The sequence below is a fragment of the Physella acuta genome, unplaced genomic scaffold, assembly GCF_028476545.2.
Source record: "Physella acuta isolate Inbredline_101_S28 unplaced genomic scaffold, ASM2847654v3 ptg000636l, whole genome shotgun sequence".
In the NCBI taxonomy this organism is placed as follows: domain Eukaryota; kingdom Metazoa; phylum Mollusca; class Gastropoda; family Physidae; genus Physella; species Physella acuta.
The window spans coordinates 45,878-117,966 of record NW_026732155.1 but is presented as its reverse complement, the minus strand read 5'-3'; the positions used below and the strand labels follow the sequence as shown (position 1 = coordinate 117,966).

Here is a 72,089-nt window from a genome sequence, read left to right as displayed (position 1 = left end):
GTTAGCCTCACAAGCAGATTGTAGTTAGCCTCACAAGCAGAACTTTGCTTGTCTTACAATCAGATTTTAATTGAAGCCTTACAAGCAGATTTTAATTTAAGCCTTACAAACAGATAGTATTGATGTACAGATTCTCTATTATTGAATGTTGCGGTCATTGGATTATCTTCCGGTACTTTAGCCTCTGGCACCAGTAGTTATGTATACTGTATAACTCTGTCCCAGTGTAAATATTTTTTTATTACGGGTATCTTTCTTGGAATATTTGCCTTACACTGTTGTTGTTTGAAAATTTAATACATGCTTTTTTCTAAATATGTACAAGTTCAGTAAGACTGTATTTGCTCCTGTTTATATCATCAAAGTTTCCATTGTTTTACAGGGCCTGTTTGTTGTTGATAAAATTAACTGTGGTATTAATTGAAAAAACTCAAGTATTTTATACTCTACAAATTTTAACACTTTACAAAATTATTTGTACAAAAATTTTTTTTTGTAAAAATTGATCGTGAACATTTTACATGTTTCAAAAAAGTTTTAAGCTGGTGCTTATCTTTTGAAATTCTCTGATTCAGTAGATGCCTTAGTTGCAATCAAAATGAAAATTATTGTTACATTATTTAACCTTTTGAGTATTATCTTGGTGTTAATTTTATTCTTCCTGAGCTTATGCTCTTTTAATTTATAAAACTACTGCACCTCAAACAATCATTTTATTTTTATTCACTGAAAAATATACTTGCAAATGAAAACCTTTTACAGAAGATAAGTTATAGGATTTTATTTTCATATGAAAATATATTAAATGTATTGGCCCATACACAATTATATTACTCAACATACATGTAAAAGAAATATTTATCATGCTTGCTTGAATATAAACTTATCAATTGAAAATAAAAGAAAATCTAATCTTCCATTTGCCTTAAAGTTCTTTGCTGATAAATTTGAATTTATAATTACATAAAATATGGTATACAAATCACAAACCGGCATGACAGTGTTGCATTAAAATATCACACATAAAATATGGTATACAAATCACAAACTGGCATGACAGTGGAGCATTAAAATATCACACATAAAATATGGTATACAAATCACAAACTGGGATGACAGTGGAGCATTAAAATATCACACATAAAATATGGTATACAAATCACAAACTGGCATGACAGTGTTGCATTAAAATATCACACATAAAATATGGTATACAAATCACAAACTGGCATGACAGTGTTGCATTAAAATATCACACATAAAATATGGTATACAAATCACAAACTGGCATGACAGTGTTGCATTAAAATATCACACATAAAATATGGTATACAAATCACAAACCGGCATGACAGTGTTGCATTAAAATATCACACATAAAATATGGTATACAAATCACAAACTGGCATGACAGTGGAGCATTAAAATATCACACATAAAATATGGTATACAAATCACAAACCGGCATGACAGTGTTGCATTAAAATATCACACATAAAATATGGTATACAAATCACAAACCGGCATGACAGTGTTGCATTAAAATATCACACATAAAATATGGTATACAAATCACAAACTGGCATGACAGTGTTGCATTAAAATATCACACATAAAATATGGTATACAAATCACAAACCGGCATGACAGTGTTGCATTAAAATATCACACATAAAATATGGTATACAAATCACAAACTGGCATGACAGTGTTGCATTAAAATATCACACATAAAATATGGTATACAAATCACAAACTGGCATGACAGTGTTGCATTAAAATATCACAGTGTAGCTAAATGGGTACACACAGAATGCTGACAATTCTTACAGCAGGATCTGGTTATCTGTTAGCTGAGCTTGGTCTGGGGTGTCCACCAGAACTGTCTGGCGCAACTTTCTCAGCCGATGACGGAAGTCTTCGTTTAGTGGGCCCTCGCTGGACTTGTCGAGCCCTCTGTCCAAAGCCCAGGCACTGGAGGGATTCTGTGATGTAGCGCTGGGCAGGTGAGACACACAGCAGCACCAGAAGTTTGGCATCTCCACCTGTACACAGTCGGATGGCAGGTGTCAGCAAGGAAAAACAAAGATAGCTCACTAGAAAAACTAACAAAACTTCTATTAGAAGGTTTAAATGGTGTAAATGAAATGCTTCAAGAAGAACATTTGAAGCTTCACCTTAAAAAGCAGCAGATGGCAGTGTGCGTTATGTCAACAAAGATTGTATTCTAAAGCCAAAGATAACCAGTAACCTTTAGAATTGGTTGATGAGATAGAAACTCAAATTATACTTTTCTTTTAACTGATTCTCATAAATAATAAATGACTTATGAGTGCATTAAGATTTGTATTTCATTAGGACACAAGTAGAGCGCTGAAAATTTAAATTTCAGCCGACAAAAACCAAAACTAACCTATAGAATCCTGTAAGAAATGTGTCAGCCGACTGTTTCTGTAGGGCACATGTGTCCTGTGTTCAGCCAGTGCCCCCAGTACATCAGCAAGGGCAGATAAACTTTTGTTGATGTTGGAAGCCTCTCGTAGTGCTGCCCCTTTAACTCCAGACATGCCTGGATAAAACAGTGGGTTATTTATAGTAAATGAGTTCGGTTACTGTTACAGATATAAATTAGAATTAGTTTTAATATTGTTACTATGGTGCAAACAACTGTACCTGTTGAGTATGTAATTGTTTTGTGTTGGAAGCCTGGGTCTCACTCACCCACACACTCAACTCACTCATCCACACACTCAACTCACTCACCCACACACTCAACTCACTCATCCACACATTCAACTCACTCACCCACACATTCAACTCACTCATCCACACATTCAACTCACTCACCCACACACTCAACTCACTCATCCACACATTCAACTCACTCACCCACACACTCAACTCACTCACCCACACATTCAACTCACTCATCCACACACTCAACTCACTCACCCACACTCAACTCACTCACCCACACACTCAACTCACTCACCCACACACTCAACTTACTCATCCACACACTCAACTCACTCACCCACACACTCAACTCACTCACCCACAATTCACTCACCCACACACTCGCTTCCAGCAAGGTCCACTAGCTGTAGCTTGGTCCTGATGACAGGCTGCTGATTGGCTGTTGGCTCATTGGTCCATGTTTGGGATGATGATCTCCCTTTTTTGGCCAGGCTGACAGCTGGGCTAGCTAACAATATAAATAAAACAAGTTATTTGATAGCTAGAAACAAAAAAAAAGCTGAAACACTGGGCTAGCAACAACATAAAAAAACAGAAGTTATTTGATAGCTAGAAACATCTCAATGGGAGTTTCATGTCACAATTTTTATAGAAAATTGTAGAGATCTATCAGTTGCAGTTACTAACTGTATTTTCTCTTCTTGATTAGTAATACAGTTGTTCTAAACTTTGAAGTAGGAAAAAAGCAAGAACAATTAATTTACCCAATGGCACTAGAAGAATGTAAAAATAATTTAGCAAAGAAAAAAGTATCAAACCTTCAGTGTCTAGTGTGGCTGATTTCGCGAAGAAAAAAGTATCAAACCTTCAGTGTCTAGTGTGGCAGATTTAGCAAAGAAAAAAGTATCAAACCTTCAGTGTCTAGTGTGACAGATTTAGTAAAGAAAAAAGTATCAAACCTTCAGTGTCTAGTGTGGCTGATTTCGCGAAGAAAAAAGTATCAAACCTTCAGTGTCTATTGTGACAGATTTAGCAAAGAAAAAAGTATCAAACCTTCAGTGTCTAGTGTGACAGATTTAGTAAAGAAAAAAGTATCAAACCTTCAGTGTCTAGTGTGGCTGATTTCGCGAAGAAAAAAGTATCAAACCTTCAGTGTCTATTGTGACAGATTTAGCAAAGAAAAAAGTATCAAACCTTCAGTGTCTAGTGTGACAGATTTAGTAAAGAAAAAAGTATCAAACCTTCAGTGTCTAGTGTGGCTGATTTCGCGAAGAAAAAAGTATCAAACCTTCAGTGTCTAGTGTGACAGATTTAGTAAAGAAAAAAGTATCAAACCTTCAGTGTCTAGTGTGACAGATTTAGCAAAGAAAAAAGTATCAAACCTTCAGTGTCTAGTGTGGCAGATTTAGCAAAGAAAAAAGTATCAAACCTTCAGTGTCTAGTGTGACAGATTTAGCAAAGAAAAAAGTATCAAACCTTCAGTGTCTAGTGTGACAGATTTAGCAAAGAAAAAAGTATCAAACCTTCAGTGTCTAGTGTGGCAGATTTAGCAAAGAAAAAAGTATCAAACCTTCAGTGTCTAGTGTGACAGATTTAGCAAAGAAAAAAGTATCAAACCTTCAGTGTCTAGTGTGGCTGATTTGGCGAAGAAGCTGGGTGCTTTAGTTGTGACAGTTAGGGTGACAATGAGGTGGGACCTGCTAGAATGTTCATGCACCAGAGTGGCCGACTCTTTACGTGTCTTTAGACCATACTGGACCAGGCTCATCACAGCATCCACATTGTCAACAGACCTGCAGGGAGGGGGGGGGGGGGGGGGTTAAAATTGTATATATTACACTCTAAAACATTATTTTGTTTTCTCTCCATTTTCTGAAAATAAAACTAAAAAAGTAAAAGTAAAGTTTCCCTTTCAAACCTGACAGTCTATGGGGCAAGTGAAGTAGAGTTCACTTGTTTCTGTGACCTCGGCATATGAATAGATAGTGTGGTCAGCACTATGCCCAGCCGCCTTTATTTTCCCTAACGTGAGTTAGGTACCCATCAGAGTTGGGTGGACTCAGGGACGGTCTACTAACATGAACCCGGATTCGAACTCGAGACTAACGGGTTAGCAGTCCAGCTCTCTACCGCTAGACCACTCCGTCCCATATTTTCTGAAAATAGTATCACTTATTAATTGTTTATGGTAAGGTAATACATAAGATTTAAAACTTCAATAACACTAGTATAATTGAAAACTGTTAATAGTTATTTCATTTAATTAGTTATATAGCTAAATTTTGAACTAAAACCTGTTTATGCTATTATAAAAAAGAAAGTTATAAAATGTCTTTGGAAATAAACTAAATATCTTTTCATGCAGCTTGATTGAATTGAGATTGTTCTTGGATTATTTTTTCAATATTGTTATTAATTATGCCAGTGATTAAAAAATTATGTTAGCTTAATAGAGTAATTTGTCCAGCTATCTCAGCTAAGTGCGCTGGTTACCTCATCTTGATTTTGTATTAAAAAACTTGTTTTGTGTCAGTAGATAATTAATGCTTTAAATATAACAAAAATATGAATTATTGAAAGACTTAGAAAAAGTAACTGACTTGGATGTGAAAGTTGGTGTACTCAGCTAATTAAGAGGGAAACAACTGACTTGGATGTGACGGTTGGTATGCTCAGCTGACCATCTCCCCCAGTGACCACATCATGTTTAGCATTGGGATCTCTGCTGAGTAAATCCCTGATGTCATTGTTGTACACCTCCACTACAGATACCTCAATGGTGTGAGTCCCTAGTGGCTTTTCTTCTATTAATCTGTTAGAGGAATCAAGAGAGCTATTTATTTTTCCACAGTTATTCTCAAATTTTTTAATTAGTAGACAACACTTATATTGTGTGTGTGTTGGAGGAGAGACTGACAGTATAGTTTTAGGAATAAATATGTCAAAAGCATGTTAAGTTACTAAGGACTGCATTTTTTTTGGGGGGAAATGGAGGTGTAAAATTATCACTTTAAAAAGCATCAAGTATGGATTGTATGTTAAATTTAAAACACCAATATAAGACAGAGTGTACTGCATCCACTTAAATTACCAAAAATTACAAATTATTCAAACCAACACTTTATTACTAATTGAGTTTGAATTAGGTATGTCTGGGCATCAACTGAGAGTTAAAAAAAGAAGCAAAGAAACCTAAAGAGCTCTCTAGTTGCTCGAGGTATGACCCCTTCATCAGGGTGAGGGTCGTGGCTGGGGTTGTAATCATCATTGCGATGGCTGCCAAGCATTGTGTGAGTTTTGCCACTTCCTGTTTGTCCATATGCCATTATGCAAACATTGTATCTGAAAAAAACAACTTATGTTATGGTAATTATGTCCAATAAAATATAAATTATAAGAATCTAAAATAAAAGCAAATAGTATTCAAATACAGGCAATCTATACATAGTAGGGCATTGTAAAGTATTATCTTTCTTAACTTATTAAGCAGTCTGCATGAATGTACCAATAATTAAAAAGGCCAATCACTCACCCATCCAACAATGACGTCAACATTGGCTGAACCTCATCAAAAACTGACTCTTGTTTTTCAGTAGAATTGTAGACTCTAAAATACAATTTTAATGTTTTACTGACAAAATTTGGCATAGTTAGTTTTTTAAATATGAAGATTTTATTGCTTTTTTATTAAATAAATAAAGATTTTTTTTGTTATGTGCATAATGTATTTAAACAGTATATAAGTAAAGAGTATAAAAACGTGACAAACCTTTCAAATTCAAACACCTTGTTATGTTTATTTGTTCTTACACAAATATTTTCCTTCAATGGTAAACGGTTTTAGTATTAGGTATTGATTTGGTTTTACACAGTTATTTACATAATATGATAAAAATAAAATAAATTGATTATAAAAGCTCAACAATGACACTTTTACTTAATGAAGATTAAAAGACAGGCAAAAAATTGTATATTTTGATTTTCCTAAACATTAAATTACATTTTTTTAAAAATTGAGGAATTTGATTTTACTAATGTTTTTTCAAATACTAGAGTTTAAAAGTTTGGCTTACATCATCTACATAGTGCACAACAACTTCTGATCTGGTTCCTGGTCTAAAAGAAGTTACAAAAGTTGAATTGTTTACAATGAGAAAAACAAAACAGGGTGTAAAATTTCAATTGCTTCTATCCAAAACTTGAGCATCTATTCTAAAGTTTGATTCAACAAACATCTGTTTTAACATCGTTAAGAGCTACATTTAGATGCATTTACTAATGTTTTTTAATATATAAAACTGTATTTCTTATTAATGAAAATAATTTTTTTTTCACTGACCGTCCTAAAGCATTTATATCTTCATTTTCAGCATCAAATTCCATAAGAGGTCTCAATCTTCCATGGACTCTTATATTTCCTCTTAGTTCCTAGAATGTAAAATTGTGTATGTTTTGTATTAAGTTAATAGCTTAACATATATAATCAAAGATAAATTCATACTATTTTAATATAGAAAAACTTCAAGAGAAAGTACTTCTAAGCAAACACAGAAGATTTTTAATAACATTTTACAGAGGTAATGAGGATGATAAAAAGTCAGCATTTAACAGATCATAGGGGACTGCGTGGTCGAGTCGGTAAAGCTCATGGTTGCTAAACCGAAAAGTCTCGAGTTCGAACCCTCGGGCAGATGAGGCTCGTTAGCTGGGGACAGTCTCTCTTCTAGGAGAGACAACTCCAAAATTAAACAACTGCTGCCTTGTAGTTTGTTCTTGGTTGGACAAAGGCTATGGAAGCAAATCCAAAAAGAAAAGCAGGCTGAAATCGGAGTCAATGGCCTCAATGGCACATAACCAGTTGACACGTATCCTTAATTGTGTTGGAGGCGTGGTCGAGTCGGCAAAAAAGCTCATAGTTGATAAATTCGAACAAAGTCTCGAGTTCAAACCCACTGGCAGATAAATCTCGATCCCCTTCAACACTAATAATTAAGAACGAAGAAGAAGAAGAAAGAACAGATCATATTGGAAATGTTGGAGAAACAAACCATGAGAGCATTGTGCAGTTCTTGTCTTCTCTTTTTTTCTCTGGCATGTCTCTCTGTGACATCATTTAAAGCCTGCTGTAGCTGTGCCACTTGTTCAGCTAGAACTAAGTTTGGGGAAATTTGTACAAATTTTTACACAAATGCTTTTTCAAATGATACGGTTAGCTATACAAATTTTAATTTCCAAGTGATAATTTTGACTTAAAATAAATAAAAAAATGTTTTTCTTAAATTAGTTACAGAAAACAGACCTATCATTGAAAGAAGATTAATCTAGGTAATTAAATAAAATTTATTTTCTTTCCTTGACTGGTAATTTTAATTAATTCTGGTGCCACTACAATAGAGAGGTGTCCAAGAATTATTTGCTCAGCTAAATTTAAAACAAACAACAAAGTAGCTAAACATGAAATAAAAAAGAAAACCTCACCTGTTATGTTTGAAGAATTTGATTCATAAACTGCAGTGTGGTGTTGAACAACCGTACATGCACGCTGAAAATATTGCCGAAATTGCCCAGGCATTTCTACAGCAGCTTCCCTCACCTTAGCCAGCTCTTGCTTCACTGTCTATAAATGCGTTTTAGAGAAGTAAAGAAAAAACAAAATCTTATTCACAAAAAGAGATTGAAACAACAAACTTTTTTTTAAGGAATAGACATAATCATTATGTATTTGAGAATCTGTTTCCTTAAAGGTTTAAGAAAATAAATTTGATGTAATTATATGTTAAACAAATAAATGTTTTATCCTACCTGTATATCTTGACGAAGTTTTGCTGATTTGTGAATGACGCTGGTCTTGAATTGGTCACTTATCTCCAGGTCAGAAAATGAAGCTGATGCTTCTCTTTTAGCTGCTGCAACTTCTCCATGTAGATGAGCAAGTTTTAAATACAACATAGCATTTTCAGTCTCTAACGAGGCTATACGTTCATCTTTTCTCTTAAAATAAAAAAATCGATTTCTAAGTTACTTATGAATTTAACTACAAAATGAGCAAGTGTTCAATTTTATAAACTACAAATGAATAACTTAAAATGAAATTGTTTGCCAAAGACACAAGAAACAAATTTCAAGTTGTATTTATAGACTTTTATAATCTTTTTAAAATTTTTAACAAACCATTTAAATTTAAGAGGTAAATTGGTAAAGACTCAGCCTTAAAACAACATTTAAACCTTAGCCAGTGATGGTCTGTTCTTGTCTTAATCCAGAAAGTATTTAAAAAATTGGCTGTTAATAACAGCTAAAATTCAGAAATAAAATGACTTTAATAATGCAATAATGTGACAGCACACTTTTAAATCCCTTGTTGCACATGTCGCAATGCACCACCCACACCCCTCCCTTGTAGGAATGTGACGTCATTTATGAAGGTTATTATCAAAGCAGACTAGTTATTCATATTTGTTACAGAAATATGTCAGTTGTTTTCTTGACATTCTGGCTGGGCATAGAACTATGTACATTATTCCAGTCAGATGCAGAAGTCATAGAAAAAGGTAACTCTACTTCTTCTACCCAAATAACCATCCAATCTATTTGTCAATTTTTATATTATGCTGCCAAAAATTTGGATTTTAATATAGGACCTGAAGAGACTATTGGAAATAATTAGCAATAATTAATTAGGCCTAGGCCTAATTTTTATTTATTTATTAATTTTATATAAATAATTAATGGTAATCTATAAATTTTAGAATTTAGGTGCGTAAAATTGACCAATGTGCAAAGAAGTTGCCTCATTGTTAATGATTTAAGAAAAGTACATTGTGATATATTTATGTCAAATATTAGAGGTAACTGAATAATAAACCAAAATCAATGGCTAAATATATCAATATTATAGGCCAGAAATTAAACAGTAATGTTTGCGAGCAAGCTTTTATATATAAACATCGGCCATCTGTAAGAAGTGAGAGTGGTTTCCCCTGAATCTCTATAATTTTACCCCCAAAAAAAAAACTTAGGCCTAAACTTGAGCTTGGATACATCTAAAGAAAACATTGCTAGTCATTATTTTTTGAAGAAAAGTTTTAATTAATATACATACATTAATATACAATTGTTTAAAAACAGGACTGAAACGTTTTTGTAACTTTCAAAACATAAATCCTCCTAAAAATGTGAAATAATTACTATAATTTAATTAATGAGTCACCTGTTTTTTCACATTACTAGTTTCGGGCGATTTTACGTTGCTAAATAAAACGATAGATACACCTAATTAATTAATTATTTAAAATTATTTTTGAAATAAAAATAGATCTAGATCTAGGCCTAAATGTCAACTAAATGAGTAAATATATGACCCCTAGATCTATGGGCCATATGTCATGTCACTAAATCACAACTAAATGAAAATAAATAGAATCTAGTTTTACTAGTTTAGTAGTGTAGTAAGTAGTTAATAAAGTGTTAAAGTAGGCCTAAATTAGTAAAAAAGCTAAATTCTAAATGAATACCAATGACTGTGCTTCTAATTCACGAGCCTTTGCTGCATAAAATTTAGTCCTGTCTATTCCAAGAGGCATTTTAGAATTACCAAAGCTTTAGTGGTAATGTGAATAAATGATTAAATCATTAATGAATTATTAACAATATACGATTTTTTTCAACAAAATTGTTTACAAATGTCGGCCATGTCTGCCAACAGGGGACATAACCTAAGGTTTTACTAATTTCCAAAACACTAAAAAAAAAAAAAGAAAAATAGGAACAATCTATATTTTAAAAAAAAAAGAAAAAAAAACTGTTTAAATTTTTTTTTAATTTACTATTTCTTTTATTCATGTATAGGTACGTTTCGAAATACGAACCAGAATAGACAATTCTTTATTAAATTCAACTAACAATATTCAGTGAAACATTTCAAATGTGTAAATATATCTTACTACATCGCATTTATGCTGTAAAACTGTCTGTATGACTTGCATGATATTAAAATTAGTGTTTGATTTTTTTATATTATTGTTAATGGCTCCAGAGAATGCCTTTTTTGAAGTTGTATTCTAGGTAATTAAAGTCTATATTTAATGTAGTTAAATGTATGAAAAAAGTCATTGGGTAAGTCTCACTTAAAACCTTTTAAACAAAAGTGAAAAGTGACCAAATCAAAAAACAAAATTCTGATGGGCAACAGTGCCTTTCAAATTAAAAAAAAAATGAAAAAATAATAATGCCTAAATATCAAAACAAATAAGTGCCATCCCTATTATTTTCTCTTTCATTTTTTTGTAAACTCCTTTGATAGGTTAGAAAGATACATCTCATAATCAACAAACAAACACATTGTTTTCTGTTATTTAATAAATACTTTATTTGTCTTGTGTACATAAATATTGACAATTATTTTCATTTTACAGTTTCAAATATAACCTGTTGTACTATGCAAAAAATATACTTTACTGCATAGCAAACACATATTATGACGTAAATTATGGTATTTGAATCCATAATTTTAAAAAAATATCGTCTTAAAATCTACTATTAGTAAATGAATAAAAACATTATAAATGTAATATTTGTTTAGTTTATTTAATACCAAATGGTTCTACTCTAATAATCTTGTTCAAACATAGTTTTGTACATTTTTTGTACAAGTTACAGATAGGGGAGGGGGTGTTGGGTGTGTTGGGTGGGGGGGGGGGTGGAGTGGAGGTAAGAGCTTAATAAAACTATTCATGTACATGATCAGCTTTAGAAATCTTATTTTTATATTTTAGGGTTCGAGAAAACAAAAATGAATAAATGCAGTCAACTCAAAAAAAAAAAAATTACAACTCGTAGATACTGAGATAATCAGATGAATACGTACTTTTCTAGAATATTTTCATTTTGCGAATGCAATAAAATATAATGACCATGAAGTAATTTTAAATTATGCTTATTTAACATTTACATATTTATAGCATTATTATGTAATATAATAGAATGGCATGTTAATAAATCTATGGCATACGACAAAAAATAATTTACTTCCAATTTTTTTAGTTTTTGTTTGGCAAGCGAGATGTTTATGCCAGTTGTTCCATATCTGTGGACTATATAGGCCAGGAAAAATGTAATTTTGTTGCCATTTTAAAATCTAATGGTGGTCAAAATGCTCTAGTGTGAGAGGGTGGTTTTTCTGTGCACGTGAGAGGGGTGGGGGTCGATAGTAGAATCAGAAAATAAAAAACGGAGAACAGATGTTTAGTTATGGGTGCCTTCCCTTTACTTTTGACCCACCATCAACGATAGAAAAACTTTCCATTTTGTTTTGAATTTCAGGGAAATCGGGTCCAACTTACAAGTACAATTTGCTTCACACATTTTAAATTACTACTTCTAAAATTCCTGGACGGATCAAATCTTTATTATGTTTGTCATAATATCTTAAACAATGCAATAATTTACCAACCGAAAACATTGAATAATTTAGAAGTGTTGTGTTATAGATATAGAACACATCAATGTTTTCTGTTTTATCCATAGGAGCGGGGGAGGTTGGGCATAAACACATGGAGGGGGAGGAGGTGAGTATTCGAAAAGGCTTATGCTATTCATGTTAATTATAGTTATTGCCTCTGTATATAGGCCTATTAAACGAATTGTATTATTTAAAACAGATATTTGCTTTATCAACAAAATAATATCAAATTGCTTGAAGACTTAGCAACCGCCAGAATATTAATGACAAAATCGATACAGAATAAAGTGCATGTTATTGATTTGTCATTCTCCAGAAGTAACAGCTCCAGATGTGTACAATAAAAAAACACAATCATTGCTATTGTGCTATGCCATGCATTATCATTTGTAATACATTTTAGAGGCAATGCCAGTTGGTATTGTGTTGACCTACATAAACGTTCCTTATTATGTTTGATTTATTATCAAGTGAAAGTCTTAGAGGCAATATTTGAAGATGTTATATTACAACAATGTTTCTCCTGGTTATTATTTTTAAAAAAAAGTCTTGAGAACCTCACAGGAAATGCCAGGTGTTGTTGTATTTCATTTTTTAAATATAGGACAGCAACTACGGCGCGAAAAACGTTTTTATGATTGGCATTTTTATGTTTAGCTTGTTTTACTTTAGGCAACAGGAAATTTATAAATTTTAAAAGAAGCAAAGTTTTAAAAGGATTTTAAGGGTCGACACTTGTTGTAACTATGTTAATTACAACGTATGGTGAAATATGTAGGCCTAGATTCTATAAGACCACTATAAGTGGTGTGTGTCACTTTTTTTTGTACGTCACATGAGAGCGAATCAATTATAGATCAAAAGGTTATGTCACAACGACAATCTATCAGTCAAATAAAGTCAAATAAATGTCACAACGACAATCTATCAAAGCCTTATAAAGTGAAAGTCAAATAAATGTTATAAACCTAACTCATTTTATTTTACAAATGACATTAAAAATTATTTAGCTTATTTAAATTCTTATAGTAAACTCGGCCTAAAATCCCAAATTTAAACTGATGGCAAAATTGGTATGTACAGTAGGCTAGTGTTTGAAAAATGTAGGACTACGCTTTTCATTTTAAAAAGATTAATTAACATTAAAGAAGTAATTTGCTTTTGGATGTATCATGTGTTTTCGTTAGCACCCCCCTCCCCCACCCCCTATCTGATGCAGACTGTTATAAAAACGAATATTTTTAACTAGAAGTATCTGGTTGAACATGTTTTATTGGAGAATCTGATGTAGTGTTGACTTGTCCTTTGGTTTCAGCTTGCTTTGCCTCCCCAGTGTTTTATACACTGTACATATTTGCCCCTTGTCATTTATCTCTAGCGTCACATCTTTGTTCAAATTTAATGATCAATTAAAACTGGTGCTAGGTTATTGATTAACCACGTGACCGACTGGCCTTGACCTTAGGGTTTAACATAATCGGCTGGTGCTGCTGGCACTTACAGTAACAGCCTTACTGTAGCATTCGATTGTTTGGTTTAAACTCCAACTTTAAATAGCCGAATCCATGCAAATACAAGTCAGCTTAATTCATTGATTGAACTGATGTAACAAACCATTGTACATTTAAACAGTGTAGAAAATGTGACGAACGTTAGTTGAATTTATACAAGATGTAAGGAGCTCTGCGTTACTTGACACGTGTAAGTTATGTACCGAGCAATGTACACACTGAGCTGAGATTGTAACAAGCTGCAGATAACTGGGGGACTCAAGTGTTAGACAAGACGAGCAGCCTATAGCCAGAAGCCACATCTTATCTGATTGGCGAGAAGATAGGAGCTTAGTGGCGGAATTATCAATGCTGTTACGTCAGTCGCGTTTTGATTGTTTTAGCAAATTGAGGAAATATTGAGAAGATGCATTGCGAAATGGTAGAATTAAACCATTAGCAGGTCTAGTTTTTAAGAATGTTATATTTTGTGTGTGTGTGTGTGGGGGGGGGGGGGGAATAGATATAGGGCCTAATACATATATAATGAGGGATATAAATGGGCTAGCCTCTATATCCCGAGATCCACCCATAGCTATTGAAATGCACATTAAAAAAATATTAAGAAAACAAGTTGTATTAGTTATAAAATTATAACATAATCAAAATACTTTTTATCTTATGAATAACCTTTTTCACCCCTCCCCCCCCCCATTTATTTTCCTTATTTGTGTGTGAGGTGAATTGCTAAATGCTCCCCACTCCCTTAGATCAGCCTATGAAATGAAAACGGAAACACTGAGGCAAGCCTGATTAACATTAAATCTGCTACAGATCTGTGCTATCGGAAAATGGTATTTAAAACACAGAAAGATTTGTTAAAAGCCAGCAAAACGTCAGCTCAGACATAAAAGGAAGTTTGAGCCTGCGCCCACGGCAATGTACACAAGATAGAAAAATATGATGAAACATTTTGTCGATGTACTGAACAATTGTGATAAATATGGCTCCATTGTTTATTTATTTTGTAATAATTTTAAATGTTTATTCTGATAAAGCTGTTGTACGGCATGTAATTTTATTTTAATGCAACTCTTCTTTCAATGTTTCAGTTTAAAAATGCAACTCTTCTCTCAATGTTTCAGTTTAAAAATTGCTGTTTAGCGATTATTTTAATAAAAAATCAACGAGGATGGTGGCGTTTGAATACATTATTTTGAACACAATTATAAGAATAAAAAAATAAAGTAATAAAAAAAATATCAGTTATTTTGAGTTATTTGATAGAATATAGAAATGTATACTTTGTACATAACACTTTAATCATTGAACATAATATTTATATCCTGTTTACACATTTAAGGTTTTTTATTTTACACAGGTAAAACGGTAGGGAGGAGGGTGGGGGTGGGAGAACACCATAGCCAGAAAGAAACTAACAGCCTTATCTACTAGATCACGTGATTTAGTACAAGCAGATACGGCCCGCTGAACCCTGAACGTTTATCACAAAAATTCATATTAGGCCCTTGACAGAGAATGCAAATAACAAGATTTGAGTACAACAATCAAGCACACATCAGACAGGGGCAGTCTTCACATTTTTTGTGCAAATAGTACGCCGTGATCTACATGTAAACCCGTGCGTTAAATATCCGCATCTTCGAACGCCTTTTGGCGCTTTTTGGCTTTAGCCGTGACTTTCTGTCGCCTGGGTGCGATATTCGGCGACGGCACTGGTGAGATGCTGGCGTCGGGGCTAGCGTCCCCCACGGGCGATAGCGTGGTGGGGGACGGGCTCGGGCTGGCTGTGGAAGACGTGACACTCTGGAGCCGGCTTTCAGGCGCTTCCAGTTGTGTGGGGGTCGGCTGCTCGGCCTCTGCCCGCTCTGGAATGCAGTCTGGGTGTCTCTGAAACTTCCTAGAGCCGGACCTCGAGTGCGAGATGTGGAGCTGCGGCTGCTCGGCCGCGACCCCCCTGGGGAGGAGACCATCCATGGAGCGGGAGAAAGCCTGGAGCTGGCCCTTCAGCTGCTCGGGAGGTTGTTCTGCAGCCGTGGAGCTCACCGGCTCCTCGTCCACCTCCTTGATCTCGTCAAACGTCACGGGCTGGGTCTTGTACCTGGCGCCGCTTCTCTGCGCGCGGTTCTTCTTTTTTCTAAACGAACCGGAAGCGTTGAAATCTCCATGGAGATGCAGACGCGAAAGGCGTTCTGGGAAATGCGTGTCGAAATTATACATAGGGTCATGGGCTTTAGCGGTTGGTGACGCCATCATTTTTAGAATTAGAGTCTTTTTTTACCAGAACACACACCACAGATACAGTTTATGATCTTTAAACACGTTTAATCCATTGTTGTATTCTGTTTTAAAAGTTATTTATTTGCTTAGATCTCCTAAGGCAGAATTCTTGATTCCGAAGACCGAACTATTTGAAACGAAGAATGCGAGAAACTTATCAGAGCGTGTATGAATATTCATGAAGCTATTTATAAAACTCTGACCACTGGACGAGGCTACCTCGACAGCTCGACACACGTTCTGGCGAGAGTAAACGATCCAGAAATATGGCTTTCCTTCTCTCTGTGCTTTTTCTTCTGTCTGTGATTTTTCTTCTTTAAATCAGGGATACAAATGTGAAAACGTGTTCTGTTGCATTCATCGTCCAATCTCCATCATCGTGTTATCCGGTAGTTAGACTAACCTGAGGAAATACACAACAGTCAAAAGTTAAATTTAGACTAATATAACAAAAGAAATTAATATTCTAGATTTCGTTCATTTCCTGAAAATGAATAATGACATACACACTGTATTACATTGAAAAAAATTTTTTCTTCAGGGTGTGGCTGTGGGTGTTAAGCACAAACAAAGCCTATATATCTACACAGTATACACACGAAGAATATACTACATGTAATACACTTTTCTAAGACTAGAATCTTACAAGTACTACCCCTTTCTCAGATGAGTATTCGATACAGTAGGCTTCTACACATGTGTATTTTTAAGAATGGTATACTTTAAGTACTACATTTTTAAAAAGAATAGTATCTAGACTAGACTTTTCTAACAATAGTATCCTAGACAGTACTACACACATGTCTACGTAACCGACTTCAAAATAATAGCAGCACAGGTTATAGTAATCCGCCCCAAAATGAAATACACACAAATAATATGAGCATGTTCATTCGTGTCTTTACTAAATTGAAAGAAACGTCATCAATGGAACGATAGATCTTGAATCAATTCATTTACGAATGGCTGGTTTCTTAATGTATGTTCAAACATTACACATGTATGGTTAATTTGGTTCTTAAACCTGACACACGTATGGTAAACTTGTTTTGTTTCCAGTCAAGGTCGATATGACAGGAAGGCTCAAGTAAATTGATGAATGTTTGCATTGGGGGGGGGGGGGGGGGGGGAGTAAAACTGTGAGAATCTCGATCGGAGAGGGGAAGGTAAGACTTGAGTTAGGGGTGGGAGAGATGAGGGGGATGATGGCTGGGTTAGAGAGTTGAGAAAAACAAGAATTCACAAAGGTGAGGCAGATATCAAATTAGGTCACTATCATAAATTGCCCTATATCATAAGTTGGCCGTATATAATGTTGCCCTATATCACAAGTTGGCCCTATATCATACGTTTGTCAAATATCAACACAGTAATTAGCCTCAACCGTTTGGCCTGTGTCAAACATTTTGATATGAATCAAAAGCTTGGTCAGCATCAATAGTTTAAATTACCACGAAGAATTGGAACAAGTTCAGCACCCGTCCATTAACAATCGCATCAGTTGAAACCGTAAGCAAGCCGTGGGTTATCACAGGAGTAAATAAGACACAGCATGTTACACCTCGTTATGTATGGCGTATTATATAGAAACACACTGGTCGATATTTATGTAGTGTATACAGCCACATAAGTAGGTCCAGGGGAAGAGTAGAACTATAGAACTACACAGATACATACATCATATATATATATATATATATATATATATATATATATATATATAAAATATATATATATATATATATATATATATATATATATATATATATATATATATATATATATATATATATAATATACATTTACACACACACACATATATTTACGGCTAAGAATTACACTACGGCTATGTATTACATTTCGGCTAAGTATTTGACAACGGCTATGTATTACACTACGTCTATGTATTACACTACAGCTATATATTACACTTCGGCTATAGATTACACTACAGCTATAGATTACACTACAGCTATAGATTACACTACGGCTATAGATTACACTACGGCTATAGATTACATTACGGCTATGTGCGAATGAGCTCTAATGAATGATCTCTGATCATGCCTGGTCCTAATGTGAAGGTGGTTTACACAGTTTTATCCTGACCTTTGAACTTCCTCATCAGCGCGAGCACATGTAACAATCCCGAGAAATAGAAAGACATTCCTCGCCCGACGGTAGAGTTATCTGCGCCTGAGGGACGGGCAGGTGAAGAGATAGGCCCAGGGGCCTGTGTTTATGCAGGGAGTTTGGCACGAGCTTGCGCGTGAGTCATGCACGCGCACATACCCACCGTCCTCCCCGCACATACCCCCGTCCTCCCCGCACAACGCTGGGGGAAGAAAATTGGCAAAACACAAACAATATCTATAGGGGAAGTAAGCGATGGTCAGGTAGGGGAGGGGGGGGGGGGGGGTTCAGGTAAGGGGGAGAGGTGGAGGAGTGGGAAGGAGTGGAGTTTAGATTAAGGATGGTGGTGTTGATAGGTTAGGGTAATAGAAGGTGGATGGGCAGTTAATGTGTCGTGTGTGTGTGTGTGTGTGGATGGTCAGTTAATGTGGTGTGGGTGTGTGAGGATGGGCAGTTAACGTGGTGTGGGTGTGTGCGGATGGTCAGTTAAAGTGGTGTGGGAGTGTGTGGGTGTGGGTTAGGGTGGTCAGTGTGTGTGTGTGTGGACAAGTAGAGTGAAGAAATGTAGAAGAGAATGTGAGGATTAAATAGTGGAGAGTGGATGCTGGTCAGCGAAAAGGGTAAGTTTGGGGGGGGGGGGTGTGGTGGCTGATAATATTAGTAAAATATTGATTCGCTAATTTTTTTTTCTGTCGTAGGTTTTATGGCAGATGTAAGTTTAAAAGTCAAAAGTCTATGATATTTGTAAGTTTATGTCGTTAATAAGGTTAGTTTTAAGTTTATGTAAGATATAGACTCCGATAAAATCTGGTTATTACCAATCTATAAATTCCCCACAGGGTTTGTTATAGTTGGACAGGTGGTTATGGGTGAACTAAAGGCAGGTGGTTATAGGTGAACTAAAGGCAGGTGGTTATAGGTGAACTAAAGACTAGTGGTTATAGGTGAACTAAAGACTAGTGGTTATAGGTGAACTAAAGGCAGGTGGTTATGGGTGAACTAACGGCAGGTGGTTATAGGTGAACAAGGACAGGTGGTTATAGGTGAACTAAAGACTAGTGGTTATAGGTGAACTAAAGGCAGGTGGTTATGGGTGAACTAAAGGCAGGTGGTTATAGGTGAACTAAAGACTAGTGGTTATAGGTTAACTAAAGACTAGTGGTTATAGGTGAACTAAAGACAGGTGATTATAGGTGAACTAACGGCAGGTGGTTATAGGTGAACAAGGACAGGTGGTTATAGGTGAACTAACGGCAGGTGGTTATAGGTGAACAAGCACAGGTGGTAATAGGTGAACTAAAGACAGGTGATTATAGGTGAACTAACGTCAGGTGGTTATAGGTGAACAAGCACAGGTGGTTATAGGTGAACTAACGGCAGGTGGTTATAGGTGAACTAACGGCAGGTGGTTATAGGTGAACTAAAGGCAGCTGGTTATAGTTGAACCATAGTCAATTTTGCCAGTATCCACCACTGAAGATATAAGCCCGTGTTATTTGCCTTAGTGACACTTGCACATTCTCCTCATCAGCTCATTTCATATTCATCAAACCCAGCCCAGGATTAACGCTTGTCTAGAACACAGGTAGGCTTAATCAAGATTAATTATAACGGCAAGCCTTAACGTGTGGTTAGCGCTTAGATCAGCTCTCACAAGCATATATTGAATGTAAGTTGTTATCACATAAGTTATTCACCCCCCCCCCCTCCTCCATTGTCACACGACCATACCACCACAATTGCTAAAAGTGACGTTTCGCAACAGCTCACCTCTACCATCTCAAAAATTGTTTTTTTTAAACAGACGGATTTCTTATATATATATATATATATATATATATATATATATATATATATATATATATATATATATATATATATATATATATATATATATATATATATATGTATATATATATATATATATATGTATGTGTATATATATATATGTATGTGTGTATATATATATATATATATATATATATATATATACATATATATATATATATATATATATATATATATATATATATATATATATATATATATATATATATATATATATATATATATATATATATATATATATATATATATATATATATATATACTATATATAAAGTGACATTTGAAAAATACATAGTATTGTGATTTATAAAACAAACCTGATCTGTCTCCCCACAACAACAAGTTGAACTCACCCTGACAAGAACTAACAAATCGTGTGGCACGTGTGAATCAGAATGTATGTGTCCAGGTACAGAATGGTGGCCGTGTAGATGCATGATGCAGGTACACGGACGTAGCGAGCAGACGGCGTGTCAGATCTGCACCAAGTCACACAACGGCCTTGACATTGAACCTAATTGGGCTGTGGCGGATGGCCGTAAAATTATGGGATGGGATTGTCCGAGTGTGCACGGTAAACGGTTTTAGCCGGCAAGGAAGATTTAGGTGGTTGTAAAAGATGATATGAAGTTGGCCATAAGGTGCGCTATTAAATCTGTCTAAAAAATGTTTCAGATAGGGGATGTTCAATGAGTGAGCTAATGGATTGATCTTGGATTCTTCGTAAAAAGACCAATCTCATTTAAATTTAAATTTTATGCTAATTATATATAAATAGGCCTATATATATATATATATATATATATATATATATATATATATATATATATATATATATATATATATATATATATATATATACATATTTTAATAGCTGTTAATATATTACTGGTTCAAGTAAGAGGTGTGAAGTTATGTTAAGATATGGACAGGAGAGCTATACATTTTTATTATGAAAGATGTGTTGTCGTCACTACATAACTTTGGAGTTTTAGGCCTGTAGGTTGTGTCTCGTGTTGTTAGTATTAGTATAGTGTAAGTGCGCCTCTCTTCTAGATTAAATATCCCATAGTTTACAACAAGAAGCGATTAGAGAGCACCTTCCCACTCATCATCCGTGTCTGCTAAAAAATGATTTTATTACGTCACATTCGTGGAAACGAAAAGAAGCAATGTCTGAAAGCCGGAAATAAAATTTAACTTGACATTAATTATTAACTTGTATTTTCTAAAACGTAAACGTTTTTTTTAAAAAAAGAATAAAGTAATAATTTAGGAAGGTTGTCAAGTTATCTTCCCGTGAACCGGAAACCGTTCAGGTGCAAGTTGTGAGGTGTCCAATCAAAACAAAGTCACGTGATTGTCTCTGTTATCTTCCAGCCACTCGTGGCCGTGTGCAAACAAACACAACAATTACTGTTTGTACATGGCTCGCGGTGGTTGCTGGTTCTTCTAAATACAAAATTGTTTTAAGCATAAAGTTGGCGCCTGCAATCTTTTTTAACTGTTCTAGCACGGAATAGGGCTGGTAAGTAGGTCACCAAACAGTTCCATGGCTCATGCAGGTTTTGTTGAGCCATAGAACTGGTTGGTGACCTACTTATCAGCCCTATTGTGTGGTAGAGTAGTGCGCCATTGTGAGCGTTAAAGATCTCTCGGCTTGTTGTTTGAGGGCTTCTACGAATGTTCCCAATACTGAAGGAAGGCTACACCCGTTGAAGTAATAGAATCGGGTAATTATGTATCTGTCCCTATAATCCAGCAAGTTGGTCTACTCCGAACACCTACCACCAAATAGAAATAAAATCTCAACTCACTGGTCTCGACTTTAACACTTGTAAGCAGCAAGACTTCACACACAAAAAACTATTTTACAGTGACTTCAGCCAAAAAAACCAAGCTAATACAATTACAGCTGTTTAGTACGGCTACTTCAGCTGCTACAAAAAACAGCTACTACAATTACAGCTGTTTAGTACGGCTACTTCAGATGTTACAAAAAAAAACAGCTACAAAAACTGCAGCTGTTTAGTACGGCTACTTCAGCTGTTGGTTAGAAAGATAACTCGGCACGTGAAGTCAGGTACCTGGGTTACATCTCCTGGAACTAATGTATGCGACCTTTGGTTGAGAGCAATGCTCTACCCAGGGCTTGGTACTGAAGGGGGGGGGGGGTACTGAAGATTTAGTCACTAGTAGTCGAGAAACAAGATTCTCGAAGCTAGAAAAAACGTTCTGCTGAGTCAGCTCAAAGTTTTATTGATGGTCACTAGAGTAGATTCAAGTTTATATTGGAGAAGGCGATTTAATAGACTAGACTAGACTAGACTAGACTAGACAAGACTAGACTAGACTAGACTAGACTAGACTAGACTAGACTAGACTAGACTAGACTAGACTAGACTAGACTAGACTAGACTAGACTAGACTAGACTAGACTAGACTAGACTAGACTAGACCAACACCATTCTAAATGAAACTACCTCACAAGAAAATAATACAGTCTCGGTATATCTAAAACACGTGAAAAAAGTGCTGACGTTTTAGTTTTCGATTAGTGGCAAAAAAAATATTACTTTTAAAAAAATATAATTAAAACTACCTTTGAAGGGAACAAACAGTCGAAAACAAAATCAAATTATGATTATTAAATTAGTTTAAAAAAAAAACTTGTCTCATGTAGCGATTGTGAAATGTTGTATTGGAGGTAGAAAACTAAATGTATTTACTAAGGGCTAATTACCAGCCGCCCCGTAGAGAAGACACTTAAAAAGCTAAAAGAAAAAACCGAAGCTGAGAGGATTGGAATGATTTTAACCCGGTAGTTATGTCCCCTGATTGGTTCCTAAAGCAGTGTTTCCACCTCGGGGCCAACCCGACGTCACTAGTGAAGATCTGGATTAGCGTTACCGCGGTTAACTGCTGTTTACAGCTTGTGTTTTGGGTTAGTTTTAATCAGAAATTTTCTCTGTTTATTATCGACGTTTGCCGACACTGCGGGAGGCAGGAGGAGAATTGTGCAAACTCAGGTGTTTCTGCTGTAGGTCATGAACACTTGTACAGGAAAGTGGATTTTTTCCTGTCTGGGGTCAGAGATGTTTGGGAAAAAATGAGCTCGTCGTTAGGAAAATTTTGAGCTGTGATGCACGTCTTGCAATTTTGTGATATGGAAATCTCATATAGGTTGTACAGATAACATATAAAAGGACAAATCTCATACAGGTGGTACAGATTTCATATAGGCGGTACAGTGGGACAAATCTCATACAGGTGGTACAGTGGGACAAATCTCATACAGGTGGTACAGTAGGACACATCTCATACAGGTGGTACAGTGGCACAAATCTCATACAGGTGGTACAGATTTCATAGAGGTGGTACATTGGGAGAAATCTCATACAGGTGGTACAAATCTCATACAGTTGGTACAGTGGTACAAATCTCATACAGGTGATACAGTGGCACAAATCTCATAAGGTAGTACAGATTTCATAGAGGTGGTACAGTGGGACAAATCTCATACAGGTGGTACAAATCTCATACAGGTGGTACAGTGGTACAAATCTCATACAGGTGGTACAGTGGGACAAATCTCATACAGGTGGTACAGTGGGACAAATCTCATACAGGTGGTACAGTGGGACAAATCTCATACAGGTGGTACAGTGGGACAAATCTCATACAGGTGGTACAGTTGTACAAATCTCATACAGGTGGTACAGTGGCACAAATCTCATACAGGTGGTACAGATTTCATAGAGGTGGTACAGTGGGACAAATCTCATACAGGTTGTTCAAATCTCGTATGGGTGGTACAGTGGGACAAATCTCATACAGGTGGTACAAATCTCATACAGGTGGTACAAATCTCATACAGGTGGTACAAATCTCATACAGGTGGTACAAATCTCATACAGGTGGTACAGTGGGACAAATCTCATACAGGTGGTACAAATCTCACACAGGTGGTACAAATCTCATACAGGTGGTACAGTGGGACAAATCTCATACAGGTGGTACAAATCTCATACAGGTGGTACAGTGGTACAAATCTCATACAGGTGGTACAAATCTCATACAGGTGGTACAAATCTCATACAGGTGGTACAAATCTCATACAGGTTGTACAGTGGGACAAATCTCATACAGGTGGTACAAATCTCATACAGGTGGTACAAATCTCATACAGGTGGTACAGTGGGACAAATCTCATACAGGTGGTACAGTGGAACAAATCTCATACAGGTGGTACAGTTGTACAAATCTCATACAGGTGGTACGGTGGTACAAATCTCATACAGGTGGTACAGTGGTACAAATCTCATATGGGTGGTACAGTGGGACAAATCTCATACAGGTGGTACAAATCTCATACAGGTGGTACAGTGGTACAAATCTCATATGGGTGGTAGAGTGGGACAAATCTCATACAGGTGGTACAAATCTCATACAGGTGGTACAGTGGTACAAATCTCATACAGGTGGTACAGTGGTACAAATCTCATACAGGTGGTACAAATCTCATACAGGTGGTACAAATCTCATACAGGTGGTACAGTGGGACAAATCTCATACAGGTGGTACAGTGGGACAAATCTCATATGGGTGGTACAGTGGGACAAATCTCATACAGGTGGTACAAATCTCATACAGGTGGTACAGTGGGACAAATCTTATACAGGTGGTACAAATCTCATACAGGTGGTACAATGGTACAAATCTCATACAGGTGGTACAGTGGGACAATTACTAATTCAAAAGTCTCGAGTTCGTTCTTTTTGTACCTCCCTACCTAACCAGAGAAACAAGAACTCTACTTCATCTGTATTTTTTTGACAAGAAGGTCAGCTTAAATTACATGACATGGCAGATAGTTGACCTAAAACTACATGACCTTGGCAGGTAGATGACTTAAAACTACATGACCTTGGCAGTTAGATGACCTAAAACTACATGACCTTGGCAGGTAGATGACCTAAAACTACATGACCTTGGCAGGTAGATGACCTAAAACTACATGACCTTCACAGGTAGATGAACTAAAACTACATGACCTTTACAGGTAGGTGAGCTAAAGTTACACAAGTAAAGGAAGGTCTATTATTTTAGTAGGCCCAGAGAACGTGTTTAATAAAGTCACTACTCCATGAGAAACTAGTGAAATACGTTTAGAATAATAATTGGATAACAGTTTATTTCTGCAATACATGCAGCCAGAAGAATCGAATACATCTTGACGAGTCGAATACAAACGGAAGCTGAATTGAGACGCAATTTTGTAATGGAAATAATTTCTGTTCATCTTTCCTTTCACCCAACAACAACAAACTCGTCTAGAATATCTTGTGACGTAAATGCACGTGAGAAACAGATTGGAACACGATGACGCACGAAGCAACACACACACACACACACACACACACACACACACACTTCATTCATTGAGACGATAAACAATTGAATTAGCGCGTAGTTTTTTAAAAACCTGTTTGATGAGACCTTACGTCGTGAACTGCGGACTATAGGATATGTAATGGGGCCTAGACATGGGTCTGATCAGTGGAGTCGCTAGGTCTGGTGTCACCCGGTGCGGCATTTCGTGGTGTCACCCCCCCCCCCAAGAAAAAAAAAAAAATATATATATATATATATATATATATATATATATATATATATATATATATATATATATATATATATATATATATATCCCTACCCCTTTGTAATAATTGAAGATTTTTTCTTAAAAGACTATTTAATTTTAATTAATCATTAATGGAACTGGCAAAAAAAAATATTTCTTCTTCTATTATATGCCTTGGTGTCACCCCCCTAAATGGTGTTACCCGGTGCGGTCCGCACCCCCCCCCCCGTCCCGCCCTCGCTACGCCTCTGGGCCAGATGATGGGGTACTGGGGCTAGAAGAGGTAATGAGGATATACATGGACTAGAAGATTTAATCTTTATGGAATAAAAGTTGCAAATGATTGGCTGTACAGGAACTCCGAGATCGATATTTTGAAAACCACAGTTCATAGTAATTTGCTCTCATAAGTATGGCGATTACATTTTTAAATAAAAATTTTTTAAAGACATCCACATGACGTAGTACTGCCATTTTTGTAGATATTTTCTGCGAGAAAGTGTACACAACCAATTTGTTTTTGTTTTGTTTGTTTTTTAGGGCGGTTTTTAAATTTTTGTTTAGTTACCAAAAATACTAAAAACATCAAATGCATCCTCTCTCCGGTAAAACTTCACACCAATCAGTCAGATGTTTATAACCATATTTATTTTAAAAACATCGTATTTAATTTTAACCATTTAGTGAACCTTTAAAACAATCTTGAGACTATTCTCGGTTGGGTCCATTTTTATAAAGGGGTGACAAGTATACTTTTTCAAAATATTATTTATAAGCAGAGTTTCTTCCAGGCATCTCTTCGGGGGGGGGGGGGGGGGGAGGGGGGGGAATTAACTGCCCCCCCCCCCCCCCCGAACAAAATGAAATTTATATAATTCATATAGAAAATATATACTTTTAACAGTGTCTGCCCCCACCCCCGAAGAAAGTCTACCGCCCCCCCTCCCCCGAAAATTTCAAGTGCCCCCCCCCCCGGAGAAAAAAGTCTGGAAGAAACACTATTTATAAGAAGCGACATAATCGACGTATACACGACGATAATACTGTGAGAATGTAGACAACACATCATTTGAAGCAGGAAAAAATGTGGTTTGTCGAAGGTTGTCTGAAGCATTGGTGCGGATTGTAACAACATACTCTCGAAAGCAAACATTAGCACGCGCCGTGCGGGAAGGGGCGATCGCGTCAAGTGTTTTGGGCTAGAGAGTACCTTATTGTGTACGTTTTCTTACACGGCGTTCAGCGTTTTCAGCGCAAGCCGACAGACAGGAGCCCGAAGCAAACAAACAATAGATCAGGCGGAAGGGGAGAGAACTTGAAAGAGATGCTTCAATTGTCAGGGCGAAAGTGAAAGAATAGTTTGAAATGTAGGGCTTTAAAGGGGGTGGGAGGAAAATATCGTAGGGGGGGGGGGATTTGTTGAGCCGGGTAGGAGATTGTTGGGTGAAGTTTTGAAAGACAGATAACGGCTGTAGATAGCGAGGATATAATGACGGTGCGATCTTTGATAGTCTGATGATGTAAAGATAGGCTTGTCATATTTACGTCTGGTGCTAAATGTCAAGCCTTTAACATTCAGGTGGTTAAGTTCAAAGGTCGATCTGAAACAGGGTGGGTTTAATTAACTCATTAAGGTTATTAGGTCAAAGGTGATATCCGTCGTCTGGTGGATTAGGTTGATGACAAGTTTCAGATCAAATATTTTTTTCAGCGTTTTTTTTTTCTAAGTTGTGTATTTGATTCATTCAGATAGCCACTTTTGATCTTTTTTACTTTCTCGGATACGAAGTTTAGAGGAAGTATTGTAATCGTGCAAAAAATCGAAATTTCACAAATCTTTTAAGTTTTACACCTCCCTGAATCGGAAAAAAGCATAGTTTTGCAATTTTGTCCGTATGTCTGTGTATGTGTGTGTGTGTGTGTGTGTGTATGTGTGTGTGTCTGTGTCTGTGAACACGATAACTTGAGTATCGTTACAGCTAGGTTGATGAAATTTCATCTATAAGTATTATATCAAATTTGTGGTTCTGTATCAACTTTTCAGCGATTTCCGGTACCCGGAAGTGGGACTTATTCTAATTTTCTGCCTTCTGTCAAGATTTTTATGATATCATTTTGTGGATTTTAAAAAAAATAATAGTTTAGAATATTTCTCTAGTAAAAAACAAAAATGGTGGTGAATGTATGAAAGTAAGCACATCTGATGGTAAACCTTATGTCGGTACATACATTTTCTGTTATTTTTCCACGAGTTAGTCTAGAAGTCTAGACCATGAATTTCATACTTTTACATCTATTTTATCCTAGACCTTGACTTATATTTTACGATGAATTTCACAGTTTTATTTATTTTTCTCTAGACCTTGACTTAAAAATATATCCTAAATTTAGAGAAGAAAAAATCGTGCGATGAAAGGTTTACGTCTAAGGACATTCATCTAATCGATTTATGGAGGGAATCAAGGGAGGTAACTACCGCGAAAGAGCAGTATCCTCCCTTTATTGCTTACTTTATGACTTCGGTGTTGGCAGAATTTAACTGACAGTTTCCAAATAGGTGGAAATGTTTTTACCCTTTTTGTTTTGTTTAAAACTGGCTTTCAAATTAGATGAAATAAAACTCTCGCTACATAATCTCAAATTTTCATCTTCGCTTTGAAGCTTTGGACAATGCTTTACCTAGCTGATGGGTTCCGATGTAACTCGCTTATATCCTGAATATTTTAACACATTAGCAGTAAGGTGTACTTTATTTTAAAAGTAACATTTTATTTAGATAACTACCAAAATGACAACAGTCTCGCGTTAAGTGACAGCTCTAGATGTCAGCGCGCTTGTGTCGGTTTCAATGATTTCCACCACATTGGTGAATGCGATCAGAATTGTACGTTCTAACAACGTTATGATGTGTACATACATAATAAAACACACACACACACACACACACACACATATATATATATATATATATATATATATATATATATATATATATATATATATATATATATATATATATATATATATATATTACCAACGCAACTGTTGGCCTACGTTATAAGTAAAATAATGATTAAATAAATGATCAAAAGTAATTAAGAATGAAATATATTTCTTGATGTAGAATTTTCTTGGAGTATATGCAGTGCGCATTGTTTCTTTCAGAATGGTACCGGGGGGGGGGATAAATTTTCCAGAAAGGGGGGGGGGGACGGCCACTGGTAAAACTTTATTCAGTTGTAATGTGGGTGTTTGGTGGGGCACCACCCTCCCCCACAAGTGATGCCAACAAGAAACCCTGGCAGTCGGTGTTTAGTCAAAGTATTTGGTGCGAATGTACGTATCACATATGTCTCAGGCCAGTTGTATTAGTGTCCCCCTCCCCACCTTCACAATGAAAATTGTTGTTGCAAGAGTTCTGTTTACATTTGGTGGAGCAGCTTCCCTACCACAGCAACTAGCGCAAACTTGTGTTTGAGCTGGCTCCAGCCTCTCTAAGAACATTTGTCGCTGCTATTTTTGACCCGTGTACCATTCATTCCGAAAATAACTCGAACAAATATTTTATTACCTTTCATACCAAGCTCCTAGTCTGGTAAGTAGTTCAATACAAGCTCTGTAACAGATGAAATGGTTGGCAATGCGAACAACAATTATTTGGTATTTTCGTCCAGATTAGTTTAATGTTGGGAAAGGACGTAAAACAACAATTATTTTATGTGAGATCGATTCATAACCACACAGCATGAATCACACTGGTGCTAAAAATAGCCTAGTGGTAATGGTACACGATGTTTTCTGACCAGCTGTCCATGAGGAACGCATCTAAATAAAGATGGCGCACACTTCAATAAAGATAATTACGTTTTAAATAGCGGGGACTCATTCTTAAACGATAGGTATAAAGCCAAACCTTAAAATACATTATCAAACAATGAATATCCGTTTTTTAAAATGGAAATTTGTAATAACTTTCAATGTTATATTAGACTATTCTAGTTAAATTGTACTTTTTTAAAAGCGATATATTTTTTTAAAGAAAAAATACTTAGTAGTACATTTTCATGAAAAGTTTAAGGATGAAATAAAAAAACAAAAAACTCAAGTCTATATTTAAAGCATCCGTTATGTAGCAACAGTGCAAGACGTGAGGATTACCCTCGTCACTCGAACATTCCATTTTTGCCTGGGTTTGTTCCCAGGAGATACAATTAAATTAAAACAGAGCATGCACTTTTGCATGTCGTTAGCATTTTTTAAATTAGTTGGAATTCGCCATGTATCGAATTCTTTCCTACACTACACTCATTTTACTTTTAGACAATTCTGGGCTCGGTATTTACTAAGTCATCGTGTATATAAACGTATATATATATATATATATATATATATATATATATATATATATATATATATATATATATATATATATATATAAATATATATATATATTGATTTAATCGGATAAAAATGCTTTTAAAATTAAGTTATAAAATGTTCTTACAAATGTGTATTTGATACCGCCTCTCTCGCTCCCCCTCACCCCTCCCCTCACCCACAATCCCCCCACCCTGTTTAACCATTGAATATAAAATATGGGATCAAAATGTTCAATTATTTATTACAGGTGAAAGCGTCCATAAAATGCTTCGATCTGTACGGTTTAAACTAGTCGCATACATATTTGAGTGGTCGTGTCTTGTATCTACGTTCTGTATTTACCCATCGATTATTTTATGAGTGTGTCAGTTTGCTGGATGCGGATGTTTTAGACACATCTTGCTGATGAATAACTTTTAGTGTACATTAGAACAGCTTTTAAAAGTTCTGAGCAGCCAAAGCTAGGAAAACAAAGTACACTTTTATATCGATCGATCCAGCAATCGACTAATCGACCAATCGACCAATCAATCAATCAATCAATCAATCAATCAATCAATCAATCAATCAATCAATCAATCAATCAATCAATCAATCAATCAATCAATCAATCAATCAATCAATCAATCAATCAATCAATCAATCAATCAATCAATCAATCAATCAATCAATCAATCAATCAATTTATCAATCATTTTATCAATCAATTTATCAATCAATTTATCAATCAATTTATCAATCAATCAACCAATCAATCAATCAATCAATCAACCAACCAACCAACCAACCAACCAACCAACCAATCAATCAATCAATCAATCAATCAATCAATCAACTAATCTTTCTTTGACACCGAGGTCTATGGAGCTATACGCTGTGCCACCTCTCTGCTTCTCTATAAGAATGCTAACCTGAAAGTCTCGAGTTCAAATCAAGATTTCTTATTTTAAATTTCTCAACTCAATTAAAAATGTCCTTAAGTTTACAAGGTAAATTAAAATTTACCATAAGTTTACAACGTCAATTGAAATTTCCCCAAAGTTTAATGTCAATTGAAATTTCCCTATGTTTACAACGTAAATAGAAATTTCCCCTAAGTTCACAACGCAAATAGAAATTTCCCCTAAGTTGTAGAAATTTCCCTTAAGTTTACAGCGTCAATAGAAATTTCCCCTATGTTCACAACGTAAATTGAAATTTCCCGTAAAGTTCACAACGCAAATTGAAATTTCCATAAGTTTACAACTTAAATTGAAATTTCCCCTAATTTTACAACGTAAATAGAAATTTCCCCTAAGTTTACATAGCAAATTGAAATTTTTCCCTAAGTTTACAACGCAAATTGAAATTTCTCCCCTAAGTTTACAGCGTCAATAGAAATTTCCCCTTAGTTCACAACGTAAATTGAAATTTCCCGTACGTTAATCAACACAAATTGAAATATTGAACATAGCAAATTGAAATTTCACCTAATTTTACAACCTAAATTGAAATTTCTCCTAAGTTCACAACGTAAATTGAAATTTCCCCTAAGTTTACAGCGTCAATAGAAATTTCCCCTAAGTTTACAAGGCAAATTGAAATTTCCCCTAAGTTTACAACGTCAATAGAATTTTCCCTTAAGTTAACAACGTCAATAAAAATTTCCCCTAAGTTTACAACGCAAATTGAAATTTCCCCTAAGTTTACAATTCAAATTGAAATTTCCCCTAAGTTTACAAGGCAAATTGAAAATTTCCCCTAAGATTACAACGCAAATTAAATTTTCCCCAAAGTTTACAACGCAAAATTAAAATTTTCCCCCGGCACTTTAAAACACAAGCCCTCCTCAGTCTGACAACGGTTCCATTGTTTCCCCGTGCGATGCGGTGTTGTCTAGCGGCAGAAAGCAGACAAGAGTGTTCTGTCTTCACCTCTAGGGCCAGAGTTTTTAACATTTGATATTCGGTTAGTGGGTGTTCCCCACGTAGTTAGAATAAAAGAACTTTTGGCGAGGTGGGTAAACACTGGGTCGTTAGGTTTTCTGCTCTTACGGGGGGGGGGGGGTGTCATCCATAAATGACGTCACTCTTTTTTGGACGATTCTAAAGCCAGACTCCCCCCCCCCTTTAAAATGACGTTACACCTCAGCCTACAACCCCCTTCAAAACTGCTTTTGAATTTTTCTTAAAACATCGATATTTTTCCAAAATCGTGTCTTAACTCTGTCAACATAGAGTATTTTAATCAATTCCTATTACAATTTATTAAAAAAAAGTTTTCTAAAACGCGAAATAACGACTAAAATACGTTTTTTATAATGCAAAAGTGTGACCACACACAATCTGACCCCCCACCCCCCTCATCACACACTGTCACAAACTTACTGACCCCCCCCCTCTTCCGTTCGAGTGTGAATTCATTCTAAACAATAGTACAATTTTAAACCAGATCATGAAAAACTTCGGAAAGAAAACAGTTCTAGAGATTTTTTTCGCTGGAATAGGAGTTAAAGGGTAGAAAGCAGAAAAAAATAATAATTTAAAAAAAAAAACCTGATAGGATCTAAGACCCATGAAAACTCATTAGAGAAACACGATAAGAATTATGACCCTTGAAAAATCATTGCACAAATACTACAAGAATTGTGATCTTAGAAAAACCACTAGAGAATTACAAAAATTGTGATCCTACAAAAACAATAAGAGAAACATAAGTAGAGGGCGGTGCTGTACAGAGTTTCTTCCAGGCATCTCTTCGGGGTAGGGGGGGGAAAAGCCCCCCCCCCCCCCCCGAAAATTTTTTACCGCCCCCCCCCCCCCCCCCGAACGAAATGAAATTTATATAATTTATATAGAAAATATATACTTTTAGCAGTGTCCGCCCCCCCCCCCCCGAAGAAAGTTTACCGCCCCCCCCCCCCCGAAAATTTCAAGTGCCCCCCCGGAGAAAAAAGTCTGGAAGAAACACTGGTGCTGTAATAGACGGGGTGTAATCACAGGTCAAGTGACGTATTTTTATATCACAGGTCAAGTGACGTACTTTTATTATCACAGGTCAAGTGACGTACTTTTATATCACAGGTCAAGTGACGTACTTTTATATCACAGGTCAAGTGACGTACTTTTATATCACAGGTCAGATGACGTACTTTTATATCACAGGTCAAGTGACGTACTTTTATCTCACAGGTCAAGTTACGTACTTAATTATCACAGGTCAAGTGCTAATCGTGACTCTGACACTGAGCAAGTTGACTAAGGTCATGGTCAAATGTAGGTGCATGTCGTTAGGGTTGTGGGAATCGTGGTTCTCATATGTTATTAAAATTAAGGTAGGTCACGTATTGACGACGTGTGAAAGCACAAAAAAAAAAAAATGTGTTTATGCTATAAAGCGATAAAACAAGATTTGTTTTACTCAATCGTGGACTCAGTTCTCGCTGTATATGTTGTAATATATGGGCAGATGTTGAGATAATTAATAAAACGTATTCTGTGCTTTGTATACCGTGTTTTGATTGAGGTCAGTTTATGGTGTGATATTGTTGTTTACCGTGTTTTGATTGAGGTCAGTTTATGGTGTGATATTCTTGTATACCGTGTTTTGATTGAGGTCAGTTTATGGTTTGATATTGTTATAAACCGTGTTTTATTGACGTCAGTATGATATTGTTGTATACTCTGTTTTGATTGAGGTCAGTTACTGGTTTGATATTGTTATAAACCGTGTTTTATTGACGTCAGTATGATATTGTTGTATACTCTGTTTTGATTGAGGTCAGTGTTTCTTCCAGACTTTTTTCTCCGGGGGGGGGGGGGGGGCACTTGAAATCTTCGGGGGGGGGGGGCGGTAAACTTTCTTCGGGGGGGGGGGGGGGGGCGGACACGGTTAAAAGTATATATTTTCTATATAAATTATATAAATTTCATTTCGTTCGGGGGGGGGGGGGGCGAAGAGATGCCTGGAAGAAGCTCTGATTGAGGTCAATTTCTGGTTAGTGGCCCCATGTGTCCTGGTAACGAAAGGGAAATCATGAAGATTTTATTTTAATTACACCCTGCGTTTTACTTGACTCTGAAATCGACCGAACTAAGCGAAAGTGTACTTAAACACCATTAAGACCGTGTGAGCGCTTTTTGAATTCTATTTTTATCCGAGGCCGCCTCCGTACTTGCCGCGAACCAATAAATCTGCGAACTATTTCAAACAAATGTTGTGATATCTTGCTTTCATATTTCCGCCCGGCTGTACCCTCGAGGGGAGATAACCCGTTCTAATCGGATTGTCATGGAACCACATGCGGAGAGAGCAACTCTGAAGTGGCCAGATTTTTAAAGCGTTTTCTCCACTCTATTTTTCTCCCCGTAGAGGAGCGTTTATCTGTAATAATCTCTGCTCGCTAAAAACCACCACAACCCTCCCCCTCCTCAGAGCGGTTTATGTCTTCAGCAATACATGATCGAAATATTACAGATTAAACATTACCATCAGCTTCACCAGAAAAGTAGCAAATAATGTATTACACGGTTAAAATTATAGTTCAAAGTCAATATTTGATTCGGGATTTGGTCTGTTTCCAAACCTTGCTGTGATTTAAGGAAATATATGGACTCGGAGATATATACGATCATCGTCCGATATAGGTCATTTAGCTCCTATAGCTCCTACAGCTCCATAGCTCCTATAGCTCCTATAGCTCCATAGCTCCTATAGCTCCATAGCTCCTATAGCTCCTATAGCTCCTATAGCTCCATAGCTCCTATAGCTCCTATAGCTCCTATAGCTCCTATAGCTCCTATAGCTCCTATAGCTCCTATAGCTCCTATAGCTCCTATAGCTCCATAGCTCCTATAGCTCTTATAGCTCCTATAGCTCCATAGCTCCTATAGCTCCTATAGCTCCATAGCTCCTATAGCTCCTATAGCTCCATAGCTCCTATAGCTCCATAGCTCCTATAGCTCCATAGCTCCTATAGCTCCATAGCTCCTATAGCTCCTATAGCTCCTATAGCTCCATAGCTCCTATAGCTCCATAGCTTCTATAGCTCCATAGCTCATATAGCTCATATAGTTCCGATAGCTCTTATAACTCTTGTAGGTCATACACTTCGTATAGTTCCATAGCTCTTATACTTTCTAAAGATGACGTTTTCCTAAAGTTAACCTAGTAATCCTAGACAACATGAAAAACATGTCAAATGTTGAAATGTTGAACACATGTTATCAATAAAAAAATGTTATCTCAAGGAACTTCATGTTTTTTTTTCTTGCACATTTGGCAACAAATTAAATGTAAGAAAGTGTAAGGATCTGTTGAAGTTTAGACTAAATATTAAAAGATTACAGAATTGTATAGTGTGTGTTTAAATGATAGAAGAACTATTTTATTAATGTTGGTAAGAAATATAACATTGATGCTAGTAAGAAATATCTCATCAATTTAGTTTAGAAATATCACGTTAGTTTAGATAATAAATATCACATTAGTTTAGATAAGAAATATCACATATAAGAAACTTTAAAACATGTGAATAATATACACACGCACTAAACATCGAGAAATGGCATCAGTTGACCAAAGCAACTTTTCACGAAGCAGGGCCTACACTTTAACAGATTGAAATGCTAATGTGAATATTAAAAAGCAAAACCAAAAGATATCTTATATCAGAACTGTTATCTGCACATTTGCAGCAAAATTATTTTGGATTTTCCACAAAATCTGACGTAATCGGATGAGTAATTTTGATTGTGTTTTAATTAACCTGTAATTAATGCCAAGGATTACTTTTTAATCTATTTATGGCAGTACCGTAACAGCTGCCGCCTAATTACCATCGTTAATCAACTCATTTTTAACGAGGATAGAAAAACCTCATCACATGAAACATTTGAGAAAGCAAATTATGAGCCAACTTTATGCTCAAAGCTTAGTGCTAGTTTTTTTTATGTGGTAATTGAAAAAAAACACACAGAAATAGTCGGACGATATCACACTAATCGAACGGTATAATAAATAGTCGGACCGATAGCAGAAATAGTCGGACTAATAGCAGAAATAGTCGGACCAATAGCAGAAATACTCGGACAAATAGCAGAAATAATCGGACCGATAGCAGAAATACTCGGAATAATAGCAGAAATAGTCAGTCGGACCGATAGCAGAAATAGTCGGACTAATAGCAGAAATAGTCGGACCAATAGCAGAAATACTCGGACAAATAGCAGAAATAGTCGGACCGATAGCAGAAATACTCGGAACAATAGCAGAAATAGTCAGTCGGACCGATAGCAGAAATAGTCGGACCAATAGCAGAAATAGTCGGACGAGTATTAGAATTAATCGGACACATTTCAGAAATAGCTGGAACTATTTCAGAAACCGTTGAGTAAATATCAGAAAGAGTCGGACTAAATTCAGAAATAATCGAACAAATATCAGAAATAGACTGACCACAAACAGTGGGTCCAATATAATAGATCAATATTTGAAATAGCTGACCAATTTCAGAAACAGCTTTTAAAAAGTATAAGTTGTTCATCACCGTTAATTGGTTAATTTCAGCCTCAAATATTTGGCTCGCCACCTTTTAACTAGAACTTGACGTCATTTAATTAAGAGTAAACAAAATAAAGGATCACATTTGAATGGTGGTTTTCATAGAAGCTTTAGGATATACTTCAAGGAGTTTAAGTAGCTTACACAGAGAAAGCATAACAGAAATAAAATAACAGTTTGTCGATACGTGTCAATTTTATGAGACACGTTTTAGTTTCATAAAATAGTTGCCCAGGAAGATATCACTAAGACAAATTTCTTAAAGCCCCACGACTTGAAAATTGTATTGGTAAGCACCAAAATTCTGCCGCCCCCCCCCACGAACCAAATGAAATTTATATAATTTATATAATTTATATAGAAAATATATACTTTTAACAGTGTCCGCCCCCCCCCCCCCCCCGAAGAAAGCCTACCGCCCCCCCCCCCCCCCCGAACCAAATGAAATTTATATAATTTATATAATTTATATAGAAAATATATACTTTTAACAGTGTCCGCCCCCCCCCCCCCCGAAGAAAGTCTACCGCCCCCCCCCCCCCCCCCCCATTCTAAACGAAATTGAAGCGAAAGTTTTTATTCCACTGTCTGGAGTCAATGTGTAGCTTTAGGCACGAAATAAGACATTAATATCAGCAGACGATAGAGACACCTATGATGGCTGCTTGTCAAAAGTAGCAGATAGATTAGACGCTTGCTCCACTGGTAATAATTAGCTTCTTGGCCGTTCGCCCAGCCTTGTCTTCCAGTCAAAGTTTGACCTGTAGACTTGACTAGACAAGGGGAGATAAACACCACAGGCTTTGCTTTGTTGTCGTGATCAAATAATAACTTCAAAGATAACTAATTCTAATTTTTTTTATAGTTTATTCAGATTAGCACTATAGGAGGATGGGTTTACTAATCGATTTGGTTGTGTTAATTGTTTTTTTTTTAGTTAAGGTACAGTTAGTTGTTAGGGTAGGCACAATTAGATATTAGGTAAGGTACAGTTGTGTTAGGTAACGGAGAGTTGTGTTGTTAGGTTAGGTAGAGTTGTGTTGTTAGGTTAGGTAGAGTTGTGTTGTTAGGTTAGGTAGAGTTGTGTTGTTAGGTTAGGTAGAGTTATGTTGTTAGGTTAGGTAGAGTTGTGTTGTTAGGTTAGGTAGAGTTGTGTTGTTAGGTTAGGTAGAGTTGTGTTGTTAGGTTAGGTAGAGTTGTGTTGTTAGGTTAGGTAGAGTTGTGTTGTTAGGTTAGGTAGAGTTGTGTTGTTAGGTTAGGTAGAGTTGTGTTGTTAGGTTAGGTAGAGTTGTGTTGTTAGGTTAGGTAGAGTTGTGTTGTTAGGTTAGGTAGAGTTGTGTTGTTAGGTTAGGTAGAGTTGTGTTGTTAGGTTAGGTAGAGTTGTGTTGTTAGGTTAGGTAGAGTTATGTTGTTAGGTTAGGTAGAGTTGTGTTGTTAGGTTAGGTAGAGTTGTGTTGTTAGGTTAGGTAGAGTTGTGTTGTTAGGTTAGGTAGAGTTGTGTTGTTAGGTTAGGTAGAGTTGTGTTGTTAGGTTAGGTAGAGTTGTGTTGTTAGGTTAGGTAGAGTTGTGTTGTTAGGTTAGGTAGAGTTGTGTTGTTAGGTTAGGTAGAGTTGTGTTGTTAGGTTAGGTAGAGTTGTGTTGTTAGGTTAGGTAGAGTTGTGTTGTTAGGTTAGGTAGAGTTGTGTTGTTAGGTTAGGTAGAGTTGTATTATGTTAATTAAGTACAGTTATTTGTTAGATAATTAATTACATAAGTTATAGTTGATTGTTACTTAATGTACGTAAGTTGTTGGATAAGATACGGTTAGTTGTTGTCTGGGATACAGCTACTCAGTATATTAAACCAGACACTTTTTATGTTGAGATATGAGGTAATTAGTTTTTTTTTTATTTTAAGAAAATATTGGCTTTGTTTGCTATCTAATGTAAGTTTTTAATGTAAATGCGCGTATTTTATTTTTGCTATAAATAAGTTAGGTAATTACGGTGGTAATGAATTTTTTAGAAAAAATAAGTAAGCTGAAACTTGATTTTCTTATCGACATAAAATTAATTTCTCCAAACTCAAGTAAATTATTGTTTGTTGTCACACCGAGAGGTTGCAGTCAGTGAGGCGATAGAACCACCTTTGGTTACCATCAACACACCTGAGAGGTGGCAGTCAGTGAGGCGATAGAACCACCTTTGGTTACCATCAACACACCTGAGAGGTTGCAGTCAGTGAGGCGATAGAACCACCTTTGGTTACCATCAACACACCGAGAGGTGGCAGTCAGTGAGGCGATAGAACCACCTTTGGTTACCATCTACACACCTGAGAGGTTGCAGTCAGTGAGGCGATAGAACCACCTTTGGTTACCATCAACACACCTGAGAGGTGGCAGTCAGTGAGGTGATAGAACCACCTTTGGTTACCATCAACACACCTGAGAGGTGGCAGTCAGTGAGGCGATAGAACCACCTTTGGTTACCATCAACACACCTGAGAGGTGGCAGTCAGTGAGGCGATAGAACCACCTTTGGTTACCATCAACACACCGAGAGGTGGCAGTCAGTGAGGCGATAGAACCACCTTTGGTTACCATCAACACACCGAGAGGTTGCAGTCAGTGAGGCGATAGAACCACCTTTGGTTACCATCAACACACCGAGAGGTTGCAGTCAGTGAGGCGATAGAACCACCTTTGGTTACCATCTACACACCTGAGAGGTGGCAGTCAGTGAGGCGATAGAACCACCTTTGGTTACCATCAACACACCGAGAGGTTGCAGTCAGTGAGGCGATAGAACCACCTTTGGTTACCATCAACACACCTGAGAGGTGGCAGTCAGTGAGGCGATAGAACCACCTTTGGTTACCATCAACACACCGAGAGGTTGCAGTCAGTGAGGCGATAGAACCACCTTTGGTTACCATCTACACACCTGAGAGGTTGCAGTCAGTGAGGCGATAGAACCACCTTTGGTTACCATCAACACACCGAGAGGTTGCAGTCAGTGAGGCGATAGAACCACCTTTGGTTACCATCAACACACCGAGAGGTTGCAGTCAGTGAGGCGATAGAACCACCTTTGGTTACCATCAACACACCGAGAGGTTGCAGTCAGTGAGGCGATAGAACCACCTTTGGTTACCATCTACACACCTGAGAGGTTGCAGTCAGTGAGGCGATAGAACCACCTTTGGTTACCATCAACACACCGAGAGGTTGCAGTCAGTGAGGCGATAGAACCACCTTTGGTTACCATCAACACACCTGAGCACATCTACCTCTACCTGGAGTGTAACGGCCTGGTAGAGGATATCAGGGTGGTGACCTTGGCATGTATCATGCTAGTGACCTTGGCTAGTATCATGTAGGTGACCTTGCCTGTTAATCTGCTAAGAAAGTATTGTAACCCCAAGGGGCGGAAGACAGTCTGTTTCATATGTTTAAACGAGCGTACTATATATATATATATATATATATATATATATATATATATATATATATATATATATATATATGTATATATATATATATATATATATATATATATATATATATATATATATATATATATATATATATGTACATAGAGAGGCCTAAACATTTCACTCAATATGCAATTTAATACGTATTTATAATTTATATTAAACAGTTTTGATTGTTAATGATTTAACATTGATCAGCGTAGGGCCTTACATTTTGTCGTCTAACTGTGTATCAACCAATACAGCTTGAGAATAGTTGATACGACTTATCTACATGAAAGGTCCATAGCGTAATTCGGGATTCTATTTAAGAATCAATTAGATTTGACTTGAGAGGGTTTAAAATGTTCTGATAATTTGAGTACAGATATGTTCAGTGGATGTTCGCAGATGGTGTAACATGTGGGGGTGGCAGCGGTAGATGGTGGTGGTTGTGGTAGAGAGGATGGGTTAATAGCTAAGATGGTGATGGTGATGGTGGTAGGGTTAGATGATGTGTTAGTCATCTCTAGTCTTGTGTACCGCAGTGATAGTTTGTTTGTGTTGGTGTTTTGTAGGTCTATAACAACAGCTTTGTTTACCACAGTGAATGTGTGTTTGTGTATTTATGTGTATATATATGTGTGTGTGTGTTTGTGTTGGTGTGTGTTGTAGGTCTATAACAACAGCTTTGTTTATCACATTGATAGTTTGTGTGTGTATGTGTGTGTGTGTGTGTTTGTTTGTTTTGGTGTGTTGTAGGCATATAACACCAACTTTGTTTACCAAGTGATGCTTTATTTCTTGATTTATACCCCGTTTATCTCGGCTCAAGACATCACACTTTGGCTACGTCAGTCTATCATTAGTGCGGTGCCTATAAACGTTCAGTTGTCTTTCTCCTTTCTCCGTAATGTTTATTAGAAATACTTCATGTTCTACAGACTGCGTCTAATCAGGTTGTTGATTTGGTACAACGTGAGCTGTTTATCTCCTCAATTAACTCACACTCTAGCAACTAACGATGTAGGAAGGTGGGGATTTTATTTTAATCCAGTGGAGTATATTGGGTAGAGACTAGAGGGACGGTTACAATCATTTATTGTACAACTGTATATATAGCATCGGTCGGATGGTAGAGCTTGCGACTGCTAACCCGAAAGTCTCGAGTTCAAGCCCCGGTTTAGTGTCAATAGAACGCCATTGAGTCCACTAAGATCTGATGTGTACCTAACTAACGTATGGGTAAGTAAAAGCGGCTGTGCATAGTGCTGACCACACTATCCCTTCATATGTCTGTAAGGTTCCAAAGGGTACTAAGTACATATTCAAGTGTACGTTTGTGTATATATTTAGAACGTAAGAAGCGACGAGTCACATTCGATGTTTGTAGAAATGTCAAGGACATAAGAGTCACGACACACGACCTACGTGAGTTTCTTATAGCTAGTGGTGACACCGCGATAACTACAGCGGATTTGACGTCACGAGATAATATCGCCTGTCTGAGGTGAAGTCTCGCGCTGTGGCGCTGAGATAATTGTCGTCAATATGTAAACCTACTGTATGCTCCAGGCAACATCCATTATGAAAATGTTTACAGATCTCAGATTTACTTGATAAATCATTGCACTAAAACTATCAGATACACTATGATAGCTTTTTGCTCGAAACAAATTTGAGTTTCCACATGATAAACTTACTTGAAGAAAACAGTTGCATTTACCACGATATTACATTCACCATTATATATATATATATATATATATATATATATATATATATATATATATATATATATATATATATATATACAGTGGCGTAGCGAGGTCGGGTGTCACCCGGTGCGGCACTTAATGGTGTCATTCCCCAGAGGCGTAGCGACCCTTCCTGATTTTCACCCCCACCCCCCTCCCCCTTAAACTTTTGCTTTGCACCACCCCCCTCAAGTTTTTCTCTATATATTTTGTTATTTTTAGCCTTGGTGTGTCCCCCCCCCCCCTAAATGGTGTCACCCGGTGCTACGCCTCTGTATATATATATATATATATATATATATATATATATATATATATATATATATATATATATATATATATATATATATCTTCATTGAGTATAAACAATAACGGATATATTTAAGATTAATATTGTCATATTGTTATGATGGTGATACAAGATGGTGAGACAAAAGTGTAGTGATGGTGATTACAAATGTAGGCCTTGTGGTATTAAAATAAAGACGGTATAGCAAAGGTGAGACAAACGTATAGGGATGGCGATAGAAACGGTATGCAAATGGTGAGATAAACATAGGCAAATGTTGAGATAAACGTAGGCAAATGTTGAGATAAACGTAGGCAAATGTTGAGATAAACGTATGCTAATGGTGAGATAAACGTAGGCAAATGTTGAGATAAACGTATGCTAATGGTGAGATAAACGTAGGCAAATGTTGAGATAAAAGTATGCAAATGGTGAGATAAACGTCGGCAAATGGTGAAATAAAGGCAAATCGTGAGAAACACGTAGGCAAATATTGATGTAAACGTAGTCAAATGGTGAGATAAACGTATACAGATGGTGAGATAAACGTATAGACAACTCACCAAACACCACAGTATCAAGTATTTCCGCTGACAGATCTGAAGTCGGCAGTCTGTAAGACAAGAAACAAGAATACTGTCAAGGTAGTGTAACGTAGTTAATGTCACATGATTACTGTCATGTCACATGATTACTGTCATGTCACATAATTACTGCCATTACCCGGCTAGCTATTACAGGTTAAACACTGAGTACTGAAGCATGATGCATGGAGCGGCCAAGTCGCTTCATACAAGCATAGTATTGAGTTGTTTTACAGGCATAGTATTGAGTCTTATACACGCATAGTATTGAGTCTTATACACGCATAGTATTGAGTTTTATACACGCATAGTATTGAGTGTTATACAGGCAGTAGTATTGAGTTGTTGTTTTTTTTGTTTTGTTTTTTTTGCATAGTATTGTTGAGTTTTTTTTTACATGCATAGTATTGTTGAGTTTTTTTTACATGCATAGTATTGTTGAGTTTTTTTTATAGGCATTGTATTGAGTTTTACAACAATCATAGTCCCCATCGTATTGATTTTCTTAAAGCCGTAGCTTTGAGTTTAATCCTAAGTAACATTGACTTTCATTATAAGCCTATTGTATTGAGTTTTATACAAGTGTAACCTTGAGTTTTATACGAGTGTAACCTTGAGTTTTATACAAGTGTAACCTTGAGTTTTATACAAGTGTAACCTTGAGTTTTATACAAGTGTAACCTTGAGTTTTATACGAGTGTAACCTTGAGTTTTATACGAGTGTAACCTTGAGTTTTATACAAGTGTAACCTTGAGTTTTATACAAGTGTAACCTTGAGTTTTATACAAGTGTAACCTTGAGTTTTATACGAGTGTAACCTTGAGTTTTATACGAGTGTAACCTTGAGTTTTATACAAGTGTAACCTTGAGTTTTATACAAGTGTAACCTTGAGTTTTATACAAGTGTAACCTTGAGTTTTATACGAGTGTAACCTTGAGTTTTATACGAGTGTAACCTTGAGTTTTATACAAGTGTAACCTTGAGTTTTATACGAGTGTAACCTTGAGTTTTATACGAGTGTAACCTTGAGTTTTATACGAGTGTAACCTTGAGTTTTATACAAGTGTAACCTTGAGTTTTATACAAGTGTAACCTTGAGTTTTATACAAGTGTAACCTTGAGTTTTATACGAGTGTAACCTTGAGTTTTATACGAGTGTAACCTTGAGTTTTATACGAGTGTAACCTTGAGTTTTATACGAGTGTAACCTTGAGTTTTATACGAGTGTAACCTTGAGCTATCATTTTGCTGATATTGATTGTCGACGGAGGCGACATCTCGACAAAGTGCTGACGGCGTACCCAGCGATGTACGGCTATAATTACCCAGCACCGTTTGTGTCAGCGTAAACATGACTCTCATAGGAACAGCTTTAACCTGACCTGACTCTCATAGGAACAGCTTAAACCTGACTCCTAGACAGTGGAACAGCTTTAACCTGATTCTCCTAGACAGTGGAACAGCTTTAACCTGACTCTCCTAGACAGCGGAACAGCTTTAACCTGACTCTCCTAGACAGTGGAACAGCTTTAACCTGACTCTCCTAGACAGTGGAACAGCTTTAACCTGATTCTCCTAGGCAGCGGAACAGCTTTAACCTGACTCTCCTAGACAGTGGAACAGCTTTAACCTGATTCTCCTAGACAGTGGAACAGCTTTAACCTGACTCTCCTAGACAGTGGAACAGCGTAAACATGACTCTCATAGGAACTGCTTTAACCTGACCTGACTCTCATAGGAACATCTTTAACCTGACTGTCATAGGAACAGCTTTAACCTGACTCTCCTATACAGCGGAACAGCTTTAACCTGACTGTCATAGGAACAGCTTTAACCTGACTCTCCTAGACAGCGGAACAGCTTTAACCTGACTCTCATAGGCAACGGAACAGCTTTAACCTGACTCTCCTAGGCAACGGAACAGCTTTAACCTGACTCTCACAGGAACAGCTTTAACCTGACTCTCATAGGAACAGCTTTAACCTGACTCTCCTAGACAGCGGAACAGCTTTAACCTGACTCTCCTAGACAACGGAACAGCTTTAACCTGACTCTTCTAGGTAACGGAACAGCTTAAACCTGACTCCTGGACAGTGGAACAGCTTTAACTTGACTCTCCTAGACAGTGGAACAGCTTCAACCTGACTCCTAGACAGTGGAACAGCTTTAACCTGACTCTCCTAGGCAGCGGAACAGCTTTAACCTGACTCTCCTAGGCAGCGGAACAGCTTTAACCTGACTCTCCTAGGCAGCGGAACAGCTTTAACCCTAACGATAATCCCAGGTCGACGTAACCACGACGGTGAGTATGGATTGAGCACGTGTCGATTAACAAAATGTTCAGTCTAGCATGAATAAACACGACAGGTCAGATCTATACAGTAGGAAATAATGTGCGCGAACAGCATTGTGAGTACTCGCCTACTGTCGGATGCTCACTCGCATTTTGTGTGGCTGTTGGTATTGATTTGAAAACAAATCTAGATAATCGCCCTTGTATTATTGCTAGATAATCGCCCTTGTATTATTGCTAGATAATCGCCCTTGTATTATTGCTAGATAATCGCCCTTGTATTATTGCTAGTTAAACAGTAAGGTTCACAGACAGATATTGGTAAAATATGTGGGTTCACCTTGAACAAAGTACATGTACACGCTTGTCACGTGTGTACTGTCTGAATGTACACACTAGATTTAACAATGTAGGTCGTTAATCTATTGGACATATGTCGTGTGTTGTTAAAGTAAAGAATGTTGGTCTCCTAGACATATAATCAGCTCTTGTCTGTACTATCACAAGATAATGTTTAAAACATTTTACATTCACTAAGTCAGTTTATAAAGTAAGTCCAGTTTGTTCTAGAAAATAGTCGACTCTACTTGTGTCTAGATCTTAACAAATAGTTGACTCTAATGGTGTCTAGATCTTAACAAATAGTTGACTCTAATGGTGTCTAGATCTTAACAAATAGTCGACTGTAATGGTGTCTAGTTCATAACAAATAGTCGACTCTAAAGGTGTCTAGATCATAACAAATAGTCGACTCTATATCTAGATGATAAAAAATAGTTGACTTTAATGGTGTCTATATCATAACAAACAGTCGACTCTAATAGTGTCTAGATGATAAAAACACGGGCAGCGTCGACGGGTCAGACTAGCGTCAATTAGCGAGTCACGCCAGCCAAGCGGTGACCCTGGATTAAAGATCTGTGTATCAGATATCGATCTCTGCCGTCTGATGGTGTAAATTAGTCAAATAAAGAGGTGGGGTGGGGGGGGGGGTGGTGGAGTGGTGGGGTGGGGGCACTGGGCCAAGAGTAGATAATTAGATGGAGATGAATGCAAATTGTAATGATGATGGTAATGGTGTGGCTGTCCTTGTGGGATGGTGGGTGGTGGGATGTTGTTGATAAGATGGGATGGTGGGATGGTGTCTGGGGAAAGGTTGGATGTTGTTGATAAGATGCTTGTAAGAGATTAATAGGCAGTTGCTGTTGATATTGTGTAGCGATTATAGCAGTTATGACATCAAAAAGCGAAAGTAAAATTATGTTTTCGAACCTGATGGTCAGTGTAGAGTTCACTTGTTTCTGTGACCTAGGCTTATGAAGGGATACTGTGGTCAGCACTATGCCCAGCCGCCTTTACTTTCCCTAACGTGAGTTAGGTACCTATCAGAGCTGGGTGGAATCAGAGACGGTCTACTGACTTGACTCGGATTCGAATTCGAGACTTTCGGGTTAGCAGTCTAGCGTTCTAACGCTGGGCCACGCCACCCCATAGTTATGTTATTAGTTGATAAAAAAAAACTCTACAAAAATAAACCATTAGTAAAAGTAAAATAAAATAATTATTTTAGACCTGTTACAAGAAAAACAAGAGTTTTAATTAAAGTTTCGTTTTTATAAAAAAAGAAAAAAAAAAAAAAAAAAAAAAAAAAACATTTTGAACAAAATAGTTTGTTTAGTAGATCTAGGTAGTTGGATGCCCAATACCACAACTATATATGGGTGACTTAAAACTATAAACATCTTATAACGAGACTAATTTATATTTGATTTCGGAGGCGACAAGAGAGGATATGTTAAATTATGTTTCTCACTACGCCAGCCTCGTTGTGAGGGTAGCTCACCTCGCTCGGCTTACACATTTAGGTGATTACATCTGATGCTTACATTATTTACTTATTGAGATTGGTAAGAGGAATTAAAAAATGTTTCCTACGTCATCTGTATCAACCCGAGTTATCAAACATTTAGAAACAAACATGTTTAGAAGGCGAATGTATGTCTATATGACGCCATTTCACACAAGACAACATGTCAACATTTCACACAAGACAACATGTCTACATGACGCCATTTCACACAAGACAACATGTCTACATGACGCCATTTCACACAAGACAACATGTCTACATGACGCCTTTTCACACAAGGCAACATGTCAACATTTCACACAAGACAACATGTCTACATGACGCCATTTCACACAAGACAACATGTCTACATGACGCCATTTCACACAAGACAACATGTTTACATGACTCCATTTCACACAAGACAACATGTCAACATTTCACACAAGACAACATGTCTACATGACGCCATTTCACACAAGACAACATGTCTACATGACGCCATTTCACACAAGACAACATGTCTACATGACGCCATTTCACACAAGACAACATGTCTACATGACGCCATTTCACACAAGACAACATGTCTACATGACGCCATTTCACACAAGACAACATGTCTACATGACGCCTTTTCACACAAGGCAACATGTCAACATTTCACACAAGACAACATGTCTACATGACGCCATTTCACACAAGACAACATGTCTACATGACGCCATTTCACACAAGACAACATGTTTACATGACTCCATTTCACACAAGACAACATGTCAACATTTCACACAAGACAACATGTCTACATGACGCCATTTCACACAAGACAACATGTCTACATGACGCCATTTCACACAAGACAACATGTCTACATGACGCCTTTTCACACAAGGCAACATGTCAACATTTCACACAAGACAACATGTCTACATGACGCCATTTCACACAAGACAACATGTCTACATGACGCCATTTCACACAAGACAACATGTTTACATGACTCCATTTCACACAAGACAACATGTCAACATTTCACACAAGACAACATGTCTACATGACGCCATTTCACACAAGACAACATGTCTACATGACTCCATTTCACACAAGACAACATGTCAACATTTCACACAAGACAACATGTCTACATGACGCCATTTCACACAAGACAACATGTCTACATGACGCCATTTCACACAAGGCAACATGTCAACATTTCACACAAGACAACATGTCTACATGACAACATTTCACACAAGACAACATGTCTACATGACGCCATTTCACACAAGACAACATGTCTACATGACTCCATTTCACACAAGACAACATGTCAACATTTCACACAAGACAACATGTCTACATGACGCCATTTCACACAAGACAACATGTCTACATGACGCCATTTCACACAAGACAACATGTCTACATGACTCCATTTCACACAAGACAACATGTCAACATTTCACACAAGACAACATGTCTACATGACGCCATTTCACACAAGACAACATGTCTACATGACGCCATTTCACACAAGGCAACATGTCAACATTTCACACAAGACAACATGTCTACATGACGCCATTTCACACAAGACAACATGTCTACATGACGCCATTTCACACAAGACAACATGTCTACATGACTCCATTTCACACAAGACAACATGTCAACATTTCACACAAGACAACATGTCTACATGACGCCATTTCACACAAGACAACATGTCTACATGACGCCATTTCACACAAGACAACATGTCTACATGACTCCATTTCACACAAGACAACATGTCTACATTTCACATAAGACAACATGTCTACATGACGCCATTTCACACAAGACAACATGTCTACATGACGCCATTTCACACAAGACAACATGTCAACATTTCACACAAGACAACATGTCTACATGACACCATTTCACACAAGACAACATGTCTACTTGACGCCATTTCACACAAGACAACATGTCTACATGACTCCATTTCACACAAGACAACATGGCAACATTTCACACAAGACAACATGTCTACATGACGCCATTTCACACAAGACAACATGTCTACATGACGCCATTTCACACAAGACAACATGTCTACATGACGCCATTTCACACAAGACAACATGTCAACATTTCACACAAGACAACATGTCTACATGACGCCATTTCACACAAGACAACATGTCTACATTTCACACAAGACAACATGTCTACATGACGCCATTTCACACAAGACAACATGTCTACATGACTCCATTTCACACAAGACAACATGTCTACATGACGCCATTTCACACAAGACAACATGTCAACATTTCACACAAGACAACATGTCTACATGACGCCATTTCACACAAGACAACATGTCTACATTTCACACAAGACAACATGTCTACATGACGCCATTTCACACAAGACAACATGTCTACATGACGCCATTTCACACAAGACAACATGTCTACATGACGCCATTTCACACAAGACAACATGTCTACATTTCACACAAGACAACATGTCTACATTTCACACAAGACAACATGTCTACATTTCACACAAGACAACATGTCTACATTTCACACAAGACAACATGTCTACATGACGCCATTTCACACAAGACAACATGTCTACATTTCACACAAGACAACATGTCTACATTTCACACAAGACAACATGACGCCATTTCACACAAGACAACATGTCTACATGACGCCATTTCACACAAGACAACATGTCTACATTTCACACAAGACAACATGTCTACATTTCACACAAGACAACATGTCAACATTTCACACAAGACAACATGTCAACATTTCACACAAGACAACATGTTATTTTCTCGTGCCAGCCCTAGAGCAGGCACCGTGAGCTGGGGCATCCATCTAGGTCAGAGGTCAAACAAATGAGCAGGTGTCTGATTCAGAGGTCAGCGGCTCATAGTCTGCAACAACACTACGTCATCTCAAGTCTCACATCATAACATCATCTGATGTACCACATCTATACGTCATCTTATGTCTCACATCATAACATCATCATCTGATGTACCACATCTATACGTCATCTCAAGTCTCACATCATAACATCATCTGACTTACCACATCTATACGTCATCTCATGTCTCACATCATAACATCATGTGATGTACCACATCTAAACGTCATCTTATGTCTCACATCATAACATCATCTGATGTACTACATCTATACGTCATCTTATGTCTCACATCATAACATCATCTCAAGTCTCACATCATAACATCATCTGATGTCTCACATCATAACATCATCTGATGTACTACATCTATACGTCATCTTATGTCTCACATCATAACATCATCTGATGTCTCACATCATAACATCATCTGATGTACTACATCTATACGTCATCTTATTTCTCACATCATAACATCATCTGATGTACTACATCTATACGTCATCTTATGTCTCACATCATAACATCATCTGATGTACCACATCTATACGTCATCTCAAGTCTCACATCATAACATCATCTGACGTAGCACATCTATACGTCATCTCAAGTCTCACATCATAACATCATCTGACGTAGCACATCTATACGTCATCTCAAGTCTCACATCATAACATCATCTGACGAACTGAACATAACCTCATCTATAAGCCATCTGTCACATCATTACGTCAACTGTTATGGCTCTTCACAAGGTCATCTGATGTAACTGCACACCGGTATCTGCAATTTATCTACCCGCAACCCCACCAACCCCTATCTTAGTGTATCTGTATCACCTACCCACATCTACATCAATGTGTCACCCAACACCATCCCACCCACTACATCAAAGTTCTGCCAACACCCTGTCGAACAAGCATAACGGCATTATCCATTGGCTTTTCGGAGTTGGCTATTAGGAGCCGGCTATTTGGATCTATTCCATCCCATGTTTATGCAGAGGTCATTAGTCCATTGTCTCGCGCGAGACATTCAAGGCACGTGAGGTCACGTGGTCAGACGTGTCAAAGCATCTCCACCAGCAAATCGAGTCGTGACGTCATATTCGAGCATGACGTCACGGCTGCACAAAACTGTTGGATAAAGTAACGTCAAACGGTGCGATCACGTGGAGCCTATTTATAACCACCCATTGGTTACATGCGCGTTCTACGCTCTACAATTTGAGTTCTATGAGCAGACAACTCTACAATTTGATTAAATACCACGGGCAGATAACTCTATAATTTCTGAGTATCACGGGCAGATAACTCTATGATTTCTGAGTACCATGGTTAGATAACTATAATTTCTATCATGGTCAGATAACTCTATAATTTCTTAGAATCATGGGCAGATAACTCTATAATTTCTTAGAATCATGGGCAGATAACTCTACACTTTATGGGTACCATGATCAAATAACAAAAATATATCTGAGTACGATGGGCAGATAACTCTATAATATCTGAGTACAATGGGCAGATAACTATAATATCTGAGTACAATGGGCAGATAACTATAATATCTGAGTACAATGGGCAGATAACTCTATAATATCTGAGTACAATGGGCAGATAACTCTACATATGACTGAATACCATGAGCATGCAACTCTAGAGCTTGACTGAATATCATGGGCAGACAACTGAGCAATCCTTGATAACGTTTAGAGCAACAAACAACGGACATAACCTGCACGTGAACACGGCACGTTCTATTTATATCCACAAGCACGTGCAGTCTAAGTTAGGATATGCGTGAGAAAAAAAAATGTTTTGATTTTACAAATGAAGAACGAATGGGGTGAGGGAGGGGGGGGGTCGTAAAATGAAATCATGTTCTATTTTTACCTCCAACCAGATTTTATTTTGCTTTAGCAATATGTGGTTGTGTGTCGATTTATAATGCCCGTGTATCAGGATTTGTATAGCTCAGTTTATGTGTGTGTATTTTATCTTTATGAAAATTTGACCACTGAATATTTTGTCAAATATACAAGTGAGACTGAGGGACTATACTCTGCTATGATGATCAACTGGTAAAAAAATATTTTTGTCTAAGAACATTATTTTTAAAATTTAAATGTTGACTTTCGGTTTAATCGTTAATGTAATACTATCGTATTGTAATTGTAAACATGTATTAAAAATTTACTTTTTAACGAGTGGAAAGTTAATACAAAATATGCAAATAGGGTTTTATGATAGTCATTTCCGTGATGATTATGTTCATTAGCAGTTTAAAATGTACTATATGTTACCTTTTATAATAACTTTCTCAACGTTCCTGGTTGATTTCCAGTACAGGAAAAATTGTGTGACGAATTTAAGAAATGGGGAGGGAGAGGTCATAAAAATTATCTGGGGGTGTGTAGGGGAGGCTGTACTCGAAAACTAGAGTGTATGTAAGGGATGGCATACAAGATTTTAGAAGGGAATGGTAGGGGAGGTTATAAAAGTTATTACGGCCGTGGGGGTTGGGAAGCAGCCCGTAAATTTCAAGTTCCCCCCGTAGAAAAAAGTCTGGAAGGAACACGGATCGGAAGGCTATAGATGAGGTTATGTTCTGTTCATTAATGTTGTTGGAAAATCGTTTCACAACTATGGAGTGATGATTTTTTTTCACCATTAATAAGAATACATTTACTTAATTATTTAATTATTTTATATAATTAGTGATCGAATGGCTAGTGACGACACAGCTCATTTAGAAAGGTATTCCTGTCTTTGTTAATGGTGCGCCCACTCCAAGAAATGAAGTGAGAGTCAGTCATTCCATCAGTAATGGGGCGTCAGTCATTACATCAGTAATGGGGCGTCAGTCATTACATCAGCAGTGGGGCGTCAGTCATTGCATCAGCAGTGGGGCGTCAGTCATTACATCAGCAATGGGGCGTCAGTCATTGCATCAGCAGTGGGGCGTCAGTCATTACATCAGCAGTGCTGCGTCAGTCATTACATCAGCAGTGGGGCGTCAGTCATTACATCAGCAGTGGGGCGTCAGTCATTACATCAGTAGTGGGACGTCAGTCATTACATCAGCCTATCAGCTTGTGCCAAATTGAGCACTGAGGTGGTCTGTTAGATCCCAGTATAGAACCAGAGTTTAGAATTCCTCATTGTTCCACGGTTTGTTGTGCTATGCTGGAAATAAAAAACCCAACTTCCCCCTCAAATTTTTGGCCAGCTTTTGCTGCGATGATCTGGCAGGTTGCGTAATGGTTCTAGTCGTGTATTGCCAAGTGGGGCTATCAGCATCACGCAACCATTCGTTGTTGGGTCACAGAATAAATGCGACCACATGAAACGTGCAAGCAGAACAATCGTATGGTGGTGCCTGGGGTACACAGTGCATGGATGGCGGTCAATGGTGCAAGTGTTTATACAATATAAACTGTTCTAATAACATAAACTATTCACATAACATAGACTATTCACACACTTCAACGGTACACATAACATAAACTATTCACACTTCATAAATTATTTACAAACATAACTTTAAACGGTGCATACCACAAAAACTATTCACATACCATAAACTATCAACTTAAACGGTAGACATACTTTTGACATACTATGGACCAGAGGCGTAGCGACCCCTCCCGGCGCCCGGGGACAAACTTTCGATTTGCGCCCCCCCCCTCGAACTTTTCATTTGCACCCCCCCCTCAAACTTTCGATTTGCACCCCCCCCTCGAACTTTTCATTTGCACCCCCCCCTCAAACTTTCAATTTGGCGCCCCCCTATGGTAAGGTCGGCGCCCCCCCCCTCGCTACGCCTCTGCTATGGACTATACTAAACAAAAACATTCACACAATTTAAACTATTCACATAACATTAACACAAAAGTTAAATTAACTCATCACTTTATAATTTAAACATATTATATTCCCATTCAGCTGTCTCGTTTTTTTATTTATTTACATTTATATGTTACCCACACCACCATACTACACCTAACATTGTTTACATTTCACCAATTTGTACTCTAAATTTTTTAAATACCACCACATCCATGTTAAGCCTCGAGCATATTATCACACGAAGGTGGGTATAAGGCTGTAAGACTTATATTTATTTGTGTACATGTAAGTGTAAACAAAACCTGTGTGTAAGGAGTCAGGTACTCACATGCAATAGTCCCGTCTGTCTCTTACAGATCTAGACGCGAGTCAAGATTCAAGTACCGTAATTCACTGAGAGAAAAAGCGCGGAAGTGGAGTAGCGCCCCTTGTGCACGGTTGGACTTGTGTTTAGTCTCTGGCCTACCAACCCGACGGAGGCCACCTTTTGGGAAAAAAATAGTTCCTCCGCTCCCCGCCCTCCCCGACACTGTGTCACGTGATGCTCACCTAGCCTGGCGCGGTGTGTGCTCGTGTCTTCCTGGTACAGGGGCCAGGCTGGAATTCTAAGGTGAGGCGAGAACCACGGCTCTACCAAAAGATTTATTTCAAAACAAGAACCACGGCTCTACCATAACGCAGTCTGTGGTACTGGCGTCAGCTACATCACGTGTTATTGGAGTCAGCTACTGGCGTCAGCTACATCACGTAATACTCGCGTCAGCTACATCACGTGATACTGGCGTCAGCTACATCATGTGATACTCGCGTCAGCTACATCACGTGATACTGGCGTCAGCTACATCATGTGATACTCGCGTCAGCTACATCACGTGATACTGGCGTCAGCTACTGGCGTCAGCTACATCACGTGCTACTGGCGTCAGCTACATCACGTGATACTGGCGTCAGCTACATCACGTAATACTGGCGTCAGCTACATCACGTGAAACTGGCGTCAGCTACATCACGTGATACTGGCGTCAGCTACATCACGTGATACTGGCGTCAGCTACATCACGTGTTACTGGCGTCAGCTACATCACGTCGTGATACTGGCGTCAGCTACATCACGTGATACTGGCGTCAGTTACATCACGTGATACTGGCGTCAGCTATATCAGTTTTTCCTTTCTATTAGCACTAAAAATAGATTATCGTTCGAATTAAGTGTATCACAAAAGCTGAGTAGTAGAGGAAATAAACAGGGTACCGGATGTGTTAATCCTGCTTTCATTAATATTTTTTCGTGATTGTTATGGCGGCAATGTGTGAACGTAAGACGCAAATGTTGATCATAAATCAGCTCTTAATCATTTTAATAAAATAATTTTACGACCGCATAAACAAAAAAAAAAACACGATATATTTTGCAGGGAAGAGAACTCGTGTCAGTCCTTAAGTTTGTGAGCTCTTAAAACTTTAAAATCTTCACCAGTGGAGAGTTCTCCAGCCCGTGTGAAATTCTTCCCTTCAACGTTGATGTATTTTGAGAAGTCGTTAAGGCGGGCTTGTACAGCAGTAGCGACGGGCACTCGCTCGTGTGAGAACAACCGCTGGAATTGTTTGCAGTGCTGGGCTGTCCAAACGAAAAGAGAGATAAATACGTTTTTTCTAATAGTTTTTTTTTAGCTGCTGATGAAAATTGAAAGGCTGGGAGTATCATCAGTCAGCCATGAGGGAAGCAGTTGTTTATGTGACTTTGTTTATGTGTGTTTACACGCACATATACACACATAACACACACATATATATATATATATATATATATATATATATATATATATATATATATATATATATTACATATAAGATTTTTGACTGCATTAATTTCTGTAACTTACAGTAATAAAGCAGCTACTTTAAGGGCCAATTGTGGGAAAGGGGAATACATCTTCCTCTCTCACCATCACCCCACCCCAGAACACAATCCTCTGCCTACGCCACAGTCTGTGTAGTAAGTTAAAAGCAGCAGAGTTTCTTCCAGGCATCTCTTCGGTGGGGGGGGGGGGGGCATCGCCCCCCCCCCCCCCCGAAAATTTTTTACCGCCCCCCCCCCCCGAACGAAATGAAATTTATATAATTTATATAGAATATATATACTTTTAACAGTGTCCGCCCCCCCCCCCGAAGAAAATCTACCGCCCCCCCTCCCCCCCGAAAGTTTCAAGTGCCCCCCCCCCCCCCGGAGAAAAAAGTCTGGAAGAAACACTGAAAAGCAGTGTTCAAAACCGTTCAAGAAATTTTGATATAAAAAGCTCCTCATTTTAAAACATATTAAAGTAAACAAACAGCAAGATTTTGCTTGAGTCATATTATATTGCTAACACAGCAGAGCTGCAGATGAATGGATCAATACATGTTTAGTGTTGAATAGCTCAGTAACAGATGTATAATACCAGTGTTAGTTATTGCATGAGGGATTTTCAGAGAGAATTTGTTTGCAACTGAACACATTTCACGCTATTTGTCAGAGAGTGCGTGTGTTTGTTTGCAAATGAACACATCTAACTGTATGAGTCAGGGAGAATGTGTGATTGTTTACAACTGAACACAATAACTCCGTGTGTCAGATAGTGTGTGTGTTTGTTTACAATTGAACACATCACACTCCTAATGACAGAGGGTGTGCGACTGTGTATGGTTACCTACACATCTATGTGAAGTTGTGCTTCTGGACATATCACTGAGTAAACTATGTGATAACATGCACAGCTTCACAAAGTTTATCTTGGAAAAAAAAAATAATCTCACCAGATGTTGGAATGTTCTCTTTAACTTTTATTTATAGATTGCTTTAATCTCTACACAGTCAAGATGACATAAGAAAGTGATAGCGTGTAAGGGGAAGTGATAGAGTTATCTCCCTGTCTTGTTTCGATTTTAAAATCTTGAAACTATCAAACGTATTGGAGCATGTTATACCTGTAGAGACATGTTTTTTTTAAAAAGTGTTCTCATTTGATCTGGAATTTTTATCATAGATTTTATCTGAGTATGGTTGCAATATTAAACTAATGGTTAAAATAAAATATAAATATGTCGGGATTGGAACGATAGTTTATAATTTTGCAATAACGTGTTCTATGGGATAGATAGGGGGTGGGGGAGAGGGGTCAGTATAACATTATTAATTAAAAATAATTCGGCTACTTGGTTCCTGTTTAATGCCACATAGCTGGAAGTGCAGCAGTAGATATAGAGTGGGTATTGAAACATTTGTGTGTGAGCAGCATTAGGCGCTAGTAACATGTATTGAATGAGAAAATTGTGTAGATCATTGTTCTATAGAGGGGGGGGGCGTACTATACATATACACAGGGGCGTAGCGAGGGGGGGGGGGGGGCTGGGGTGCGGAACGCACCGGGTGACACCATTTAGGAGGTGACACCAAGGCAAAAAATAGCAAAATATATAGAGAAAAACTTGAGAGGGGGGTGCAAATCGAAAGTTTGAAGGGGGGGGGGTGCAAATCGAAAATTTGAAAGTTCGTCCCCGGGAATGGTCGCTACGCCACTGCATATACATGTTTTATAATGTGGGGTGGGGGTCCATATAAATGTTATATAATGTGTGTGTGTGAGGTGGGTTGCGATACATAGAATGCGGGGTTGTAGCCCACAGAAATGTTATATAATGTGTGGGGCGGGAGAAGGGGGTGGTCCTTAAAAGTGTTATATAATGTGGGGTATGTAAAAAAATACATACGTTAAACTGTAAACTTTTCAAAATACATCTCTGTTCATCATCATCTGAAGTCGAAGCAGCAGTACTCAACTTTAAATGATTTTTATCATCACCAACATTTTCTTACCCATTACACTAATGTTATTATCATTTCTCTACTAAATCACAGGCTTTATTCGTCATCCCACGAACCGATTTTTCCGCTATACACAATATATATATATATATATATATATATATATATATATATATATATATATATATATTATATATATATATATATATATATATATATATATATATATATATATATATATATATATATATATATATATATATATATATATAATGTGTCTTTTCTCTCAATGCAATACTAATTATTACCACAATGCGCAATGACCATCATTCCATCATCATCCTAACAAAAGATGCAGTTATATATTTAAGAGTATATCTGTATATATATATATATATATATATATATATATATATATATATATATATATATATATATAAACACACATATAATATTTACATCGCTTGGCAAGGTTTATGATGGCTGGGTGTAAGGTTAGAGGTGCACCTCTCTAGACAAAACAAAATGTGTTTACGTACACGCTACAACTCAGCACCGTTCTTCTAGCTTGGCTAGATCGATGGACAGATGGAAAGGGGGGGGGGGGCGCTGTAAATAAAGGTCACGTTATTCAAGGGCTAGCCTTTAGCTTTGAATTGAGGGGGGGGGGGGGCTTGTTTAAATTTGGGTTCAATAGCAGTCACAGTTAAAGATGACGACGGGTGCAGACTGTTCAAACCCGTCAAGCTAAGGGAGGTAGCTGAGTGAGAGGGGAGGTAATAGTGTTAGAACGGTTGCAGTTACTCCCCTTAGTGCCTAATGTTTGCCTACACCCTGAACTAGCGTAGCATATTACAAAAAGTAGGGTGTTCTTAAAAAATTGGGTGGTTTTTAAATATGGCTCCTTCCTGTCAAATAATGGAGTTTGTTCTCATGTCTGCACCTTTAGGTACAGATCCTTTTGAAAAAGTTAAGACAAAACTGTTTGAAAGTACAATAAAGTTTGACGCACTGAACGAACCCAAGCCTGGAGTTGTTTAAGAATGCCACGACACCGAATCACCTGATCTTCCAGAAACCTGTTCAAGATGTTTTCACTAGCTAGTGCACCTGTTCACATCCATGGTCACTGTTGAAATCAGGTTGACGGCTGCTTTTTTTTTGTTGATGTTTAGCGGAAGTGACGTGTATCCTGATCAAACCCATTAGAAAAAAGTACCAGTTTGGTGCCGAAAACAATTGTATGTAATAAATAATGGTTATAGATTTTTTTAAAGTGTGTGTGTGTGTGGGGGGGGAGGTGTTTTTTTTTTAAATTTCTCCCCGTGGTAGGGTGAGGTGAAGGTATGGCACTTGAAACCTACGGGGGGGGGGGGGGGGGGGGGTACGAGGGCCACATGGTCATATGGCCATAATATTTATTTTTATTTTCTTTATTAAATGTATTTTTTTTTCTATTTCGTCCGGGGTGGGAGGTCAATTGGGGGGGGGGGGCAATCGTTTCTCAAAGAGATGCCTAAAAGAATATCTGTTGGGGATATCCTTGATTAGGAATCAAATAAGATTTTATTAATATAATATAACTAGAAAACAATAAGACAAAAATGTGAAAATGCGGTTTACCAAATTCCCCTGTACGACTGACACTTTTGACCAGAATAATTTAGGTACAAAAAGTTAACAATTTTTAGATTTAGAAAACAAAATACGATGTTTTTTTTTTAAATCTGGTGTTTTTGTGTGTTGATTTATGGATTTGAAAATTAAGCTGTGTGGGAAGAAATGGGAAACGTTGCATCACTTAAAACAAAACCAGCCTTTAAATGATTTATGGGATTGGTGTTGCACCGATTCTCTAAAGATGTAAATAAAAAGTGAAGGGGGATGAAGACGTGAAAAAGTGATTTACCTGAAAGTGATTTACTAGAGGCAGAAGGTGAGGCACGAGGATACAAGCGCTCACCTACGGCCTTGAACGCACCCAGTTTTGTTAACTGCGCATCAGCACGGGTATTGTGGGGAAGATTATAGGTCAATGGTGTGTAAACAGTTGTGTGGGTGGGGGGGGGGGGGGAGATAAATGTGGGGGTAGAGTAGTGTGTGGGACGTTGCGTGTGTGATCTGATTTGTCGTTTATATTAGTAAGTGGGAAGATAATCGTGTTGTAGTCCTATGTGTAGGAAGTTCCATACGTGCTTCATGTGAGAAGTTTAATGTGTAGGACTTTATTGTACGTGTGGGACGTTGAAGTGTGTGGGATATTTGGCGAGTAAAACTTCTGGCTGTGTGGGGATCTTTGTCTATGAATCGAATGATTGTACCCAGGGTTTCTTTCAGATAATTTTCTCCGGGAGGGGCATTTGAACTACCAGCTAGGGGTGTGCACACAAAAAAATTCCAGAGGGGGGAGGGAGTGGTTGAAGTATTTTTGTTTCCATTTCGTATGGCGTTGGGGAAGAGGGGGGGGGGGGAGATTTGCTCAGGATTTCACTAAGACAATCATACCTATAACTTACACTATTCAAGACAATCATACCTGTAACTTACACCATCAAGACAATCATACCTGTAACTTACACCATCAAGACAATCATACCTGTAACTTACACAATCAAGACAATCATACCTGTAACTTACACAATCAAGAAAATCATACCTGTAACTTACACCATCAAGACAATCATACCTGTAACTTACACCACCAAGACAATCATATCTGTAACTTACACCATCAAGACAATCATACCTGTAACTTACACCATCAAGACAATCATACCTACAACTTACACCATCAAGACAATCATACCTGTAACTTACACCATCAAGACAATCATACCTGTAACTTACACCATCAAGACAATCATACCTGCAACTTACACCATCAAGACAATCATACCTGTAACTTACACAATCAAGACAATCATACCTGTAACTTACACCATCAAGACAATCATACCTGTAACTTACACCATCAAGACAATCATACCTGTAACTTACACCATCAAGACAATCATACCCGTAACTTACACAATCAAGAATATCATACCTGTAACTTACACCATCAAGACAATCATACCTGTAACTTACACCATCAAGACAATCATACCTGTAACTTACACCATCAAGACAATCTTACCTGTAACTTACACCATCAAGACAATCATACCTGTAACTTACACCACCAAGACAATCATACCTGTAACTTACACCATCAAGACAATCATACCTGTAACTTACACCATCAAGACAATCATACCTACAACTTACACCATCAAGACAATCATACCTGTAACTTACACCAAGACAATCATACCTGTAACTTACACCATCAAGACAATCATACCTGTAACTTACACCAAGACAATCATACCTGTAACTTACACCATCAAGACAATCATACCTGTAACTTACACAAACAGTATGATCACACTTGCAGCCTACATCACCAAAACTAAAAACAATCCTACCTGTAACGCATATCCAAAACAATCATACCTGTAGCTTACACCACACATGTAACTTGCACATCCAAGACAATCCTACCTGCAGTTTACACCACCAAGGTGAGTTGACATTAGATCAGTTGTACTACTACAGAACGACACACAAACACATACCTGGGGATTTCACCTCCACCCCATTTATCTGTGGCAAGGATATTTTATTGTAAAAAAAAAAAAAAACTTTTTTGGGTAGTATTTTAATATTAGAAAGAATTTCCGTGTTTATTATTTTTATTTTCGTCGTGGACATATTTCGGTCAGCAAAGATGAAATTTTTAGATAAGAATAAACTAAAAAGTGCTCTAGTCAGCGGGGTATTGAAGAAAGATAACTGGATATTCCCAGGGTTCAATATTGAGTAGCCTCCCATCTTAAATTATTTTTTAAAAATCTAAACATTCTGCGAGAGGAATTTTTGTTAAATATTTTTAGTGTATATTTTAGTTATAGAGATTTTTATCTTAGTCAAATAGACCTTATGAGAACAAAATTGCAGATTGTAAAGACTATTTCTTATAATAATTTAGATGGGCAACATTTGATATGACCTCCAGATAATATTCTTTGTATAAAAAATTACCAATCTACATATTGATATAGAAAAGGTCTCAATCAATGAAGCTACTTAAAATTGATGTGGACTCTTGAAAATGTTTACAAAATAGTACTAAATTTAAACTCAATGTTAAAAAATAGAATGTTTAGAGAAGTAAATTTTATTAACATGTTAACATTTTAATACCCTACAAAAGTATTACAGCCAATGACAAGCCATCCAACACTAGATGAACAACAAAAAAGTTTGATGGGAGAAACTGTTTTTTGGACAGTTGATGGATTAGTTTGCAAGTTTAAAATAGTTTTTAGTTGATTTATATACAAGAAAAATAATTATTAAAATCATCTAGTTTAATTTTTAAAAAATTTCTTTTACAGATCACATAGATAAAAAATCAATCATGTACTACTAAGGCAACATGGCATTAATTTTTTTTTCTGTTGTTGGAGAAAATTGTTTTTTAAGAGAAAATTATATACATTAAATTTTTTAAGATGGCCTCATTTTTTTAGAGCTAGTTCTCAAGGAATACAAAAACAGTTTGGGAAAGAAAGAATAATTTCTGAACTTTCACACTTTTAAAATCTACTCACTATCGTAGGTCTGTCTCATGAAAATGTATTTCTCATCTACTGAGGTATCCTAACAATAAATCAATCTATTTTACAAGATACACTATGTAATCAACTATGAAATAACTAGCCTACATGACACAACGTAGGACACTATGAAGTATCACAATCAGTGAACACAATCTTGTAACTAATGCAATCAGGAGCAACCAGCTCAGAAAAAACATGTAACAATACTTGCTGTTTCTGTTGTTTGTGTAGAACATGAGTTATCTACTGAGGAAATCAACTACATATATCTACTTTATCAGCGATTTAATGTTTTCATGTTCATTATATTTCTTTTCACTTTTATATAACCTTCTGTAAATTTTTCTGCCTTCAAGTTCAAGAGAATTTTTAAATATAGTCATGTGTACCTCAGAAGGATTTAAACAATTTTTTTTGTTATCCAAATAATAATATAAATAGTGTTAATTTTCCTAAAAATTGTGGGTATACTATATGAAGACATTCTACAAGAACAATGTTAGGAACAAGCATTCAATACAGCAGTGTAAAAGTTACATTTTAATTAAAAAATCATTCTTTATGCGACAATGCTGGTCTAATGTTGGCTGATGGTTACAAGACTATAGGAGCCGCCGGTGGCGTGTAGCTGTCTCGACATCTTTCATAGAATACCTGCAACACAGGGGGACAACTTTTTACACAAGTCTCAACAGTTATCAAGTTCAGTTCAATAACTCAAAGCCTAATCACTATGTTTATATAAAGTTTCTTAACTGAGTATATTTAAAGATAATCTATAACTTTTAGAAGATGTAACTTTGTAAACAAAATGACACCCACCTTCAGAGTCCTATCTTTCACTACTTCCTCTATACTCATTTCTTGCTGCATTAGCTTCAACTGAAATTGTTTTGCATAAATTACTCCTTTTATTATAAAAGCAGAACAAAATTTTTATGCAAATGTTTCAATATTTTAATAAACAAAAATAATTGTTAATTAAAAAAAAATTGATCTCTTAACCACAAGGCTACTTTTCTTAACACTAAGGATAAAAGATTTTAGAATAATATTTTGGCTAAACAAAAATGTTCAACTTTAAAGAAAAAATATCATAGAATAGCAACAGCCTAGCTATAAAACTTCTGTACAACATACTTTAGTTTGTTCCTTCCTTAATGATCTCAAGATTTCAACATCATCAGGTGCATCCAGTTTCTTCTGCCTCAGTTTTTTCACATCATCTGTAACTAACTCAATACAATGGCGGATTGATTGGTCCCGCTGGTCATATGATACCTGCATCTGTACAAAATACAAACAAAAAGTAGTTTTTAAATACAAATACCATTTTCAGACCTCTTATTATTTTATGACTGCAACAATTTCCAGCAGACAATTTAATTTTTGTGGCTCTGAAAACTACATTGTCTTAATTTTAAAATGTGTAAACTGTAGACCAGACTATCTTTATTACAATATTGTAAATAAATGATAAAAATATTAAAGCAGGTTAAATCACAGAACAACACACAAAAGCTGTTTGGAGAGAGCATTGAAATTAGATTATCTTCTTAAGCTACATTACAAAAATAAATGAAAACAATATCATTGATTATGAACAAAATTATCAATGCCAGTAATGTTATAATTAATGTTTAACTTAAGAAACTAAACTGCTTTACTGTATTCTTACAATTTACTGATTGCTTTTAAAACAAATTATCACTATCAATTTTTTTTTTTAAATATTTTTTCTCCATCAAAAACAGCAAACCTTTTATTTTAAACGATTATTTACACATGCCTTTTAAATCAGTTAAATGGGCAAACATTAGAATGTAGAGCTGATTTTCAATAACACACTCTATAAATGAGCAAATGATAAAATATGTAAAAAATTAAAAATGAAAAAAAAAAGCCTCACATATTTTTTGAAAGAGCCATATGTGTCACTGCTAATCAGTGTATTAAACAAACCAACAAATATAAAGGTTTACTTACCTCTTCATACAAGCGTTTACATTCTGTGGAGACATTTACTTTGTCTCTGAAAGATTGTGTAGGAAGTGATGTGTTTAGGGCATGTATGATTCTGTCATCTATAAGCCGGAGCTTTTTTAATGCATCCTATTTGTGGTTATATAAAAAAAGACAATCATAACAAAAATGACATTTAATATTAATAATAATGTTATAGTGATTCTAACTATAAGGTGGATCTAGTCAGCTGCTAACAACAATGAGGTGGACTAAACAACGCATGCAATATGATGATATTTTATAGTTCTAGTGATCATCTGTAATAAAAATATTTTCCACACGACACCTGGCATATTTAAATGCCATATATAGTAATGTGAATTTTCCAGGGAAACATTTTAAATTTGCCTGCGATAAATGAAATGAAGATCTAGTTTGAAAGATGCATAATTAGACCTCTATTGTTAGCAGCCTAATTTATTTATTGGTCATTAGTATTAGAAAGTAGACTCTGGTCTCTAATAATGACTTAAATTAGGCTAATAAGATGAGTAAAGACTCCTCTAGATTCATAATGTCAAGAAATTAAATAATGGTTCTTGGAAACTTTCTTTTTCATTTTTTTTTATTAATTTTCTTGAATTAGACGTAGAAACTACCAATTTCAGAGTCTCTCAACTTGTCCCAAATGTAGGCTATAAGAAAACAGATTATTTTCTACATGAGGATATCTAAAATTCTAGAAAATACACAGTTGGTTTGATAACATTTACTTTCACTGTGTGTAATAAAAGTATCACGTAAATTATTTTATAGCAGTTTGTTAGATAAAGTAGCCAGAACTGCCAGCATATAAAAATAACATATCCAGTAAATTAACAACTAGATTCACCAGTGTTGGTCACAAGAACTGCGCAATAAAAAGTAACGAGCCGACCCGTGGCGTAGCTTATGCTGCTATTTAGTGACGGTGAAGACTTCCTGAAAGACACAGTTGTCCAAATGGGGTGGGTGGGTACACACTGTTTTATATGCCTGGGGAGCGCGGGAGGGGGCGGGAGGAGGGTTAGAGAGTCAGCAAGCTTGCGTGGTGGTGTCCCACATGGTTGGGCAACGTAGAGAATTATATAAATAGATAGAATTGTGTTGTGTTTAAAATCAATTATATTAAGGTAAAGGATTTTTTGAAAAAATTAGAAATTTTAAAATCTATTACATATTAAGCCTATTATAATTAAAGTAGCCATAGGTACCAGTTACACATGAATGATATGCCTATATATTTTAAATGTTTACTTGTTTGAGAAAAATAATTTCTAAAATAGTCATTGGTCAAAACAAATGTTGAACCATATTAGTGACAAAGCAAAGAAAGAACTAAATAGCTAAAAATCTGACATTAAAAATAACATAGGCTACCAATACCTATTAGAAAAATTAAAACCAAATCATATGCACACACTGTTAAAGAGAAATGAATCTGTTAAAAACCCGGCTGTTCAATGGTATACATGTTGTTTTTTAAAGTTATTTTTATTAGTTTAGGCCTAGAAAATTGTATACATTGCATAGCGTGCGTCTTGAAAAGTAGATCTATAGGTCTAAATCAAATTTGAATTAAATAGTTCATTTTATTCATATTCTAAAATTGGAAGATGATGCCATTAGTGTAGAGTACTTTCCGTAGTTTAAACATGTGACGTCATTGATTTTTTCATTCTTGTCACAACCATAAACACTTTACCGGTTGCATAATTAAAAATTTATTTCTACATTCGAATATGCCTTTATTTTTATTTTCCTTATTTAAATGATATTTAGTTTATACATTTAATACATCCAACATATTATTTTCAACAGAAATCTATATCATTAAGTTCTCCTATATTGCTGAAGATACTGATCTCATAGCCCCGGGACATATGTTGTGGACAGAGAGAGAAGCGTGCACATGGGATTTTATATATTAGGATACATATATAATTAAACTAACAGTTTTTTGGTAAAATAATGGTTCATCTAGCAAGATGGCAGTGGCAAAGAACTTCTGTTTTTATTATGATGATGAAGGCTGAATGACCTAAGAAACTTTTTAACTGTTAAAATGATAATTTAGACAGAAAGTTGTTAGGCCTAATAACTAATTAATGTTTTTTTGTCAAACTGAATGTAGGGTGTCGCATAAGATTTTAAAATTCAATATTGTTCAAGATGACTTAAACAATTAAAAAACTACATTTATTTACCTTTAATTTTAATTTAATACTAATTTTACTTATCAAATTTAATAGGTAGCCTAGAAAATGATTTTTGAAAAGATGGGTTTGTTTTTAATGGCTTCGATGATAGGACTGATTTTCAGTGATATGGTGGGTTAGTTTTTTAAGTTAGGCCTAGGCCATCATACAAACCATAGCCTATGGATTGGACTTGATTGTTGTGAGGCCGATTCTAGCTGGAAAAAGATACGCGTGCGCAATGGAGAGAAACTATGACTTTCCTTCGATGATGTTTTTGATGGTACTGCAAATGCATGTGTTTACAAACAAACAGCAGGACCCTAACCCTAGCCCAGCTATTAAAGTCACTGCGCATGAGCAGGCCTTTTGTTGACCAGATGGAGACGCTGAAGCAAAAAATCTTTTTCCGAGTAGTCACTTCGTTGTTGTAATTATAGGATTTAGGGTAATCTATTATTTAAGGTACATAAAATCGGCCAAGACTAGTTATGTGAAAAAAAAGTGACTCATTAATTTTAGTAATTTTTTTTTACTTTTTTATGAGGATTTATGTTATGAAAGTTACAAAAATGTTTAAGTTTCATTAATGTACCTTTTTTTAAACAATTGTATTAAAACTTTTCAGTAAAAATAAAGACTAGAGATGTTTTCATCAAATGCAACCAAGCTCATTTACTTTAGCAACCATCTTAAGTTTTTTTTTGTAAAATTATAGTTAGAGATTCAGAGGTGGGAGGCGCTGGTTGAAGTATATTTGTTTCCATTTCGTATGGCGTTGGGGAAGAGGGGGGGGGGAGACTTGCTCAGGACTCTAACTATATAGCAAATCTTGCTCGAAAACACTGCTGTTTAAAGTTAATTTCTTTCCTATATTGATATATTTAACAATTGATTTTTGCTTATAATTCAGTTAGGCCTATCTATAGGCTAATATTTGACACAAATATATAACAATATACTAAATACTAGGCCCTATAGGCCTATACTTCTATTAAAGTTATAATTAAAGTTAACGAAGTGACTACGCGCCTCGCAGAGCGTGGCCCCTAACTCTAAGGAATAGACTATGCGTCTTGCAGGTTATATTTGCCATCTTGTAATTGAAAATGCTTACTTTTTACTTCTCTATCACATCCGGTGTGGTTGAGTCAACAGTGTGCCAGTTGTAGACTGTAGTTCATAGACCCCGAGCTCCGAGTTCGAACATTTTTTTTCATATTGAAAATATGACGTATGATCCTTTATTTTTAAAAATAAATTTCCAAACATCGTTACTGGTGTGATTGCTTGCTTGCCTTACATTTACTATCTCATGAGTGGAAAATCCCACGGTCGGCGAGGTCAATGTGAGTTCAGCACGCCTAAAGCATACGTCATAGAATGAACACACGTTCACGAGATCGTCTGTCTTCACTTCTCTCTTCCTCCCACACCCCCTCCTCCCTAAAGCAAATTGAATTTTTTTTTTAAGTTCACATAGGATAAATAATATAGACTTAGATCTACTATCACGCATGCTAGATGGCTAGGCCTAAAGGTTAAAGAACAGTTTGATTTAGCTAGATTGCTGCTAGATCTAGGACTATCATCTGACCTCACAAACTTTCCTTGACACTACACTGTACTGTTTTTTTTACAAGTACTAGACTCTTAGGTGTTGAAATAATATAAATACACTTAAACTCGATCTAGATCTGTCAACATTAAATTCATGTTACCACGAAAAAAAAATCGTCCTGATATCTGTTTTTTTTTTTAGATCGCGTGCCACCTAAGGTAAATAGTAAGCGTAACGCTGAGCGAACCACGCATAGGCGACCTTACACGTAGCAAACCGCGCAAATGCAGCCTAAAGTTAAAGCCTTAACAATGAGGCAACTTTTTCGCACATTACTAGCCTCGGCCAATTTTATGCCCCTAAAACGATAGATTACCGTATTCTAGATCTAGTCTAGATTTCTAGATCTATGATCAAGCCAAGGGCATTTTTAATTTTTAGGCCTACAATTTTTAGGTAATCTATCATTGTCAAGGTTTAATAGACGTATATATTGTGATATATTTGTGTCAAATATTATAGATAAATGAATAATAAACCTAAATCAATGGCTAAATATATCAATATTGACAAGAAATTATCTTTAAACAGCAGTGTTTGCGAGCAGGATTTGCTATATAAAAAGCGGCCATCTGTAAGTTAGAGTGGCTTCCCCTGAATCTTGCACTATAAGTTTACAATAAAAAAAAAAGATGGCTGCTATAGTAAATGAGCACGGTTTCATCTGTTGGAAACGTCGCTAGTCTTCATTTATTACTGAAAAGGTTTAACTCGGTTGTTTAAAAACAGGTACATAAATGAAACAAGGGAACATTTTGCATTTTTCAAAACATAAATCCTCCTCAAAATGTGAAATAATTATTAAAATTTAAGGAGTCACCTGTTTTTCACATTACTAGTCGCAGGCGATTTTACGTACCTAAAACAATAGAATACCATTTTTATTTTCCCTGACTTTAGAATTCAATTTGTTTTTTTTTTAATTTTAAGGTGCTAGAATTTAGAATTTAGTAGTTAATCTCCATACCAAAACCGGAAGTCAGAGCCTGACCCTGAAACGTCATGCTCTTTTGGTTTTCGCATTTTAAGTGTTTTTGGGGGGGTCCTATATACAAAAATGAAAAAACTGCTAATCTAGCAATATTTCATCATTATTTTAATGCGAAATGCTAAGGAAATGGATACTATGGCTTAAATGCCAGAAAAATTTGCGAGATATGTAGTTATAATTAATACAAGCATTGCTTGTTGATCACTCTCAGGAGAAGCTGAACTTCAATGAAAAACGACCGACCACCGGGCAACAGCGCTCGACAGATCCTAGATAAATATATATTTGAGATATTTACCATGATTAATTACATTGATGATGTTTCCCCTTTCCAAAATCCAATTCACCATAGAAATACCATGCCTCTGCTATTTTTAGTAACGTTACGTCATTGTTACGCTAGTTGTCAGATAGAAACAACTAATTTTTGTTTTTTGCGGAATGCACTGTTAAGTCTAGTATTTTAATTATAATTCAGTTGTAGCGTGTGTAGAAATTGTGGACATTATTATTGTATTTAGTATTAGTAATTTTATAAGTATATTGATTTTTTTACTTCACTGCAAGCCAAGTAGGCCGACTGCACTGTTAGTTTTATTGAACATAATTCGTGACCGGTCGTTAACCTTGTAAATACTAGATCTAAATACTTCGTGGCCTACCCGACTGCATAATTTATATGAAATTATATGTAGTTTTTAATTAGGTTTTAGTATTGTATTTTAAACAATGCAACATTCCGAGCCTTTTTTGTGCTAAATCTAATTAGGCCTACTGGCAATTTTTTTTTATTTTTAGACTTGGTCAACCTCGTTAATGCTGTTGTGTTAGTTAAACATATAGGAATTGTGTGTCAAATTTACGCAGTTATTCAGTTACTACGTAGTACGATATCATTAATAAATAAAGTAGTATTTATTTCCTTTTAGCAATCTTTTGATACAAAATGTCTAATATTTTATTTTCCAATACATCGTGGTGTGTGGCAGAGTAAACAGAACGGTGCGGTAGGTGACCTAGAATCTCCGAGTTCGAATCCGAAGTAAATCAGTTGTGCTTTATTTTATTGTTTCACATAGGAAATGCCACGAGCGGCTTTATTTTCTTTCTTTTTTAAAAATATTTTTTGATCGAAATAATATTTTATAAAATAATTATTCAAGATTTTCCTAACATCGTCGCTCGCGAGATCGACTGCTTACATTTTCTCATCTGCGGGAGAAAAATGTTGACACGGTTGAGGGTTCACCGTGAGTTCAGCAGGCCTACCATACATACGTCACAGCATTAACGATTGCTGTTAGAGATCGTCGGTGGGCAATCCCACCCCTCCCCTCATAAACCAAGCAAATTGTAAAACAACTTAGGGTCATTTTAAGTTCATGCAAGCTTACAGAACTATAGATTTACTACGCATAGCTGATTAAAAAAAAAAAAACTTCGCCTAAGAGAAAAATAATTAGGCCTATAGAGTATTTATTTTAAAGTTTAAAAAAAAAGTTGATTTATCATCTTACCTAATACTGTATTGTCTTTACAGTTAGAATGCCTAGATCTAGATTTCTGTCAGATCTATTTTTAGTTTTGGATATTAATTTTATTATCATATTCATGGGTATTGATTGTTCAATTCATCATGGAAGGCCTAATGTCTTAAATTGTACATTATAGGCCTACATAGAATTTATAATAAACATGTCTGATATTTCTTTAATAAACATAATGAATAGAAAGTTTTATTTCCAACAAAATGTTTAGGTTTTTTTTGGTAACTAAAATACCCAATGTTGTCGTAATTGCTATGACATCATGCTACGAATGGAAAACACAAACCAACGTAACTTTTTGAGCTTTTTTGATGGCGAAAAAGAGTTTCGCATTTTAAGAAGTTAATTGGTCATTTTGTTTTTGTTTGTTTTCTTGGCCCCTAATTAAGCTAGACCATTACATTTGGTCTCAAATTAACCAGTAAGTGATAAAGTTTGTAATGATGTATCATAAGTGACAGACAATTTTAATTAAATAATTTAATAAGAAAACCTAGCCTATTATTTATTTTTCAATTACTCCCTTTATTATTGCCATTGCTGAATGATTGTTGTCATGGCTTTCTGTCTTAACGTAGTTTTACGTATAAATAATCTAGTGTCGTAGATCTAGATCTAGAATCTAGATCTATTCTTATTCTATAGTGAAGTCTTGTCTCGTACTTCTGAAGTCAGTCACTGATCAGTGATCAGGATCACTGATCATGAAACTGATGATGAAGTTTGGAGGCCTTATTTTAGATATTTAAAACAACTAGATTCTAGATCTATATATTGCACCTTGAGATTTTACCCTTGGAAAATAAACCTAATCAAGAACTACAGGTCATACTATATTATTTTAAAACTTATTTTTACCTGGAATTTCATAAAGTCATCGCATGGAAGATACCGTTGTTCGCTGGGCGCCGCCATGTTGGTTACACCTTGACCCCTATGCCCTTTATATATTTAGAATAGAATCAATATAGGCTAGCTTTCGAACAAAATCTAGATTTCTAGATTCTAGATCTAGAGAGTCTAGTCTAGATCAAGTCTAATTACCTTTTATTTTTAAAAATTACATTTAAATAGAAACTATTAAATTTAAATAGATATAGATCTATAGGCCTAGATTTAGCTAAAATAATAACATGTAAGCGTGATGATTGTTGAATAATGTTTAACTTATATAACTTAACTTAGGCCTATATATTATATAATAGGCCTATATATAGGCCTATATATATATATATATATATATATATATATATATATATATATATATATATATATATATATATATATATATATAAGGCCATATATAGTTTTATTTGAATCAATGTTATTTTCTATTACAAAATTTGAACTACAATTTAATATTACTAATTTAAGCATCTCAAGAATCTTTGAAATTGTAATAATAAAATTCTAGTTTGCCACAGTCTATTTTTTGACAATCAGAAGTGGAACTGGAAACGTAAACTCCCCTGTATGGCTTCATCAAGAAAGATAGCACGTATTTAAAGAAGTGACAAAGAATCAACCCAGTTCACCACTGTCAGTTCGTGGGCATTCCTGGGGACATCTTTATGTACCAGGAAAAGGGGGAAATGAACAGGAGATGAGGTCTCTAATCATTTGCGACATTGAACAACTTTAAAACAAGTGTGTGCTAAGCTTAAAAAACGTTAATGAAAAGCTATGGAGATGATGTAGATCTAGACTCTAGTCTAGAGCCATTACGAAAACTTGCACGAAAGATCTAT

General features: G+C 36.4%; 3 protein-coding genes across 7 annotated transcripts; all 3 read right to left on the bottom strand.

Annotated features, from left to right (window-relative positions):
- Positions 1-1,426: 1,426 nt before the first annotated feature.
- Positions 1,427-10,403, bottom strand: LOC131948283 (kinesin-like protein KIF25). Its single transcript, XM_059309827.1, has 14 exons — positions 10,212-10,403; positions 8,500-8,688; positions 8,176-8,314; positions 7,746-7,849; positions 7,037-7,125; positions 6,771-6,813; positions 6,467-6,519; positions 6,230-6,304; positions 5,890-6,039; positions 5,348-5,509; positions 4,315-4,490; positions 3,071-3,205; positions 2,414-2,569; positions 1,427-2,045 (listed from the first exon to the last, which is right to left on the bottom strand). Exons 1-14 carry the CDS (start codon positions 10,278-10,280, stop codon positions 1,843-1,845), a joined length of 1,743 nt encoding a protein of 580 aa, XP_059165810.1. The 5' UTR covers positions 10,281-10,403; the 3' UTR covers positions 1,427-1,842.
- A 3,972-nt stretch (positions 10,404-14,375) lies between these two features.
- On the bottom strand, positions 14,376-53,987 carry LOC131948282 (uncharacterized). 4 transcript variants are annotated; one of them, XM_059309824.1, is made up of 3 exons: positions 53,843-53,987; positions 42,556-42,605; positions 14,376-16,351 (listed from the first exon to the last, which is right to left on the bottom strand). In XM_059309824.1, the coding sequence occupies exon 3, from the start codon at positions 15,922-15,924 to the stop codon at positions 15,295-15,297; it is 630 nt and encodes a 209-aa protein (XP_059165807.1). In that variant the 5' UTR covers positions 15,925-16,351; positions 42,556-42,605; positions 53,843-53,987; the 3' UTR covers positions 14,376-15,294. The 4 variants fall into 4 exon arrangements, with proteins under 4 accessions (XP_059165807.1, XP_059165808.1, XP_059165809.1 ...); XM_059309825.1 differs by lacking the exon at positions 42,556-42,605; XM_059309826.1 differs by lacking the exons at positions 42,556-42,605; positions 53,843-53,987 and adding an exon at positions 20,283-20,370.
- An 8,510-nt stretch (positions 53,988-62,497) lies between these two features.
- On the bottom strand, positions 62,498-71,282 carry LOC131948294 (protein MIX23). Of its 2 annotated transcripts, XM_059309850.1 has the most exons (6): positions 66,778-66,906; positions 66,357-66,667; positions 63,967-64,092; positions 63,121-63,267; positions 62,803-62,862; positions 62,498-62,634 (listed from the first exon to the last, which is right to left on the bottom strand). In XM_059309850.1, the coding sequence occupies exons 2-6, from the start codon at positions 66,357-66,359 to the stop codon at positions 62,575-62,577; spliced, it is 396 nt and encodes a 131-aa protein (XP_059165833.1). In that variant the 5' UTR covers positions 66,360-66,667; positions 66,778-66,906; the 3' UTR covers positions 62,498-62,574. The 2 variants fall into 2 exon arrangements, with proteins under 2 accessions (XP_059165833.1, XP_059165832.1); XM_059309849.1 differs by lacking the exons at positions 66,357-66,667; positions 66,778-66,906 and adding an exon at positions 71,200-71,282.
- Positions 71,283-72,089: the final 807 nt, after the last annotated feature.

Bases quoted from the DNA above. Each gene is read 5' to 3' on its own strand.
- LOC131948283 (XM_059309827.1), bottom strand. From the start codon at position 10,280: ATGCCTCTTGGAATAGACAGGACTAAATTTTATGCAGCAAAGGCTCGT. The intron at 7,126-7,745 runs GTTTGTTTCTCC...TTTACATTCTAG, and splicing joins AACTGCACAATGCTCTCATG to GAACTAAGAGGAAATATAAG. The intron at 5,510-5,889 runs GTTTCTTTGCTT...TTCCTCTAACAG, and splicing joins GCAACTAGAGAGCTCTTTAG to ATTAATAGAAGAAAAGCCAC.
- LOC131948282 (XM_059309824.1), bottom strand. From the start codon at position 15,924: ATGATGGCGTCACCAACCGCTAAAGCCCATGACCCTATGTATAATTTC.
- LOC131948294 (XM_059309849.1), bottom strand. From the start codon at position 71,256: ATGGCGGCGCCCAGCGAACAACGGTATCTTCCATGCGATGACTTTATG. The intron at 63,268-63,966 runs GTAAGTAAACCT...TATTTTGTACAG, and splicing joins GTAAACGCTTGTATGAAGAG to ATGCAGGTATCATATGACCA. The intron at 62,635-62,802 runs GTGGGTGTCATT...CCTGTGTTGCAG, and splicing joins TGAAAGATAGGACTCTGAAG to GTATTCTATGAAAGATGTCG.